General features: G+C 45.1%; 1 protein-coding gene, 1 non-coding gene and 1 pseudogene across 2 annotated transcripts; 2 read left to right on the top strand and 1 right to left on the bottom strand.

Annotated features, from left to right (window-relative positions):
• Window positions 1-22,870: 22,870 nt before the first annotated feature.
• Window positions 22,871-22,977, bottom strand: LOC118977037 (U6 spliceosomal RNA). Its single transcript, XR_005064434.1, has one exon. It is a non-coding gene; the product is annotated as a U6 spliceosomal RNA (small nuclear RNA).
• Window positions 22,978-23,358: 381 nt separating this feature from the next.
• GOLGA5 (golgin A5) lies at window positions 23,359-63,944 on the top strand. Its single transcript, XM_037031192.1, has 13 exons — window positions 23,359-23,558; window positions 26,215-26,804; window positions 30,106-30,333; window positions 31,838-32,057; window positions 32,745-32,868; window positions 35,368-35,571; window positions 43,172-43,342; window positions 46,130-46,258; window positions 48,604-48,702; window positions 53,789-54,014; window positions 58,178-58,283; window positions 62,126-62,189; window positions 63,463-63,944. Exons 2-13 carry the CDS (start codon window positions 26,258-26,260, stop codon window positions 63,541-63,543), a joined length of 2,199 nt encoding a protein of 732 aa, XP_036887087.1. The 5' UTR covers window positions 23,359-23,558; window positions 26,215-26,257; the 3' UTR covers window positions 63,544-63,944.
• Window positions 58,686-60,429, top strand: LOC118976954 (Y-box-binding protein 1-like; annotated as a pseudogene).
• Window positions 63,945-65,210: the final 1,266 nt, after the last annotated feature.

Below are 65,210 nucleotides of genomic sequence, written 5' to 3'. Positions count from 1 at the left end.
TGATTATAGTTAAAATTAGAGGAACATATGAAGGCTAAACTAATTAAAATGAAGGGAAATGCACAGGAAACCAATAGTGATGGAAAGGAAACTGGGGCTCAAATCAGTGGAGTGGACCAGAAGGAAGAACGAAACATCCAACCAGAAAGGAATGAAGAAATGAGAATTCAAAAAAATGAGGAGAGGCTTAGGAACCTCCGGGACATCTTTAAACGTTCCAACATCCGAATTATAGGGGTACCAGAAGGGGAAAAGAAACAGCCACGAGTGGAAAACATATTTGAACAAATAATAAAGGAGAACTTCCCCAGTCTGGCAAGGGAAATAGACTTCCAGGACATCCAGGAAGCTCAGAGAGTGCCAAAGAAGTTGGACCCAAGAAGGAACACACCAAGGCACATCATAATTACATTAGCCAAGACCAAAATGAAGGAGAGAATCCTAGAAGCAGCAAGAGATAAGGGGACAGTCACCTATAAAGGACTTCCCATCAGACTATCAGCTGATTTCTCAAAAGAGACCTTACAGGCAAGAAGGAGCTGGAAAGAAGTATTCCAAGTCATGAAATCCAAAGACCTACAGCCAAGATTGCTTTGTCCGGCAAAGTTTTCATTTAGAATGGGAGGACAGATAAAGTGCTTCTCAGATAAGATCAAATTCAAGGAGTTCAACATCACCAAGCCCTTATTATATGAAATGTTAAAGGGACTTATCTAAGAAAAAGAAGATGAAAAATATGAACAGTGAAAGGACAACAAACTCACAGTTATTAACAACCACACCTAAAACAAAAGCAAACCAAGAGGACAGCTAGATCAGGAGCGGAACCATAGAAATGAAGAAAACATGGAGGGTTAGAAACAGGGGGGTGGGAGGAGGAGAAGGGGGGAGAAGGTACAGAAAATAGCATGGATGGTAGGTAGAAAATAGGGGGAGGGAAAGAATAGTAGGGGAAATATAGAATCTAATGAACTTGAGACATGTGGTCATAAACTAAAGGGGGAGAATGGTGGAGGAAGGGATGTGCAGGGTGGAGGAGAATGAAGGGGGGGAATAGAACAACAACTGTAATGGTATAATCAATAAAATATATTTTTTTAAAAAGAAAAGACATTATACAGCAGTAAGAGTTGGGGAGAGTGTGAAAAAATAGGTCAGGTTTGCAGCAGGGGTTCTCACCTGGGCACTCCTGACGTTTGGGGTGGGTGATTCTTTGTTACATGTGGAAGGGCTATGGTCTCCATGGCACCAGGGCTGGTTGGGGGGAGGGCAGGGGGGGCGGGCAGGGTGTCCTTAGTCATCGCAGCTGGTCCTCATGCTGCCATGGCAATGCCTTACCTGGTATTGCTGCTTTTCTGGGCCTGTGTCAAAGAACACTGTGGACAAGAAAAACACACACAACTGAGGCCTAGATGTTATCTCTAGAGCTTAATGCCTGCAGGGAGAGGTCGGGCAAGGGCTTATATGGGGGTCATAGGAGGCTATTCTCCGGCCCCCTTATTGCTCCTGTGAGAGGACCTAAACCACATGGATAATGACATGCCAGTGGGGGAAAGGTCGGGGAAGGGTCCGATCCACATGGCTAGTGATGTGGAAGGTCTGGGCGTCCAAACCACATGACCAGGGATAGGCTAGGGGAGAAAAGGTCATGCTGGGGTTGAGGTCTCACCCTACACTTGTCCATTGCTGGGCACCTGGGGCTTTCCACCCTGGTGACCTTCTATAACTGGCCTATCATTGGGCTCCGTTCACGCCTAACTGCCCTCCGTTCACGCCTAACTGCCCTCTACAACCTCACCTCTCTGTGCTTCATAGGGTTGTTGTAAAGAACAAATGAATTAATGCGTGCAATGAGAAAACTGAGAACAGGCTCCAGTCACATGTCAGCTATTTACTGAAGGCCTACCCCCATGACCTCATTTCCTGCCACATGACTTACTCCACTCCAGCCAACTCAAGACCTCCTGGCCTTGGCACATTCGGTTCCCCCTTCCCCCTTCCCTTCCAGTCACACAGTGCTGGCTCCTGTCCGGGGCCACCTGAAGCTCCAAAACAGCATACAGACCTCTATCACACTCTCTCTAGCCTGTACTTTGCTTCACTGTCTCACTTTGTACACCTGTTAGTTTATTCTTCCCCGGAGTCACTGTTTTAATGTAAAAACTCATTCTTGCGAGCAAAAGGCCTGATTTTTGTGGAATTAGTGTCAGCAATGCTGTGTATCTAAGATTTCCACCCCCAATGGCAAAAAAAAAAAAATGAAGGTCTTTTGTTTATTTGTGTCAAGTAACATTATGGACAATAAATTACCAGACCTTTTTAAGATAACCTTTCTACATGCTATTTACAAGACCTTTCCGGGCCTTCACAAGACCTATGCACTATTTTGCAAAACAAATCAGTCTATACCAAGAAGACAGGAACTGCCAGAGGTCAGGTCCCTACCAGCAAAGTCAGAGAGGCGATTCTTGGGCCAGTGAGTTGTTGGGGCCTGTTCTCGAGAGAAACAGAGAAGGGAAGTGGGGGTAGGCGATAGAGCAGAGGAAGAAGCTCTGCGAAGATGTGGGTCCAGGAAGAGGTGGGCCTCAGCCTGAGCCCAACAGGAACTTTGGAGCAGGACTTGTACCGTAACGTTGTTCCATCCAGGGGCCAAAGGGCTGAGCTGTTATTTGCCCACATTCATCAATCACTGGCCATTAAGGAGAATGCAAGCTCCCAGGCATCTCCTGGCTGGGGAGAGTTTCTCATAGCCCAGGGCACAGTGGGAACCAACCTGAGAAGGGTGCAGAGTGAGCAACTAGCAGCCAACACAGCCTCAGGCCCTGAGAAGGGGACCTGGGCAAAGCAGCAAGACCACCCTCAACATTGGAATCACCACAGATTATGCATGATACTCAGGTCAGGTATATGCAATAGCTTTTGGTTCTACTACTCTGTTTATTTACTTTTTTCTGGACAGTCTTAGGTTCACAGCCAAATGGTGCAGAAAGTACAAAGATTTCCCATATGCCCCCCACATACCCCCCAACCCCACACGCATACTGCAACCCACATGCACACAGCCTCCCAGCTCCTGACATCTGAAACCACGGCCGTGCCTTTATTAGAATCAATGAACCTGCACGGACACATCACCTCACCCTGGGCCCAGAGTTTACAATGGGGTTCCCTCTTGGTGGTGTGCATTCTCTGGGTTTAGACAAAGGCCTAAGGACATGGTTCCATCATTTAGTATCATACACAGTAATTTCACTCCCCCCAAAAATCGTCTGTGCTCCATCTATTCGTCCCTCCCTCCCTCCCGGGCCTGGCCCTGGCAACCACTGATCTTTTTACTGTCTCCACAGTTTTGCCTTTTCCAGAAAGTCTTGTGATTGGAATCCTGCAGTCTGTAGCTTTTTCAGAGTGGCTTCTTTCATTTAGTGATAGGCATTTAAGTTTCTCTCATGTCTCTTCATGGCTTGGTAGTTCATGTCTTTTTGGCCCTGGATAATATTCCACTGTCTGGATGTACTGCAGTTTATTTATCTGTCCGTCTACTGAAGGATATCTTGGTTGTTTCAAAGTTTGGGCAATTGTGAGTAAAGCTGCTATAAACATCCATGCACAGATTTTGTATAGACAAAGTTTTCAACTCACTTGGGGGAATATCAAGAAGCACAATTACTGGATCATATAGTAAGAGTATATGTAAGTTTGTAACAAACTGCCGAACTATCCTATAAAGCAATTGTACCTATACCATTTCTCATTCTCTCCAGCAGTGAATGGGAGTTCTTAGTCTACATCCTTACTAGCATTTGGTGTCCTCAGGGTTTGGGATTTTGGCCATTCAAATAGGTGTGTATCTCATTTTAATTTGCATCTACCTATTGACATACAGTGTTGGACATCTTTTCATGTTTATTGCTATCTCTATACCTTCTTTTTTTTAATCCTCATCTGAGGATATGTTTCTTGATTTTAGAGAGTGAGGAAGGGAGAGAGAGAAAGAACTATTGATGAGACAGAAATCAATCAGTTGTCTCTCATACACACCCCAACTGGGGATCGAACCTGCAACCTAGTTATGTGCCCTTTCCTGGAATGGAACCCACAGCCTTTTGGTGTATGGGACAACGTTCCAACCAACTGAGCCACCTGGCCAGGGCTCTGTATCTTATTTGATGAGGTGTCTGTTCAAGTCTTTTGCTCATTTTTAAATTGGCCTGTTCACTTTATTATTTTTTTAAAGATCTTATTTATTTATTTTTAGAGATAGGAAGAGAGAGGCAGAAAGAGGAAGAGAAACATCAATGTGTGGTTGTCTCTCAAGCACCCCCTACTGGGAACCTGGCCCGCAACCCAGGCATGTGCCCCAACTGGGAATCAAACCAGCGATGCTTTGGTTCATAGTCTGGCACTCGGTCCACTGAGCCACACCAGTCAGTGCATTTTTGCAAATATTTTTTCCTAATCCATGGCTTATCTTCTCATTCTCTTGATTGCTTTATATTTTAAAAAAGTGGTTTACTGAATATCGATGAACCTTGAAAACATTACAGGACGTGAGAGGAGTTACTACAAAGGTCGTGTTTGCATCATTCCATTTACACAGAATGTCCAATCGACCAATCCATAGGCAAGCGAGTCAGTGGTTGCCAGGCCCTGAGACAGAATGGAGAGCGGCTGCTGTCAGGTGGAGTTTCTCCCGAGCGGTGATGAAAATGCCCTACAATTAGATAATGGTGGCGGGTGCACGACTGTGAAGACACCGAAAACCACGGAATTGTACGCTTTAAAAGAGTGGATTTCTCATTATGTGAGTTATATCTCAGTAAAGTTGTTTTCCAAAGCTTTGTAGTATAGAACTAAGAAGTATAAAAATTGTAGTTGAATGGTTTCTGCTGACACTTTAAATAAAAAATTGGGTTTAGAGTCAGAACAAGACTTCTATACTTACATAACTTTGTTAGCAGTCTCCCTTTTAACTCAAAAGCTGCTTTCAACCCTTTCTGGGACCAGATTGGGTGTAAATAAGTAAAAACAGAAATGACTAATTAAACTTTGCATTCCCCAAGTGCCTTGACTTCCAGGGGTCTGGGCATTTTAACATGGCATATTTTTAGCAGCAAGAGTAAAACCGAGAAGTGACACTGGAGTCCAGCCCCAGGACCACAAGTCACATGTCCCGCTGCTGAGTCTGGGAGAAGAACCCTTAGTTACCACACAGTCAACATCTCCTTCGGGCCAGTAAGCACTTCTTCGTCACTGGGCAGATGCCAACTGTCACGTGAAGGCATGGTCAACGCGGGGTGCCTGGGCCAGTTACACTCAGCTCAGGGGGACCACGCATTTCTCCCAGAACTGTGTCCGGAGTGGAGCCTCTTAGCACTCTGGCCTGCCCAGCATGTCACACCTTAGCGTGCACCGACAGGCGGGTGGACCAAGGTCTTCCATTCCCGGAATCGGAAGGCAGCAGTGAGGCAGCAGTGAGGGTGCAAAGGGAATGAACTGCCCACAAGCTCCACGTTTTCGCAGCTTGAAAATGAGAGGGTTGAACTCAGTGATCCTTGAGACCTCTTCCCGGTTGAACGGATCAGCCAGCCTGCGGCTTCCCGTACCCTTGGACTTCACAGTCAGTACGGTTTTCACAAACTTGGGAGAACCAGCACAGGATGTTTACTTTTTCCTCTCCAGAAAAGGATGTTAAACAAAGAAAAAAAACTACCATTACTGCCATTTGCTATCATTTTGATTTCCAGAAGAAAAGGACATACTAATAACAAAAAAAGTGAGAAGTAAATAACCTCAGAATAAAAGGCAGTCCTTGTTAAGGAACGGGGCTGGCAACTTCCTTTCAACATAAGTGCTATGCGGTGGTTCTGCCTTTCCCATTTTTAAAAGCAGCTTTATTGAGATCCAATCTGTAGGTCATATAATTCATCCATTGTAAGTATACAGTTCAGTGATTTATAGTCAGTGTGCAGAGTTGAGCAACCACACCCACAATCTAATTTTAGAACATTTCCAACAACCCCAAAAGAGCTCTTATACCATTTGCAGTCTCTCCCTGTTCCCACCCTCAAGTGCAGGCAACCACATACAAACTTTCTGTCTCTATAGGTTTGCCTTCCCTGCACATTTCACATAATGTAACCATGCATCATGGGCCTTTTTGTGTCTGGCTTCTTTCATTTAGCATATTTTAAAGGTATCCATGCTGTAGCATGTATCAGTACTTCTTTTTTATGGCTCGGTAATATTTTGTTCTAAGGATGTGCCACACCTTATTTATCCATTGTTGAAGGAGGTAACCAAGAGGCCATAACCACAAGTTCACCCTCAAGCTGGACCTGGGCAGTCAAAGGTTCCTCACCCCTTCCCCGTCCTTAAAACTAGGTTTCCCCCGGAGCTCAAGCTAGAGGTTTCAAGAAAGTCCCCTGCCTGAAGAATTATCTTCAAGAAAAGCGCTTTATCCGGTGCCGAGCTGAGGAAGACACTGGGTGGAGCCCCACCAAAATGCTCTCGGCAGGTCTGGTGCCCTCATCACATCCTGCTCAGTAATCACTGCTTAGTCCATTCGTAGCGATCCACTGCGGGTCTCTATCCAGTCCCTCAGACGATGGTAAGCACTTGGCAAGTGTTGGCTGACTACCAGATGAGTGCGTGACACGTGACCAGAGAGTCCTCTGGTTTCCACTTCTGGTAACCTTCTTTCCAGATGTAATGAAGTCCCTTTTTGACTTTCGGATGTAGAAGTTTAGAACTGGAATAACTTCGGAGATGATGTAACCGAGGACCCTGGTTTTGCAAACAAAGAAATTGAGATACTGAAGGAACCGTGACTTCTGAGTCACACAGCAAGTTAGCCACCAAGCAGAACTTGAACATGGCTCATCTGATTTCCAGCCCACATGTGTCTCTAGATGTTGCTACAGGTGAAAGAGCCTCACACTTCAGGCTGAGTCTGGGCTGATCTTGGCTCACGCTTTGAAAATCACTTGTTGAATCAAGTTCCTGGTATCACCTTGTTTCATTTTCTTATACTCTCTCTCCCGAATAAAACTTTTCTCGATTTTGTGGTTCAGTAAACCAAAGAAATACTGTCAGTATTACCCTTTGTCTCATCTACCTTCAGCCCCAATGAGCATGACAAGATGTTGGCAAAAGCCAGTGTAATCTTTGGCTGATGTCCTGGAACCCATGACTTCCCCAAACCAGGGCTGAATTGCAGCCAGTGAGGCTGGCTTGTGATGTTCAGCAAAGCACGCAGATAATAATGTATGTTCAAGAGTAAAAACAGTTAACATGAGAAAAAGAGTTCCTCTTTTTCATTCTTTCTCTACAACAAAGCACTTGGTTAAAAATGCTGAGGAAATATTTTTTAAAACTCAAAACAGGAAGTAGTAAATTGCTAAGAAAGCACTATATTCTATAAAAGGCTCCCAAACACCTACGTGCCTTCTTAAGTGAGTGGACAGGCCATGAATCAATGAAAAAGTATGCAGAGTGTATGAATAAATCCAATACTCATCCTCTTAGGGATGTTTTATGCTAACAGCCTTTTGGAGCCTCTTACCTTCCTTATTTCGTTCAGAGAAGAAGCTCTAGTGTCTTCTTCATACTATTCCTACCCTTGAACAAATGCTCTTGTGCTACTTAAAAAAAAACAATCCTTTAACCAAGTCCCCTAAAAGAGCTCTTGTTTCAGGTGCTGCGGCAGTGCTCAGATCATTTGCCAAAATTTAAAATGTATTATTTCACCCTGGCTGGTGTGGCTCAGTGGATTGAGTGCCAGCCTGCAAACTGAAAGGTCACTGGTTCAATTCCCAGTCAGGGCACATGCCTGGGTTGCAAGCCAGGTTCCCAGTTGAGGGTGTGCGAGAGGCAACCACACATTGATGTTTCTCTCCCTCTCTTCCTACTTTCCTCTATCTAAAAATAAACAAATAAAATCTTTAAAAAATGTTTTATTTGGACTTCCGCCAAGATGGAGGCATAGGTGGAAACGCTGTGCCTTCTCCTACAATCAAGTTTGAATACAACAAAGGTTTGGAGAAACAAAGACACAGCCAAAAGACAGAAAATTGAATTATACGGAAGTCCAACTACATCTAACCGTTCAACAGGAATGGTAAGACGGGCGGAGCCAGCAGCGAGCAGGGTCAGGCAGGACAGGTCCCCCGACCTAGGCGCGCAGGCAGCCCGGACCCAGTCAGGGTGCGGGGCAGATTGACCGCGGTTGCACATTCACGCACAGTAAGATGGACCACGCAGGCCCCAGGGGGCGAGGGCTGACGAAGGTGGCACATTCAAGTGCAGCAGGACGAAATGCGTGGGCCCAGTTACGGTGGCAGCTGCGGCACCGGTGGGGGCCGCGGCAGCAGGCGGCAGATGGGACGCCATAGTTCCTCTTTGACCCCACCCCTACATACAACGTCACAACCCAGCGACTTAGTTGCCCTGCTCTGGTGAACACCTTAGGGCTCCAATCCTGCTATGGAACAGGCATGAACGGCCCAAAAGATGGCGCAAGAAGAAGTCCCAGACCCCATAACTCTCAGCGACCGAGAAATTGCCAGCCTCTCAGAAGCACAATTCAAGACACTGGTTATCAGGATGCTAACAGAACTGGTTGATTATAGTCACAAATTAGAGGAACATATGAAGGCTAAACTAATTGAAACGAAGGGAGATGTCCAGGAATCCAATAGCGATGGAAAGGAAACTGGGACTCAAATCAATGGAATGGACCAGAAGGAAGAACGAAACATCCGACCAGAAAGGAATGAAGAAATGAGAATTCAAAAAAATGAGGAGAGGCTTAGGAACCTCCAAGACATCTTTAAACGTTCCAACATCCGGATTATAGGGGTACCAGAAGGGGGAAAGAAACAGCCACGAGTGGAACACTTATTTGAACAAATAATAAAGGAGAACTTCCCCAGTCTGGCAAGGGAAATAGACTTCCAGGAAATCCAGGAAGCTCAGAGAGTCCCAAAGAAGTTGGACCCAAGAAGGAACACACTAAGGCACATCATAATTACATTGCCCAAGACTAAAATGAAGGAGAGAATCCTAGAAGCAGCAAGAGATAAGGGGACAGTCACCTACAAAGGAGTACCCATCAGACTGTCAGCGGATTTCTCAAAAGAGACCTTACAGCCAAGGAGGGGCTGGAAAGAAGTATTCCAAGTCATGAAATCCAAAGACCTACAGCCAAGATTGCTTTATCCAGCAAAACTTTCATTTAGAATGAAAGGGCAGATAAAGTGCTTCTCAGGTAAGGTCAAGTTCAAGGAGTTCAACATCACCAAGCCCTTATTATATGAAATGTTAAAGGGACTTATCTAAGAAAAAGAAGATGAAAAATATGAACAGTGAAAAAAGGACAGCAAACACACAGTTATTAACAACCACACCTAAAACAAAAGCAAACCAAGAGGACAGCTAGATCAGGAGTGGAACCATAGAAATGAAGAACACATGGAGGGTTAGCAACAGGGGAGTGGGAGGAGGAGAAGGAAGGAGAAGGTACAGAAAATAGCAGAGACGGTAGGTAGAAAATAGATAGGGGGGAGGGCAAGAATAGTAGGGGAAATATAGAATCTAAAGAACTTGAGACACGTGGTTATAAACTAAGGGGGGGAGAATGGTGGGGGAGGGAGTGTGTGGGGGGAGGGGAATGAAGGGAGGGAATTGAACAACTGTAATGGTATAATCAATAAAATATATTTTAAAAAATAAAAATAATAAAAATAAAAAAAATAAAAAATGTTTTTTTTATTTTGTTTGATCACATTGGCTGAGACTTCAGTACAATGTTCAATAGCAGTGGGTATTCTGGCTTTTTTAGATACAATTTACTTTGCTATTGTGAAGTGTTTCAAACATAAGACTATAGAATAACAAATTCTCCTGTACCTGCCATCCAGCTTCCCCGTATTTGTTTCTGACACTTAAAAACTTACATGTGAAGCCTCCTCGGTCCCTCACCTTCCACTCAGAAGTAACTGCTATTATAAATTAATGTTTATTATTACTATAAGTTTTTGTATTCTCAATATGCAATTATATATCTTTAAAAATTATGCAGTACAGTGAAAAGAATGGAGAACATTATCACTTACTACTAAGTGAAAGGAGCCAATCGGGAAAGGCTGGAAAGGTAGGATTCCAACTATATGACATTCTGGAAAAGCCAAAACTGGGGAGATGGTGAAAAGGCCAGTGGTTGCCGGCGCGGGGTAGGGTGAGGGGGTGAATAAGCAGGGTACCGAGGATTTTAGGGCAGTAAAAATACTCAGTGTGACATTGTAATGATGGGTATGTGCCATCACACCTTCTCCTAAACTCATAGAATATGCAACAGCGAGAGTCTGCCCCAAGTAAACTATGGACGTGGGGGGATTGTGATGTTTCAGTGTAGGTTCATCCTGGGTTTAAAATAAAAGTGCTGCTCTGGTGAGTGGTATCACCACTCACCCCCCGTGGTGATGGGGGAGGCTCACGTGTGGGGACAGGAAATACAAGGGAAATCTCTGTACCTTCCTCTTGTTTGTGTTGCAATCCTAAAACTGCTCTAAAAAAATACTTTAATTACATAATATTGTTTTACTGCTTTAAAAAATTTAAATAAATGTTATTATTCCATACAGACACTTCTGCAACTTTTTTTCCATTCAAATTACTTTTATAAAAATTGTTATGTTAGCCCTGCCTGGTGTCGCTCAGCGGGTTGAGTGCCAGCCTGTGAACCGAAGGATCACCTGTTCGATTCACCATCAGGGCGCATGCCTGGGTTGCCGGCTGTCTCCAGATGGGAGCATACGGCTGATCGGTGTTTCAGTCACATATAGCCTTTCTCTTCCTCTTTCTCCCTCCCTTCCCCTCTCTCTAAAAAGCTTAAATTCTTTTTAAAAAATTATGTTTGTTCCCAGCTAACACGACCAGCTGGGCAAGTGGTTATCAAACACTGGGAGACACGGTGAACAAGGTGACCTTGGGCTTGGGAACAGCAGTTGCTCCACTCTGGCTGAGCCGGGCAACGGCTCCCTCATCCCATAGTCTTGTTTGTTTGTTTTCACTTTTTATTATGGGAAATCTCAAACATTTGCTAGCTAGCATAGACAGCACGGCATAACGGGCCTCTGTGTACTGATCAACCGGCACTGGTGGTCGATCTTGTTTGATTTGTACTCTCACGAAGTCCTGTCAGTCCAGATTATCTTAGAGCCAATGCCAGACATCCCTGAGTCTCATCTGTGGGAATCAGCCCTCAAGGTGATCCCCAGCGATCCTCGCCTTGTACTCACGACCTTGTGTGTTCTCCCACACTGAATGGGAGCTGCTGTGTGTAACCTTTTAAAGGTGGTGGAAGCGGTGGCTTCTGACTTCCGAGGCTGAGCCCTGGAAGATACGGTGGCCTCCCCACTGGTCTCTTGGGCTCCACTGTGGGGACCAGGCTGAGACTAGACCAAGGTAAGCAAGGCACCCGCCACACAAAATCTAGGGAGGCATTTAATCTCTTGTGCTTGCACAGCCCTGGGCGAGAATGCCTCCCTCAGTTTTGCCCTGTAGGCGACTCACGGGGCGCCCACTAGTCCCAGCCCTGCTGGGGGAGACCAGCTGCCAGTCTATGAGGACACCGGTGTGTCCTTGTTGAGGAGCCCATGCGGAGAGGACTGGGGCCTCCCACCGACTTGCCTTCATGTAAGAAGCAGGCCCTTCTGCCCCAGTTAAGATTTTAGATTCCTGCCGGTCCGGACCGCGGAGCAGCCTCCTGCAGGCTCCTAGCCTAGCGCCAGAGACCCCGCGGCCCCCCCGCCGACGGTTTCCATCTGCCCACAAGCAAGATCATGGCAGCCATCCTTCCAGCGGCTCAGCTTGGGGTCACCGTCGACTGCTCCCTTCGTTGCTTAGGTTCCACTTCCAGGAACAGGTCCTTTTAAAGTGCCAAGAGCTCTGGGGAAGCCATCCCCACCACCCTGGTCTCCCCATGGCCAACCCGGTCACTGACGGGCGAGCTGCTGCTTCTCCGAGGTCTGCTCTCTTCTTCGTGGCCACAGTGTTGGAGTCCCCAGATCACTCAGAATCTCCCCAGGCTTCGTTCAGCAAGACCACCTGTCACCTGGCTCAGGCAGCCACAAGGTAGTGGCTTGAGTGGCCGCCACCAGCCACCAGACTTCCAGAAGGCTACCCCCTCCCCTCTCCTTACCCCACCCCGAAGACTAAGCAGACTTCAGCAAGCAGAAGCGGTTGGGTTCTTTGATGTGAAAACACCAAAACATCAAAAGGAAGTTGAGAGAGCCCTGCCTTTTACTACCCAAGCTTTCCCGACACCCATCACAGTGTGCCTTGCACCAAGTGGAAAATAAATGGCCAGGANCTACTCTCTTCTTCGTGGCCACAGTGTTGGAGTCCCCAGATCACTCAGAATCTCCCCAGGCTTCGTTCAGCAAGACCACCTGTCACCTGGCTCAGGCAGCCACAAGGTAGTGGCTTGAGTGGCCGCCACCAGCCACCAGACTTCCAGAAGGCTACCCCCTCCCCTCTCCTTACCCCACCCCGAAGACTAGGCAGACTTCAGCAAGCAGAAGCGGTTGGGTTCTTTGATGTGAAAACACCAAAACATCAAAAGGAAGTTGAGAGAGCCCTGCCTTTTACTATCCAAGCTTTCCCGACACCCATCACAGTGTGCCTTGCACCAAGTGGAAAATAAACGGCCAGGAAAAAAAAAAAAAAGGAAAGGAAAGGTTCCAGATGGCTATAGCTCATCGGAGGCCCTCAGGAAGAAAGCTGGACCAGAACTGCCAAGGCAAACTGCTCCCCCAACCCCCTGTGGGAGATACTGTGTGAGCATAACGTTGTGGAAGCCACGGAGTTTGGGGACGATTTATCGTGCAGAGACTGGTACCTGGGCGTAGGTAGGATGAGGCCCTAACAGAGACGTAAAAATGTGAGATCAGGCAGAGGTGGAAACTGAAAGGTCTTTGTTTTTTTTTCAAATGCTAAAAGAAAGTTTATTTAGAAAGTTATGGAGGTGGTAGAAGTTAGTCGGTTGGGCTGTGTAGGCTGGAAACAAGGTACAGAGGCAGAAGGAGGACCAGCCCTCTGAGCTGAGGAGAGAGAGAGGCCAAGGTAACGCGCCTGCGCATCTGCCGGGAGACGGGAGAAAGAGAAAGGCAGGGGCATGCTCCCAGGAGGGAGAGCCAGCGAGCCAGGACACGGGAACTGGAAGGGCTTGGAGCAGTGTGTTGAGGGAAGTCTAGTGGGGCTCCAGGGCTTGGGGGAGGCAGACCATGAAAGTTGAAAGGAAAATAAAAATATCATCAGAAACAGGAAGTTTCTTAATATTTAATGGGAGAAAGTTTTACCGCACTGTCAACTACAGTAACCTGCAGAGTAGAAAATCTAACTAATTAACTGGGTATCCTAAGAGGATTTTTTTTTTAAGGCAGAATGTGTCACCTGGCTTCTTCTTGCAGCCTGAGGTAAAAATGCAAGAGGAAAGAGATTTAGCTGAAAAGATAACTCTAGAGTTGTCAGAATTTGCCAGATTTGGAAATTCCCAGACTATGGATAGCAGAAATGCTAAAATTTAGAAATGCCGTTGGGGAAAAATATCAGAGAACAAGTTAGAAAAACATGATTTGGTGTATGTGCCACTGCTGAAGTGAGCACAGTAACACAGTTTAAGCAATTAGCCCTGGCTGGTGAGGCTCAGTGGATTGAGCACGTTCCTGTGAAGCAAAGGGTTGCAGGTTTGATTCCCAGTCAGGGCACATGCCTGGGTTGCAGGCCAGGTCCCCAGTAGGGGGAACCTGAGAGGCAACCACACATTGATGTTTCTCTCCAACTCTTTCTCCTTCCTGTCCCCTCTCTCTAAAAATAAATAAATAAAATATTTTTTAAAAAGATTAAACCAAGGGTGAACTGTAAAATCCTCTGTTAACACATTAGAAAGGCCTAAGGCAATGCTGCAGATAATTGCTCAAACAATAGCACTTCTAGGATTTTTTAGACCACTGTTCTTCGGCACTCTCAGATAAAAGCTAAGGAAAGAGAGGCTTATCTCAAAGAGATTTGGGGGTGTTAATCTGCCTAATGAAATAAACTCTGATGAGATCTGTTAAAGGCCCACAAAGATTTTTTTTTTTTTTTTAGAAAGACTCACAATGTTTTAAAGAGAATTGTATTAGCAGAAACACCACCTGTTTGGAGATCTTGGAATGCCCCAAATTTTATTGACAGAAAGTAGTCTAAGGAAACTACGCAGTAGTAAGGACAGGCTAATCCCTCATGGAAAAGAAAAGATGACTCAGAAGGTGAAACCAAGGACCACAGAGAATCTTCTCAGGCCTTGAGCCCAAAGCAGGGAACTGAGGACACAGCCCTGCGGGGTTTCAGAATCCACTGCAGGGCCCAGTGTGTGTCTCCTATTCTCCCATTTTTTTATTATTTTTAAAATATATTTTATTGGTTATGCTATTACAGTTGTCCCATCCCCCCTTCATTCTCCTTCACCTTGCACACCCCCTTCCACCCACATTCCCCCACTTAATTCGTGTCCGTGTGTTGTAAGTTCTTTAGCTTCTGCATTTCCCATACCATTCTTGCTCTCCTATTTTCTACGTATCCTCTATGCTACACATTCTCTGTATCTTTCCCCCCCCTCTCCTCCTCCCACTCCCGCATTGCTAAACCTCCATGTGATCTCCATTTCTGTGGTTCTGTTCCTGTTCTAGTTGTTTGCTTAGTTTGCTTTTTTTTAAGGTGTGGTTGTTAATAACTGTGAGTTTGCTGTCCTTTTTTCACTGTTCATATTTTTCATCTTCTTTTTCTTAGATAAGTCCCTTTAGCATTTCATATAATAAGGGCTTGGTGATGATGAACTCCTTGAACTTGACCTTATCTGAGAAGCACTTTATCTGCCCTTTCATTCTAAATGAAAGTTTTGCTGGATAGAGTAATCTTGGATGTAGGTTCTTGCCTTTCATGACTTGGAATACTTCTTTCCAGCTCCTTCTTGCCTGTAAGGTTTCTTTTGAGAAATCAGCTGACAGTCTGATGGGAACACCTTTGTAGGCAACTGTCCCCTTATCTCTTGCTGCTTCTAGAATTCTCTCCTTCATTTTAATCTTGGGTAATGTAATTATGATGTGCCTTGGTGTGTTCCTTCTTGGGTCCAACTTCTTTGGGACTCTCTGAGTTTCCTGGATGTCCTGGAAGTCTATTTCCCTTGCCAGACTGGGGAAGTTCTCCTTTATTATTTGTTCAAATATGTTTTCCACTCGTGGCTGTTTCTTTTCCCCTTCTGGTACCCGTATAATTTGGATGTTGGAATGTTTAAAGATGTCCTGGAGGTTCCTATGCCTCTCCTCATTTTTTGAATTCTTGTTTCTTCAGTTTTTTTCTGTTTGGTTGTTTCTTTCTTCCTTTTGGTCTACTCCAATGATTTGAGTCCAGTTGTTTCCTTCCCATCACCCTGTGCATTTTCTTTAATTTCACTTAGTGTAGCCTTCATATGTTCATCTAATTTGCAACCAAAGTCAATCAATTCTGTAAGCATCCTGATCAGCAGTGCTTTAAACTGTGCATCTGATAGGTTGGCTATCTCTTGGTTGCTTAGATGTATTGGTTCTTAGGCTTTGATCTGTTCTTCCATTTTAGCCATTTTGGGGGGGGGTCTGGTCGCACCCATTATGTGGTGAGGGGCGAAGCCTTAGGTGTTCACCAGGGCAGGGCAAACCACCCCCCCCATCGCTGGGTTATGACCACTATGTGTGGGGGCAGGGTCAGAGAGGGAATAATGGCACTTACTCCACTCTCTCTCAGATTTTGGTGCCCTCTGCTGCTTCCCCCAAGCAAACTGGGCCCTTCTGGTGCTGGTTCCCAGGTGGGTGGGCTTGTGTACATTCTAGAACCCTGTGGGTCTCTCCAGCAAACTCTCCTGTGAGGCTGGGAGCCTCTCCTGGCGCCTCAACTCCCACAGGTGTTTTCAATTGGTACTTTTAGTCTTTGTTTCCCGGCACTGGGGCCCTGGGTTGTGTGGTCTGTCTCGCTCTCTGTTTTTGCCTGGTTTATCTGCCTGCAAATGTGGGACCGCGGTCAGCCAGCCACCTTGGGTGCCTCACTGGGTCTGCTTGTTGCCACCCTGCACCCAGGGTCTGCCAGCCACTGCTTTTTCCTGCCTCCACCCCTCTCCGCTGGCCGCTGACTCCACCCCTCTTACTGGTCTGGCTGAATGGTTGTTGGACTTCTGCACAGTTCAATTTTCTGTCAGTTCTGGTTGTTTTTTTGTTTGTTTGTTTCTAAATTGTTGTGTCCCTTAATTTTGATTGTGCGAAGAGGCACAGTGTGTCTACCTACGCCTCCATCTTGGCCAGAAGTCTCTCCCATTTTTGAATGAGACGATCTATCCTATGCCTGTCATCGCTGTATGTTGGCAAAGGGGTAACTAATTTGTCTTTTTAACTCATAGTTCTTTTCTGGAAGAAACTCGGTTCTTCTTGCCAGCACTGTAAAGAATTACAGACCAGCAAGTCTATTAGTGTGCAAGCAGGGTGTGATGGCGATATATTTATTATGGAAGAGAGGTGGGGGAGAAAGGGAAGAGCCAAGGTGGCAACAGCAAGGGCAGCCAAAAGCAACACACCCTTTGTCTTGGGGACTTACAATGTTGTGGGATGAGGTGAAGAAGTTACGTATCAATTGCTGGGGAAAGGTGGTGCCAGCTGCCCACAAGAGGGCATGACTGCCCAAACACAGTGTGTGTGGCGGATCTGCTAACCTGAATTCTTACCTTGCTCCAGATGACCTTTGTTCATGTTGTCATAAAACAGATAAGGCAGGAGGCAGTTAATTGAAGTTGAGCCAGTTACCCTCAGTTGTTGATGGTCTGTTTCTGTAAGCACCAGGGTCTTCCTCATAAAACAGACCATGGCCAGAGATAGGCAATTAACCAAAATTGTTTTATGGGTTCTTTCTTTGGGTCCCTCCTCTTCCAGGCCTTGGGATGAATACACTGTTTCGAAGGCTTTCTTTCCCAGATAGTGGAAATCATACATTAAATTTTAGGGACTGCCCTCCTCCCCTGGTAGCATGGTATTTCTTGTGATGCTGGGACACCTGGTAATATTATTGGACCAGGCTCGGGACTGCTGGGTTAGTGAGTGAGATGTGTCTCCCTCCTCCACCCTGCCTTGGTTTACTATCTATCCAATCTAACAGGTCTTCAAATGAAGAATAACTGTGCTTGGGAGAACTTGAATATGATTTTCAAATAGTGAGATTCTGGACTTTGAGTTGATGTTGCAATACAATGAGGTTTTTGAGGCCCTTGGGAGGAGGTGAGTGTATTTTTCATGTGGGAAGCACTGAGTCATCAGGGACCAGAGGGAAGATTGTGGTAGCCAGTCTCCCGATTCTCAGAAACTGTGGAAGATTATAAATGTTCACCGGTGATTAAACCGTTACGCTCTGACAGGTTGCTGTGCACTAACAGAAAACTAATACATCACCCGTGAATATTTCACTATGTGTTTCTAAAAGATAAGAGCACGTTTTCATTTTTTTAACTTTTAAGTAGTTATAGACTCACAGGAAGTGGCAAAAAAAGATGTCTACTGTATCCTTCCCCCAGCCCCACCCCCCACCCGCCAGTGGCAGCATCTTACATAATTATAGTACGACATCAAACCCTGGCATTGCCACAACATTATCAACTAGACCGCAGGCGTTACCCAGACGTCACCTGGTTTCACATGCACTCATTTGTGTGTGTGTGTGTGTGTGTGGTTCTAAGTTAGGGGAGAGAGCTGTATAAAAATGGGGACCCGATCACCAGAAGAATGAGCACTGTTGTTACCTTCAGGAGAGAAGGGAGTTGTGCAGGAAAGGACGCCCAGGGCCCTTGGAGGCCCTGGCAACATCACATGTGCACACAGATCTACTTTGCATTTTGTACTTTCCTCCATACATGTTATGTTTCACTGCAAAAATAGCTTTTAAAATGCAGGAGAAATTTGTTTCCAAGAAATCTGTGGATTTTCTGAATATAGCCTGAGCTCTCCCTGCATTAAAATACCTTAAAGCCCTGGGTAGTGTGGCTCAGTGCCTTGAGTGCCAGCCTGTGAACTGAAAGGTTGCTGATTCAAATCCCAGTTAAGGCACATGCCTGGGTTGTGGGCCAGATCCCCAGTGAGGGACATGTGAGAGGCAACAGATTGATGTATTTCTCACGCATTGATGTTTCTCTCCCTCTCTTTCTCCCTCCCTTTCCCTCTCTCTAAAAATAAATAAATAAAATCTTTTTTTAAATGAAAAAGCTTAAAAATACAAGAAAAATATATTTAAGTGTATTTTATATGTACATCTCTATTTGACATACTTATAAGATACCTATTTATATACATACATATCTAGATGTACACATATGTCATCTAGGAGCCACAAGGAGATACCATTAGACACCCACAAAATTGGCAAAAATTATAAAGCTGGACAAAACCATTAATGTCGATGCACAAAGAAGCTGGCAAGAGAGTATAAAAAGTACACGTGACCTGCTGCAGCCCAGCCAGCCCTGACGTGAACGAATCAAGCTGACAGAATAAAGAAAGTGTGTGACCCTTGCTTCGGTGCCAGGTGGGGGGCAGGAATCTGCCGTGAGAACCGCAGCCTCGTAGCCGCCCTCCCAGGCCAGTCCTCCCTAGATTTACTCCCTTTAGGTGTCTGCTCCACACTCCCCAAAACATTTCTTGTCCAGACCACCAGTGACCTCAACACTACTAATCCAGTCATTTCTCAGTCTCATGCTTGATCTCTCACAGAATTTTTTATTAGGGTGAAATACACATAACATAAAACCAATCATTTAAAAGTACAATCCAGTGGCGTTTAGTCCCTTCGAAATATTTTGCAGCCACTGCTTCTATCAAGTTCCGAGACAGTTTCATGGCCCCAAGGCAAGTCCTGTACCCAGCAGTCACTGCCTGTTCCTTACACCCCCTGACCCCTGGTGGCCACCCCCCTGCTCTTTGTCTCTAGGGATTTCCCTGTTCTGGACATTTCGTATATAGGGAATCATGCCCTTTCACAGAATTTAACGCAGTTGATCACTTCTTCTTTTACATACTTTCTTCACGTGGCTTCCAGGACACCTCAGTCCTGGTTTATATTATCTCTCTCCCCATTTATTCCCTGGCTGACTCATCCACTCCCATGGTTTTCAGTTTTATTATGTGCTGATGACTCCAAGTTTGGGTGTGGCTTTTTTTGATTGATGTTAAAGAGAGAAGAAGGGAGAGAGAAATACATCCATTTTTTTTGTTCCACTTATTTATGCATTCGTTGGTTGCTTCCTGTATGTACCCTGACCAAAGATCAAACCCTCGACCTTGGCATATCAGGCCAACACTGTAACCCATCTGAGCTCCCTGGCCAGGGCCTTGGAAGGAACTCTTAAAGGACACCAATACTGAGTGCAAAGGCATTTTAAACGAGTTCTTCTGAGATGTGTCAGGAGCTTCTGGGTGCAGGGTGGGGATCTGTTGGGTGGGGCTCTGTACTCACTCACCCTGTCCCCACCGTCTTCATCCACGCTCTTCCGTCCGGGCTGCTCGACTGTGATCTGTTTTATACATGGGGCGTGGATGGATTTCCTTTACAGAAAGAATTCCATAGCATAATAATCATTCACCACCACCTTAAAAATCACCCATTGAACAGACAGCAAACTGAGGCCCCAAGAGAGAAAGGGAGCTGTCCATGAAAGACCAAGCAAGGCACAACCTGCTCTTTGCTGATACTCAGCCTGGGCTGTTTCCAGGACAACACCAAGCCTTTCCTCCGCCCAGCCCAGCTGCCAACGTGGGGTCATATATTGGTTGGAGGCTCTTAGCAAAGGCAAAGGCAACCTGAGGGTGTTGGGTGAACAGGGGTCCTAGAAAGTTTCATCAGGGGCTCAGTGGCGAAGGGACTTTGTCTCTGCAAGCAACTTAGCTTTCCGGACAACACAGAAAACACTAGAATTGGCCTGAGGCATATGAAGGGACTTCCCAACAGGTATGGGAATATGAAGTTCCCATGCATCATGGGAAAATTACAACCTGTGCTCTAGAAATGAACAGACACGGCAATACTGGTTTCACTGGTCAACCCAGTTATAATATACAGGCACACACATACTTTTAAGCACTCAGTGCCTCCTGCTGCTGGAAGAGAAGAATGCATGAAGAGGCTCACAATTTCATTCTTCAGATCTGTTCAGTAAGGAAGTAGAATCACAGAACCAGGAGCTGAAGGAACACAGCAATTTTCTAAGGAGAATCACAAAATCTCTAGGGCATGCGTGTGGGGACTGGGCAGGTGACATAGAGGAGGGGCCTCAGGCAACTGAGAGGCAGGGCTGTGAAGACGTGGGGGATGCATTTGGCCTCCTAGAGTGTTCAAAGTTTTAAAAAAAATTTTGGTTTACTTATTTTTAAAAATAGTAGATTCTCTTACTACAGAGTTCAAGGGACATGTGCAAAGTAGAAGAATAAAGCTCCCTCTCACTTCCGCTGCTCAGCCAAGTTCTCCTGCAAAGAAAGTGTCCCTTGAGGAAGATGCTCTACCTGTAAAAGATATTTGTATATGGATGATAGCGTATTATCAACACCACTTTTTTCTTTGTTTTTTTCCCCATTAAACGTATATTGTTAGGGCTGTAGAGCTCTTTTCATATTCCTACATGAGACCTTCTGTTCTCTTTATTAAGATTTTATTTATTTATTTTTAGAGAGAGGGGAAGGGAGAAAGAGAGGACGATATGCAAAAGATACATCGATCAATTGCCTCTCACACACCCCCAACTGGCATATGCCCTGACTGGGAATCAAACTGGCAGCCTTTCAGTTCACAGGCTGAAGCTCAATCCACTGAGCCACACCAGCCAGGGCTGCTTTTGTTTTTTTGTTTTTTTTAAGCAGTTTATAGTATTCTGTTGGGTGAATATACCAAGATTTGCAAATCAATGAACATTTAACTCGTTTCCAATATATGCTATTAATAAGCAACTCTTGATTGATAACTTTGCATATGTCATTTTGCATTTGTATCAGTGTCTTTATAGGATAATTTCCTAAAAGTGGAATTGCCTTCTTAGAGGTTGTATCAGTTTACGTTTCTACCAGTAATACATAAGAATGTCTATTTCTCCACTCTCTTGTCAACACACTCTGAGAGAAATTTTGTTTTTAAATTAAACATCATGCTGTGGCCCAAACAAAAACAATTAATTGAAGTTGCAAACTATGTGATCCCTAATTCTAGTTCAATATCTTCATTTCATAAATGAATCCTGGGGAGTGGAGTGGTTTGCTCAGGTTTGCACAGCTGGAAACTGGAGAACCACGATCAGAACCGAGGTATACTCTACTTCATCACAGCCTTGTTTTTTTCCTGGTAAAATTGAGAGTCAGAGAGATGAATTCATTTGCAACTAATTGACAGCCAAATAAAAACTCAGGCCATCTGACTTCTGCCTCTTACCATGCTATTTCAATGCACTGGGCATTGTCATGCATTCATTACTTCACCTCTCATCCTCACCCTTTCAATGGTTAAGACCATTGTTTCTGGAGCCCCACTGACCTAGGTTGGAATCCCAGAGATAAAACTTACTCCTTGTGGCAAGTAACTAAAGCTCCCTGAAGCTCAAAGCCCTCATCTGTAAAATGGGTGTACATATCAATCAGATTTTATTAGGTAAAGTTGTGTAATAAATAATCCCAGATCTCAGTAGCATCTAAAAGCAAAGGTTTATTTTGAATTTGTATGACACTAGATGGGGCATGCTTCACATCTCTTTTTCCTTCTAGGACCCAAAAGGAGGAAGGAAGCAGCCCCATCTGGGACAGGCTATTCTCATGAAAGTGGAAACAAAGATCAAGAAAGCTAGCAGAAACGTGTAATGGCTCTTAATACTTTTGCTCAAATGTGTCAAAAGGCACTTCTGTTCACATTCCATTGGCCAGAGGAAGTCACATGATCCATCTATCAGTAAGGCAGGAAAGGACACTCTTACCGGGATGCACTGCAGTCATCTAGCAACAGATGGGGATATATAATCCTTAACAGGAAGATCTACACAATACCACCTACTATGGGATAATAATAGTACCTTCCTTGTAGCTGTTCTGGGAATTAAATGAGGCAAAACAGACCCAATGCTTAACACAGTATTCTGCACTTAATAAAGGCATAACTGTTGGATGCTATTATTATTACCTCCCCATGCTCTTGAAATTTTTGCTGCCCGGTAGCCTGGTCTAACCCTGACCTGAGAAGAAGAAAAGGAGTTGTAATTACTCCTTTTCCAGATATTTAATTTACAGACAATAAATCATTGAGTCTAACTGGCACAGGCTTTGGAGTAATGTGGACTCCTTCCTTATTAGAGCAGATGATATTTGACAAGTTACTTAAACTCTCTGATTCTTACTTCCTCAACATGAAAATGGGGATTGTTGTACACTTGTTATTAGGGCTAAATTAGCCCAATCCAGTGCACAGAGTACGTGCTGAGTTTTGGGTGAATTGCTGAATGTGGATTTTAGATTGATTGCAAACATTCAATGAACTGTAATAACATAACTACAATACTGCTGTATGGAAAGCCCTCTACCGGCCTTTTCCATCTTTGGGGTCTCAGCTCAAATGTCACTTCCACAAAGACCTTCCAGCCCACACACTATTTAAAGTGCTTCCACCGTCTTCAGTCACTTCTCACCGTTTTGTCTTTACAGATCTGGTAATGCCCTGAAATTGCCTTGTTCATCCATCAACTTATTTAATATCTGTCTCTGTCACTAGAAAGGAAGCTCCATGAAATCAGGGTGTTTTTTTTAATATGGAACACTTCACAAATTTGCTAGTTATCCTTGCGCAGAGGCCATGCTAATCTTTTCTGTACCGTTCCAATTTAAATATATGTGCTACCTAAAAGAGCACGAAATCAGGGATCTTGTTTCCTGCATTCTCATCTCCTGACCCGAGCCTCGGCAGCCTCACCTACAGACTGCAGAGAGAAAGAGAAACAGAAAAATGAACGCCGGCCAGTGCACCTAGACCGTACGCCCCCGCCTAACTCAGGCCTCAAATTGTCATCCAGGTGGGCCACAGTGGGGCCCCGCCCCCCAGCAGGCGTGGCCTCCACTGTTTTGCTAGCCGCGTGCAAGCCGCGGTCGGAAGAGGAGTCCAGTCTGGCGCATGCAGGCCCCGCCCCCTCCTTGTCTGGCAGCTGGCGAAAGAGGGCGTGGCAAGGCGCGAGGTCCCGGCTGCTGTCCGCGCTGCTGCCTGCATCGCCTCCAGGTGGCTGCTCTCGTCTCCCAGCTGCTCAGGCAGCTCAGAAGCCACTCTGTTTTGGGGTCCTCGCTGCCCTTCCACGTCTCCCGGAAGAGTAGCTGGGCCGTGGCAGGGCCGTGGCAGCTACGGGACTCCTTCACGCCGCTTGGCTCTTGCCCGGCCGGCTGCTAAGTGGGGTGGATCAGGAGGAAGTCTAGGCAGCTGTGCGGCAGATCCAGAGTCCTCAGGTGAGGCGGCGTCCAGGGCCCAGGGAGTAGGACGGGTCCTCTTGGGGCAGTAACAACCTGAAACGCGGGGATTGCGTCCCCTTAACGGAGTATTCGGGCTTTCTGCCTGGTGAGGGGCGGAGGAAAGGTGCGGAAGAGCCCCCTTGGGCCTAGGCCGACTTCGTTTCGTGCCCTCCCCTTTCCTCCCTTCCCCTCTCCCCAGTCTGATTTCACCGCCCTTCCCCTTCCAGAGGGTCAACAAGGTGGTGGGGAGAGAAGTGGGCATCTGCGCTCGCCCACCCGCGATCCACTGACCATCACTCCCTGGGGCCGACCGACTGAGCCCAGCCTCCTTTCGTCTGTGTTGACACCGCCGGCCCGGCCGCCGGTCCCACGCACTGTCACCCTCTCTCTCCACCTCCGTCTGGGCTGTTTCTTGGGGCAGTGCCCGAGGAATTACGAAGTAGGCTCCAGATGTTTGTCAACGGGGCCTGTGCTCAGGGCCCTCTTTAGTATGTTTCATTGGGTAAACATTAAACCACGGGGCTTTGTTTTAAAGCCCTATTAACTTTAAAATGTGAGTCGCCATGAAGGAATTAATAAGTGTTTTTTGCTTTATTATGAGCGATGATTTGCCCCCACGCCACCACTATTTACTTGAGAGTAATACATTGCATCTGTAGGGAGTTTTATGCTACAAAGCATTTCAGCTGCATTTTCATTTGATTTCACATAAACTCTGTGAAAAAACAGGCTGGTCGTAGTCCCATTTCTTTCCTAAGGAACAGCTTTAGAGGGTGTGTTGAAGTACTCACATATTGATAAGCTGGATGGGAAAGGCAGGGATTAAAAAATGGGTTTGGCTGACTTCGATTTTAGTATCTGAGCTGTCAGTTAAATTCTGGGATCTTCCTAAACCTTTTCCCCACTTGTAAAAAAAAAAGATACATGTATTGCTACTTGTTACATAATGAGTTTGTGAATATTGTGCGATGAATGTCTGCGCAGCACATGACATAAAAATTGTATTCATCAGTATTTATCTGTGCAATAAACATTGGAAATTTATTGCTGAGCAAAATAGAAAAGGTCTTGATCCACCTACTCCCCTTCCCCAATAGGGAAAGAGAGAAAAAACATAAGTATAAAACAAAAAAGTGGCCATGAGGGGGAAGAATAGCATGTGAACACAAAATGATAAGACCTAATTTAGATGGGAAGAAAAAGGTTTTGGGAGCAGATGACATTCAAGTGGAGATTAAGAATTAGAGTTAACAGCGGATACATTTTGCCTTTTCTCGGCAAAAAGAACAATGTGCACATTCAAGAAATGTTTATTGACTTTCTTATACAATACTCTTTTTTTAAAGATTTTATTTATTTATCTTTAGAGGGGAAGGGAAGGAGAGAGGGAGAGAAATATCAAATGTATGGTTGCCTCTTGTGTGTCCCTTGCTGGGAACTGGCCTGCAACCCAGGCATGTGCCCTGACTGGGAATCGAACCGTGATCCTTTGGGTCACAGGCCCAAGCTCTATTCACTGAGCTACACCAGCCAGGGTAACTTTCTTGTACAGTACTCTTTCTCCTGTATCACATGGATTAACTAGTCATTATTCTGATTCATTGTGTCAGGCTGTAAGTACTCAAACATATGTGTCAAATGAATGGCTATGCAGTCTTATTTTTTTATTCTGAGTTTAGCTTAATATGCACATAGAGGGTACCAACTATATAACTTACTTATATTTTTTAAAGGTTTATTTTATTCTCATTCTAGAGAGAGGGGAGGGAGAGAGACAGAGAAAGGTCAATCAGTTGCCTCCCACATGCACCCTGACTTGACTGGGGAATCGAACCTGCATCCTAGGCACGTGCCCTGACTGATTTGAACCTGCGACCTTTTGGTTATGGGATGATGCTCCAACCAACTGAGCCACACCGGCCAGTGCTAAAGGTGTACTATAGACAGTCATTGTGTTCACACCTAAATTATCCATAGTAGTGCTGCTATTCTATATTCTTTAAGAAGATAGAGTTTGTATTAATCAGAAGTTTCTTTAAGTTTTAGCACCTTAAAACAAACTTTAGGGAATTGCTTTTATTTGGTTGTACTGAAATTTTGTTATATTGTTTGCTATTTGGGTGCTTTTGCTGCATTGACATTTACCCTTTGTTGAAATGGGAGTAGTAACAATAGCAGTAGATGTGGTTATGGTAATAGCATCTACTAAAATGCGTGCCTACTAGGTGCCATGCATTCTGCAAACTATTTTTTTTCTGCAAAGTATTTTTATATTTTATCTTAAAAGTGTCTCATAATGTAAGTGCACTTATTTTACTAAATTTCTTTTTTTAACTTTTAAAATAGTTTATTGATTTGAGAGAGAGAGAGAGACATTGATTTGTTGTTCCACTTATTTTTGCCCTCATTGGTTGATTCTCTTATGTACGCTGACTGGGCAGCTGCAACCTTGGCACATCAGGATTACACCAACTGAGCTACCTGGCGCATTTCCTAGATAAAGTTTCTCAGTTTCAGTGACGTAGTTTCCTCAAGGTTACATAGTTAGTAAGAGGCGGGATTAGGCATTCAACCCTGACTGATTCCAGGGCCTGGTCTCAACTGTTACGCTCTGCCGTCATGCCACACTGATTACTTTGTGTCCTTCCTACAGGTTCACCAATAGGGTTAACCGATAGGATTCCTCTGCTACCATCATGTCTTGGTTTGCTGATCTGGCTGGAAAGGCAGAAGATCTTTTAAACCGCGTCGATCAAGGGGCTGCAACAGCTCTCAGCAGGAAAGAGAACATCAGCAGCATCATATATAGCAAAAACACCGACTATCCGGAACTTCACCAGCAAATGACAGATTTGACTCATCAGACTGGATCTAAAGCTGATTATATTTCCTCAGCAGCTGATAACATTAGGAATCAAAAAGCCACCATCTTAGCTGGAACCACAAACGTGAAAGCAGGACCCAGGGCGTTGGTGGAGGCCCCCCACCCTGTTGAAAACTCATCTGTGCCTCGGCCTTCGTCCCAGTTTGTTCGGAGGAAAAAGTCGGAACCTGATGATGAGCTGCTGTTTGATTTTCTTAACAGTTCACGGAAGGAACCTGCCGGGAGGGCGGAAATCAGAAAAGAAAGGGGCAAGACACCCGTTCTTCAGAGTTCTCAGATGACAAATGTCAGTGCTGCAAACACCGGTGTAACCGCCACCAGAGCCACTGAAGAAAGTCCTTCTGGGAGCCAAAGCCATGGTACTTAACCATATCTCCTTTAAAGTCAAGCAAGTTCATGTGTGACCGTAGCCTTATACTTTCTGGTCACTTTTCTCGTCCTCTCTTTTGTTACCTGTCCCCACTGGGGTGAGGGCAGGCCCTCTGAAATGTGCGGTGTGAACGAGGGAGACAGCATGGGATACTTCCAGTCGATGTACAGTCACAGTAGGGGCCTTTGTCGTCTGCAGGGTGACCACCCGCCCGGCATCTGAGAAGTGGTATCCAAAATGATCCTCTTAACATATTTTAAAATACGAAAAAGATCACTTTGAAATGTGAAAGAAAACCTAATTTTGGATTTGGGACTATCTCAGTTCATTTCTTTTGTCATTGGGATTTACAGCAGGCTGTACCTCACATGTATTCTTGATTATATGGGTTTTGCCCCAGGGGGTGGGGGGTTCCCTGCATTTCCCCCCAGGAGTAAAGTTGACAGACTGAACTGTGATTGGAGTTGGTGAGTTGAAGGTGTGGATGTAGTAGTGAGGTAAAAGCTTAGAATTCTGGTTTTTAGTTGTTTCATTTGCTGTGAAATTTCCTCTACGTGTACCTCTCCTCACGTGCACAAATGAGGGTAGCATGGCAATGTGGCTAGCTCAGGTACCTGCCAACCATTTTTGAATAGTGGCGCACATGACAGGGTCCCGCAGGCATTCCTCACAGCGCTGATGATCACTGGGAGTCTCTCACGTTCAGGCCTGTTAGAGCTTCTCCCACAGTCTCGGCTGCTGGAGAATAGAATCGGTCTTGTGTCTCTAAGATGAAGTGGTAGAGGCAAGGGTTTGGGGCTTTCAAGACAGGAGCGCGCAGTGGCAGTTGAATTATGTACACACACTCCTGAGTTTCTTAGCCATCTTTTCATTGCTTATACAAACATTTACTGAGAATCTCTTGAATGAAATGAGGTTACAGTGGGGGAGATAAACACATTTATGTGCAGTGTCATAAACACAGTAAGTGAGGTGTGGTCAGCAGGTTGTGAAAACCTGGAGGAGAAAGGAATTAATTGCCTACGTTTTCAGGTCAGGATACCGAGGGTCTGTAATTTGAGCTGGGTGTTAAAGAATGAATAGTGAAAAAGAAGAAGGCCTGGAGACAGCCTTCCACGAAGAAGTAGTTTTAAGTTTGTTCGTTAGTTCGTCCGTGCTGTTTGGGGAATGGTGTGAGCTGGAGAGCAGTGCAGGAAAGGACCCTAGCAAAGAAAAGTGGGACCCATTTGTGAAGGCTCTCATGTTCCACCGGGAGTCCTTTATTCCTGTGGATCATTGTTAGAAAGTGGTCCCCGGACATTGTGCATTGGAATCACTTGTGTGGGTAACACAAAATGAGTTACTGGGTGCCTCCCCAGACTTCCTGGTTTAGATTTTGGGGGGTTGGAGCCAGGGCATCTGAGTTTTTTTGTTTCCAGATGTTTGCTAGGGTAATAAAACTTGAAAGTGCCATAGCAGTGTGATGCTTATAGAGGCCTTTTAAGCTTAAGGTTGAGATGAATTATTTTTTTTTACTTTTAAGGAAAACAACTTACATTATGATTGTAAAGGACAGATCAAAGGCAGGATCAGCCTGGCTGACTGGGAAATTAGAACCAGTCAGTACACAGGAGTTACAGAAGCGGAGTCTCGTTTCCCTGGGTCAGGGTCTCTCCATCTCGGGACTGTTGACTTTTAGGGTGAGTGGTTCTTTGTTGTGGGGAGCCATCCTGTTCTTTGTAGGCTGTTCAGCAGCACCATGGCCTCCTAACCCATTAGATGCCACTAGCAACCCCAGCTGTGACAACCCAGTATGTCTTCATACATTACCAGATGTCACTGGGGGAGCAAATTCACCATAGGTTGAGAAGTCTCAAAATCCTTAGAAATGGAATTGCTGAGTTGAAGGGTGTGGCAATGTTCAGCCACGCTAATAATGCCAAAGCTGTTTTCTGAAGAGGCTGCACCAATTTATAGTTCACCAGCTGTGGTTAAGAGTTCCTTTTGTTCTGCATTCTCACCAAAATTTGATGTTTTTAATGTGGGTTTTTTTTTTTGTCCTCACTCAAGGACATGCTTACTGATTTTAGAGAGAGAGGAAGGGAGGGAGAAAGAGAGGGAGAGAAACCTCGAGAAATGTTGATTGGCTGCCTTTCATAGGTACCCTAACTAGGACTCAACACACAACCTAGGCGTGTGCACCAACTGGGAACCGGACCCTGGACCTTTCGGTTGGTGGAAGGATGCCCAACGGACTGCACCACACGGGCCAGGGCTCAATGTGATTTCTTATGTTTCGTTAATCCAGTGTGAAATGTCATTGTTTAAAATTTCTCTTATTACTAAATGAGGTCAAGCATCTTTTCAAATATTTGACTATTTGAGTTTCATCTCTGGGAAGTATCTGTTCAAATCTTTTGATAATTTTTTCCTAGTGGGTTATTGATTAACAGATTATCTTCCTTTGTAAAGTGTCAAATGTTTTGCCCATTGTTTTAGTGCATTTTATCATTTAAATTTTTTAGCACATAATCTTTTTTAAAAAATTTTATTTATTTTCAGAAAGAGGGGAAGGGAGGGAGAAAGAGAGAAAGAAACATCGATGTGTGGGAGAAACATCAATCTGTTGCCTCACGCACCCCCCAACTAGGGACCTGACCCACAACCCAGTGCCCTGACTGGGAATCGAACTGGCAGCCCTTTTGGTTCACAGGCCAGCACTCAATCCACTGAGCAACACCAGTCAGGACAGCATGTAGTCTTTTTAGAGTAAGTAAAAAGTGTATTTGCATCATATTTAGTAGCAATTGAAAACAAGGTAAATCTGAATTCCTGTCTCTATTTGTTTGGGTTAGGCATTTTATATTCCAGTTTGATGTGTAACTCATTCTTGTGACCTATCATTAACTCTCTTTGAAACCCACAGTTGTCCGTTTATGCCTTTTCCATATTTTCAATGTTGGGACTTATTTTTCTTTCCTTTTTTTTCACCCCAAACAACGTGGAGGCAAAAGGGAGACCAAGTCCAACCACTTGAGTTATCTCTGATTTTAGCTGTCCCGGTACCGTGTTCTTGTATCCGTTCTTTATCACCATTCATTCAGTGTGTCCGGGATCCTTAGGGGCCTTCAGGCTCCATGTAGGAGAATGAGATTTTATCAGAGGAAGTTTACTGAGAATTTAAGTTTCCTTTTTACAGCATGTCAGCTGTAGCAATCCACATGACTCAGAAGGCAGTCTACCGAAGTGGGCTGTTGATGTCGATGTAGTGAGCATTCCAGTATAGCACACCTGTGTTCCTTTTTTTACAGAAGCATCCAGTAATTCTGATTCTGGCCATGAAATCCAAGAGGATTCTTCAAAGGAAAACGTGTCATCCAACACTTCCTGTGCTGATCACAACCCACAGCCCACTGACGACGGCAAATCGCATGAACTGTCTAATCTTCGGTTGGAGAATCAACTGCTGAGGAATGAAGTTCAGTCCTTAAATCAAGAAATGGCCTCGTTACTTCAAAGAGCCAGGGAAACTCAAGAAGGTAGAGCGTAGAGCCCTATTCCAGTTGTCCAGGACTAGGGAGTTAGCATTTCAGAAGTAGGCCCAAACCTTGACTATAGCTAGGCTATTAGAAGCACATCAGATGAGACTTGTAGAATAGGTTTTCACAGAAATGCGGGTCCCAGATTTGGAAATGGAACCAGTGGTCCTGTCATCAACCTGAAACAGAGAACATAGCTTGTTCGGTCGTTTTTTTGTAGAAACTATGAAATTTAAGAATTCAGAAAAAGGGAACATTAGTAATCATGCTGTCTATTCAGCCAGTTTGCTCTGCGCCTCCCAGGGACACCGTTCACGAACCCAAAGTGGGGTTAAACCAAGCAGTGGGTGGCAACAGGCAGGGTCACTGTATCGCCCTGCTGTCGGGGACATGGACTAAACATAGTGCTTCGTTTGAATAGTACTCTCAGGAATCGTGCAGTGTGGTGGCCCTGGGGCACAAAACCCTCAGAATTCTCAGACATGGATAATTAGAAAGTAAGTAGTCTCAGGACTGAGGTAGTAGCGGAGTGGTGAATGGGTCAGTGTTGTGAATGCAGCTGGGGAGAAGGTGGAAGAGAAGAAATCTCTGCCTTGGCCCCTAGAGGTAATTAGAAGTGTGGGGGCAGGGGGGAGTTTTGCTGAGACTTGGATGAGGCCTGAACAGTTCAGTAGGAAGATAGTTTGGCTCTTAGACTGACTAGAAAAAGCTCCACTTGACCCAGACTAACATAGACTTAGAGAAAGAGCTTTTCTTGAGATTCTGTGTAGAGTTTGCTTCAATATTTAAAAAAAAAATTTCCGGCACACTGCACTTACGAGTGGCGTGTGAGGCGTAGAAATCTGCACTACAGCCTTCTCTCTGCACCAGCTTCTTAGGTTGAAAGAACAGCATCTTTTTGCCACAGTAATGGAAAGAAGCAGATTCTTTCCCATGTTGCTCTTGTTTTTATTTGTCTGATATCACTGGGGTGTACGTTATCTGCTCTCGACTTGTGTTTGCTTTCTTTTTTGTTTCTAGCCGAACCCTACACATCCGCGACCAGTTCAGTGTTGTAAACTTTCTACTATCTGCAGCTCGGGCCTCCGAATGCATTATGATATATCTCTAGAGAGACATTTGTAGAATAGCAGCTAGCATCATGCCCCTTTGCAGCCTATTAACTGTAATATAAATGTGAATGTTGGCCTGAAAAATGGGCGTCCCTTTTGGAGCAAAAAATTTGAAGATATTTGTAAGCTCCTAATTTCAGGAAGAAGCAGGGGTGTCCAACCCGCAGCCTGTGGGCCACGTGCGACCCTGCACAAATTGCAAATTTACCTAAAACCTTTTTTTGCTCATCAGTTTTTGTTAGTGTTTGTGTATTTAATGTGTGGCCCAAGACGACTTCTTCCAGTGTGGCCCAGAGATGCCAGAAGGTTGGACAGCCCTGTAAAAGGACTGAAGAGAATCTGCACTCTGGAAAAGATCTGTTTGCTTAAATAGAGATTTTTTTTTTTTTTAGAATTAAACAAAGCAAGAGCAAGGATTGAAAAGTGGAATGTTGACCATTCCAAGAGTGATCGAATAACTCGAGAACTTCGAGCCCAAGTGGATGACCTGACTGAAGCGGTGTCTGCCAAGGACTCCCAGCTGGCTGTCCTGAAAGTGAGACTCCAGGAGGCCGACCAGCTACTGAGCACCCGCACAGAAGCTTTAGAAGCTTTGCAGAGCGAAAAATCACGGTAGCTAATTCTGTTAATAATGAGGAAAGGAGCTGGGACGGCTCTCTTTCCAGTACTAGTGATGAGACACACTGCAGTGCACACTGTCTCATGAATGTTTAGCTTTCAGAAATTCACAAGAGAAAATAATTAGCTTTTGGTAATGCTGGAAATGTGTGTGATTAAAAATGAGTTTGAGTCTTGAGATGCCTTGTTAGCAAGTTCTGAATTTAAACATATTTGAAGAGCATAGTGTCGTTAATCTTTTGACATAAATAATAAGTGCTGCATACTTGTATTTGGGTGCCTGAGAAATATAGATGACATTCCATTAAAAGGGAAAAAGATTTCTTTTTTTTTTTTTTAATTTTATTTTTATTTATTTATTTATCTTTAGAGGGGAAGGAGAGAGGGAGAGAAACATCAATGTATGGTTGCCTTTTGTGCATCCCCTGCTGGTAGTTAGCCTGCAAGGAACCAGCCTGCAACCCAGGCATGTCCCCTGACTGGGAATCGAACCGTGATCATCTGGTTCACAGGCCCGTGCTCAATCCACTGAGCTACGCCAGCCAGGGTGGAAAAAGATTTCTTTAAGAATGTCTAGTCCACCCATCCTTTTGTGCTAACAAGCTAGTCCTCTCAATTAGTCCCCCTCGTCACCTGTACATTGTGGAAACGAGTTGCTTCAAGTGACGTGTTTTCGTTTAGGATAATGCAGGATCACAGCGAAGGCAACAGCCTGCAGAATCAAGCTCTGCAAACCCTTCAGGAGAGGCTGCATGAAGCTGAAGCCACTTTGAAGAGAGAGCAGGAGAGCTACAAACAGATGCAGGTGAGGATGGGAGGCAGCAGAGTTTTGTTAGTATTTGGACAAGGAAGAATGGCCTTCTGCTTTTCGTGGACACGTTTACGCTTTAATAAAACCCTGCGCTGCATTTCAAAAACTTCTGTTTCTGTGACAAAACCAAGTATTTGAAAGCTTAGCTTGATCCTTGCCAAATTTATTTAATTTTATGTATTGAAGTACAGGTAAGGTAGTTTGATTATAATTATAATCATAATTATAAAAATTATAATTGTTCCAAATTATAAAAGAAAGTTTATTTAGAAAGTTACAGAGGTGGAAGTGAGCCAGCTGGGCTGCGTGCGTAGGCTCAGGAAGCAAGTTGCAGAGGCAGCCAGAGGGCCCCTGGAGCCCGGGAAGGAGGAGAACCAAAGGTAAAGCACCCGAGGGCATGGAAAAGGGGCAGAGACAGGCGCTGTGCTCCTGGGAGGGAGAGTGCCTAAAATAGCTCCCGTTCATTAGAGATAGGCATCTCTTCATTTAACTTGTTTGTGCAGCCATCATTACCATTATTTGATTAAAAGCCAGTTGGGAACATCTTGTTTACTTTTATTTAAGCTTTTAGTGATTCCAATTTATTCTGATTCATTTATTTCAAGACAAAATCGTACACTGTATAGAGTTTTACTCTTAAGTGAATTTTTGCATCTAGTTCAGTGATTCTGAGTCCTCTCTACACGTTACACGTGTAGCTCTTACTCCGTTTTGATGCCCGGCGCGCACCCCCAGGGAGTCTGGTTGCACCGACTGAGGTGGGGCATAGGTGTTGGTGTGTTGGGTTTACCAGTCGCAGGTTTGTCTGATGGGCACTCAGGGCCCACCGGTGTAGGCTCTCTTTTAAACAGGTGAGAATAATTCAGCCTTGAAATAAATATCAGCTAATGTGGGTTAAAAAGTTATTCATATACTTTACCACATTATATCTAAAGCACTACGTCTAATGTAGTTAAAATTTAATGATGAGATATTTTACATTCTTTTTTGCATAGTGAGTCTTTAAAATATGGTGTCTTATACTTAATTCAAGCATTCCACTTTTTTTTCTGAAATATTTGATCTGTATTTAGATTTCATAAAACTTACAGGTGAAAGAATACATCCAATACCCAAATGGTTCTGAACATGCTCAGCAGTTTTTCAGTGACAAACAGTTCCTGAGAAACTTACGCACAGATTTACCCTGTCACCCCGCAGTTCGACTCTTAGGCCCATACCCAAGAGAACTGAAAATCCATGTCCACACAAAACCTCATACGTGAATTTTCATAGCACACGGGTCATACTCACCCCAAACTGGAAACAAAACGTGGCATGTCTCTGTACAGAGATACTCAGCCATAAAAAGGAATGAAGTACTGATTCATGCTAACTGTGGATGAACCTTGGACACCTTATGCTAAGTGAGAGAAGACAGACACAAAAGGCCACATACTGTATGATTTAATTCATGTGAGATGTCCAGAATAGGCAAAACTACAGCAAGAAAGTAGACTCATGGTTGCTAGGGACTGGGAGCGAGAGAGGGGTGGGTGGATTTCTTTGGGGGCCAAAAATGCTCTGAAATTAGGTGATGGTGATGGTTGCACGACTCTGTGAACACACTAAAAACCACTGAGTCCTGTATCTTAAAAGGGTGAATTTGATGGTATGTGAATTATATCTCAATAAATCTGTTGTTAATTGAATTGACTTAAGTTAAATTTAAATTAATTAAATTAATTAAAACATTTAAATTAATTAAAATAAATAAACTTAAAAATTCCACTCTCAGTTGCATTAGACACCCCACGTGCTCGGTGGGCAGCAGTCGCCTTGCTCCTCTGTTTCAGAAGGAGCTTTGGTGCCGGATCCCAGTCTGCGAGCTCTAGTTACCGTGTGTGGTGGTAAATGCTCTCTGACTTCCGCCGCATCTCCCGAGGCTTTTTTTAGTGATGGGGGCTTTTGAGAATAAAGGTAGAATAGAGGTCTCTGAAAAATAGGCTACAAAGTGACAGGCCATGTGTTTTTTAGAGCTTTCAAAGTTTAAGCTAAAAAATGGCATTGACCAGCTTCTTAGAAAATCCGAGATGAAGGGGAAACATTAGCCACACTATTTGAAGACGTAGCTCTTCTGCCTCCCGCCTGTTTTCTAGTAGACTTGCTCGTTTTCTGTAGACCCGGTGTCCACTGGGTCAGCCAGTGTCAGGTCCGCTCTGGCATCCAGACGGCCAGACTCCCTGGGGACTTGCAGCTCAGTAAGCCCGGGGAAGGCCTGGGATGGCTGTATTTTAGTAAGTTCCCTGGCTGATCCTGATGGGTCCCCGTGTTTGAGAGCCACTGCCTTGGAGTTTCTGTTCTCCAGCTGCTGACGAGTGAAGACTGTTTTTCACCTGCCTGTTATGTTGTCTGTCGGGCTGAGCTGCTGAGTCCCGTGGCTGTCTTAGTGAATGGTTGTACAACATATCTCAAAGGAGAATGTTATAAACACAGTGTAAAAATTTGTCACAGAGCGAGTTTGCTGCACGCCTGAATAAAGTGGAAGCAGAGCGTCAGGGTTTGGCCGAAGCGGTGACTCTGGCAGAACGGAAACATGCAGATGAGAAGAAGAAAGTCGATGAGCTACAGCAGCAAGTCAAGACGTGTAAGACCAGTTTGGAGTCCTCTAAGCAGGAGTTAATGGAGTACAAGCACAAAGCCACTCGAATCCTCCAAGTAAGCATGGAGCGTATACATTTGAATGCTAATATGCCGGTAACTGGGAGACAGTTGAAGACTGTGGATGTGTGGGAATGTTGGTGCGTGTTTAGCTGGGTTGGCTCACTTCAGGTGCCTTACGCAGAAATAAGATGAAAAGAATGAAATGTCTTTTGTTCCTACCACTTACTGATTTAAAATTCATTCTGCCCCTACCTAGTTCAGGTCTTCTGCCTATCCCCTTGTCACTGGGAGAACATTAGTGTTTGCTGTTAAGCAGCCATTGTACTCTTCCCTGTCGCTGAATTTTTCAGAGCAGCTGGCCTAGCTCTCAGAATGGCCTCATCCACCTTAGTCCCCTGTCCTCGAACTAAGGTGACCTTACCTTCTTTACTGAAAAGACTGTGGTCAGCTAATGTGCTTTTCAACTTCTCTTTCCGTTCTGTCCCATGGCAGAGGGAAACTGCGTCCTTCTGTTTTCTTTGTTCGGGGATAATTTGTCGGCCAGTGCATCGCCTGCACCTCCCCCCCTCACTTAAGCCCTTTCGCCACAGGTCTGTCCTCTTGCTCTGTCTTTCTGGCTCAGCTTACTCAAGAGCACTTGCTTTCTTAGTAGAAGAATGAAGAAAAAAACAGTCCTTTTGGCTTTTTTGATGACTCTGATCCATTTCTCTGTTCTTTCTGTCAACGTCAGGCATATCAGAACCACTGTCTACATGCTGTCTGCATGTGAGAGTTACTAACTTTAACTCACTCACGTAGTTTCTGTCCTCCATACATTTCTGAGATTGTCTTCTTAAAAGTCTTTAAGGACCCAACTATGTATTTTCTGTCCTTTTCTTCATTTCTCTCCACTTTGATTTTGGCAGAGCAGTGGATGCTGTCAGCCCTCCTACCTTCATGGAACTTTCGCCCCCTGATGCTGCTCGCACGGCCCTGCCTCGCTCCCTTCTCCCACTAACGTTTCTGTCTCCGTTGGGCCCTTCCCCCGTCTCCAACGAGGAAGAGTTCTCTCAAATTCATAACCCCCTGGCGTTGCTCTTTCTGACTTTGCATTCTCACATGTACTCGCTGTGCTTCCACCCTCTCATGACTTCAGCCCCCAGTCCTAAGTCCTCACCCTCAGCCTCCACGTGCCTGCCGTGGGCTGTCCCAGCCTCCACACCAGCTTCTGCAGCCCCCTTTCCGCGGGTGTTGCTGCCATTTCCTGGGCAGTGGAGCGGGAAACTCCAGTGTCATTTTAACTCCACCTTTTTCTTCAGCCCCACCCTCAAGAAACAGCAGGTTCATCTCCTCCAAACTCTTATTTTTACTCTTCCTTGTTCCTCCTCTGTCATCCTAATAGGTTAATTCATGTAAAAGGTACTTACTGTGCCCCTGACTGTTCCCTAGGCACTGTGGTAGATGCTGAGGACACAAAGCTTAAAAGACATGCCCTCTTTCTTAAAAGAGTGTTCAGTATAATGGAGGGACACTGCGGTTATTGATCTGATGGAGGTATTGATGCAGTAAGCCCTCAAACTCTGTCTGGGGGTGTCAGGGATCACTGGAGGTGCTGTATGAAGAGGGACTTGGAGGGGGAGTCGGAAGACTTACGTGCGGAAGAGCTTTCAGATGTAACAGCCTACACCAGAGCACAGGGCCCTAGAGGAATGTGACACATTTAATGGGCCACAGCTAGTTTCTTATCGCTGGTACATAAAGTGTTAGAGATTAAGAGTTGGGAGATGAAACTCAGTAGACAGAAGCCATATCATGGAGGGAGGGCCTTGCATACCTTGCGAAGGAGTTTTGGTTTTATCTTCTAGATGATGGTAGGGGAGTGGGCCACATATTAGAGAACTTGAGCAGCATGATTAGATTTGAGTGTAAAAACTATGGCAGTGACGAGGTCAGGAGGGAGTCGAATCGCTATCGATTTGCTATCGTTGCACCCCCAGGACAGTGCCTGGCCCTGGGAGGCACACAGTCGGCTGTTGAGGGCATCGAGGGAAGGAGGACTGTGGTGGGCGAGATGTGGGTGGTAAAGAGGCAATGTCAAAAATAAGGGGAAGAAATCAGGGGGCTTGGTCTGCTTTGGGGCGGTGAGGATGCCAAATGGGGCACAGCTAAAAGGAGTGTAGGAGGTGGAGTGTGTGAGACTGGAGCTTTATTTTTTTTTTAATTTTTTAAATATATTTTATTGATTATACCATTACAGTTGTTCTATTCCCCCCCCATTTCCCTCCACCCGCACACTCCCTCCCGCACTATTCCCTCCTTTAGTTTATAACCACGTGTCTCAAGTTCTTTCGATTCTACATTTCCCCCACTATTCTTGCCCTCCCTCCTATCTATTTTCTACCTACCATCTATGCTATTTTCTGTGCCTTCTCCCCCTTCTCCCCCTCCCACTCCCCTGTTGCTAACCCTCTATATGTTCTTCATTTCTATGGTTCCACTCCTGATCTAGCTGTCCTCTTGGTTTGCTTTTGTTTTAGGTGTGGTTGTTAATAACTGTGTGTTTGCTGTCCTTTCACTGTTCATATTTTTCATCTTCTTTTTCTTATATAAGTCCCTTTAGCATTTCATATAATAAGGGCTTGGTGATGATGAACTCCTTGAACTTGACCTTATCTGAGAAGCACTTTATCTGTCCTTCCATTCTAAATGAAAGTTTTGCTGGATAAAGCAATCTTGGCTGTAGGTCTTTGGATTTCATGACTTGGAATACTTCTTTCCAGCCCCTTCTTGCCTGTAAGGTCTCTTTTGAGAAATCCGCTGACAGTCTGATGGGTACTCCTTTGTAGGTGACTGTCCCCTTATCCCTTGCTGCTTCTAGGATTCTCTCCTTCATTTTAGTCTTGGCTAATGTAATTATGATGTGCCTTGGTGTGTTCCTTCTTGGGTCCAACTTCTTTGGGACTCTCTGAGCTTCCTGGATTTCCTGGAAGTCTATTTCCTTTGCCAGACTGGGGAAGTTCTCCTTTATTATTTGTTCAAATAAGTTTTCCACTCGTGGCTGTTTCTTTCCCCCTTCTGGTACCCCTATAATCCGGATGTTGGAACGTTTAAAGATGTCCTGGAGGTTCCTAAGCCTCTCCTCATTTTTTTGAATTCTCATTTCTTCATTCCTTTCTGGTTGGATGTTTCGTTCTTCCTTCTGGTCCATTCCATTGATTTGAGTCCCAGTTTCCTTTCCATCACTATTGGTTTCCTGGACATCTCCCTTCATTTCAATTAGTTTAGCCTTCATATGTTCCTCTAATTTGTGACTATAATCAACCAGTTCTGTGAGCATCCTGATAACCAGTGTCTTGAATTGTGCTTCTGAGAGGCTGGCAATTTCTCGGTCGCTGAGAGTTATGGGGTCTGGGACTTTGAGTTCTTCTTGCGCCATCTTTTGGGCTGTTCATGCCTGTTCCGTAGCAGGATTGGAGCCCTAAGGTGTTCACCAGAGCAGGGCAACTAAGTCGCTGGGTTGTGACGTTGTATGTAGGGGTGGGGTCAAAGAGGGACTATGGCGTCACATCTGCCGCCTGCTGCCGCGGCCCCCACCGGTGCCGCAGCTGCCACCGTAACTGGGCCCACGCATTTCGTCCCGCTGCACTTGAGTGTGCCACCGCCGTCAGCCCTCGCCCCCTGGGGCCTGCGTGGTCCGTCCCACTGTGCGCGAATGTGCGACCGAGGTCAGTCTGCTCCATACCCCAACTGGTTCCGGGCTGCCTGCGCGCCTAGGTCTGGGGATCTGTCCTGCCCGACCCTGCTCACTGCTGGCTCCGCCCCTCTTACTGTCCCCATTGAACGGTTAGATGTAGTCGGACTTCCATATAATTCAATTTTCTGTCCTTTGGCTGTGTCTTTGTTCTCCAAACCTTAGTTGTATTCAAACTTGGTTGTGGGTGAAGGCACAGTGTTTCCACCTATGCCTCCATCTTGGCGGAAGTCGAGACTGGAGCTTTAATCGGAGGCAGTGGGAAGTGGTGGATGGAATCCAGGCTGACTCCTGGTTTCTGGTTTAAGTTTGTGAGTGGTGCCTTCTGTACTACAAGGAAAGACCCCAGGCTAGGGCTGAGTGAGAGTATGACACATTAGGGTGAGTTTTCAAAACTGAAGTGAAATTGGGGTGACGGTTTCAGGAAGGTGAGCAGGAATACAGGCTGAAGCTAAGCAGGGGCTCTGGGCATTAACTCTGTGGGAAGACACATGAGGTCTGTCCAGAAAGTATCCAGCCATGCACTATGAAAAACACATTTATTGAAAAAGACACAGGAAGCATCATATATAAGACAATGACGCCTCAGTCCCCTTCAAAGTAGGCACCTTTGGACCTCACACAGTTTTCCCAATCACCATTAGCTGCCCCATCAGATTTTCCTGAATCTGATCTTCCTGAATCTGAAATCTCTTCACTTTCGAAGGTGATTTTAGTTTCGGGAAAAGCCAGAAGTCACAGGGCACCCAATCTGGGCTGTAGGAGAGCTAAGTCTAATGGGTGATTTGATGTTTCACCAAAAAACTGCACGAGCAGGCAAGTTGTCATGATGAAGCTGCCAATCACCAGTTGCTCATAGCCATGGCCCTTTGAATCACCTGAATAGTTTACGTGGAGGAAATGTTCAAGCTTGATGCAAAATTTGATGCAGATTCGTTGCTCTGCTCACTCAGTTATTTTGAATGTGACAGCCACACAGTACACATGCTCACTGAACAGCGTTTACCAGCCCCCTGACTCGTGCAGTGAAGTCGTCATTGTTCACACATGTGCACTCCAGTGCACTCTCCTTGGCTGCCAGGTTACATCAGCGTTGTGCAAACCATTCTTGTTATATTAACAATGGCTGGACTTTTTCTGGACAGACCACGTATATATGTGGGTGTGGGTATCTCATATGTATGACATATCATGTGATATACATATATGATATATATCATATTTTTCAGACCATAAGATAGATGCACCTAGGTTTTAGAGGAGGGAGATAGGAAAAAAATTTTGAAACAAAAAAATGTGGTAAACTATTTAATATAAATAACATGATATTTCATAGATATAAATGTAAACAGAACTCAACAGCAGCATTAGCAACCATTATTCCTCCCAAATTGGAGTGGGGGTGCATCTTATAGTCTGAAAATATGGGTATATCATATATATGATGATGTTTATTACAGAAAATTTGAAAACTACAGAAGAAGATGAAGAAATCACCCATAATTCTACCACGTAAAAAAATTTTTTTTGATGGAGAGTGATTTTCAAATATTTATATTTCAGGTGAAATAGCTGGTGGCCCTTATTACTGGCCTACAATTGTAGCACTTTCTAACCTGGTCCTCCCACTTCAAATCTCTTTTTCTAATGCATCCTTCATACCAGCAGCCCGCAAACTTTGTCTGTAAATGACCAAATAGTATGTATTGCAGGCTTTGCAGTTCGTGTGTGGTATCCATCCCATACTCTTTGTTTTTATATTCTATAATCCCTTTAACGTGAAAACCATCCTTAGTTTGCAGCTGTGCAGAAGCAGGCCATGGCCTGGTCTGGCCCATTGACCGGATTTGTGGACACCTGCCTTACACCGCTGCCAGGTCGACCCTCCCGAAACACATCTCTGGTCCTAACATTCCCTGCCTGCTTTTCTTTTTTTAGTTGTTGTTCAGTTACAGTTGTCCCACTTTTTCCCCTGTTGTTCTCCCCTTCCCCACCCTGTTGTCCCTGCCCATGGGTCCTTTGTATATGTTCCTTGACTTGACCGATCACCTTTCCCCTCTTCTCCCCCTCCCCCCACCCCTCTGGTCACTGTCAGTTTGTCCTTTATTTCCATGCCTCTGGTTCTGTTTTGCTCATTTGTTTTGTTGATTAGGTTCCACTTATAGATGAGATCATATTTGTCATTCACTACCAGGCTTATTTCACTTACATAATGCTCTCCAGTTCCATCCATGCTGTTGCAAAGGGTAGGAGCTCCTTCTTTCTTTCTGCTGCATAGAATTCCATTGTGTAAATGTACCAGAGTTTTTTGATCCATTCATTTACTGGTGGGCACTTAGGTTGTTTCCAGCATTCAGCTATTGTAAATTGTGCTGCTATGAATGTTGGGGTGCATAGGTTCTTTTGAATTGGAGTTTCAGGGTTCTTAGGATATAATCCCAGCAGTGGAATTGCTGGGTTAAAAGGCAGTTACATTTTTAGTTTTCCGAGGACGTTCATACTGTTTTCCATAGTGGCTGCACTGCATTCCCACCAGCAGTGCACTAGGGTCCCCTTTTCCCCACAACCTCACCAGCACTTGTTGTTTGTTGCTTTGTTTATGATGGCCATTCTGACCGGTGTGAAGTGGTGTCTCATTGTGGTTTTAATTTGCATCTCTCTTATGGCTAGTGATGCTGAGCATCCTCTCATGTATCTATGGGCCCTCTGTGTGTCCTCCCTGGAGAAGAGTCTGTTCAGGTCATTTGCCCATTTTTTATTGGATTGTTTGTCTTCCTGGTGTGGAGTGGGTGAGTTCTTTATATATTTTGGAGATCAAACCCTTGTCTGAGGTATCATTGGCAAATATGTTTTCCTATGGTTGGTTCCCTTTGCGTTTTCTTTAATTATGCAGAAATTTTTTAATTTGATGAAGTCCCATTTATTTATTCTTTCTTTTATATATATATATCCCTTGCCCTAAGGGACGCATTGGTGAAAATATTGCTGCATTGTCTATCATTTGTTTTAGCCCACCAAAGAAAATTCAGACATTTTCGTCTGGCGTCTAAAACCCCCACAGATTGGTCCTTACAGACCACTGAGCGCATCTCAACCATATGTCCTTACAGACCTTCATGCTCTTTGCGTTTTATGCTCTGCACTCCGTTTTCTCGTCTCCTGTTAAAATCCTAGCCGTTTCTCGGGTCCAGCAGCACTGCTGTCGTTCTGATAGAGCCTGCTCGTCCCCGGAAGTGGTTTTCTCTCCTGGGAAGGGGGCACTCTGCAGGTGCCCTCCTCAGCTTGTATTTATTGCCCTCCAGTGGATGCTAGCAACTTCCTTTTTAGTTTATAAGGCAGGGTACTATCCATGGTGAGAGACATTAATCTGTCTCTCCAATGTTTAAATATATATATTGATTCCAGAGAAAGGGAGAAAGAGAAAGAAAGAGGAACGCCGGTTGATTGTCTCATACATGCCCCAGTCAGGGACTGAACCCGCGATCTAAATACGTGCCCTGACCAGGAATCCCACTGGTGACCTTTCGGTCCATGGGATGATGTTCCAACCAACTGAGCCACCGGCTGAGCAAGAGAGACACTGTCTTTATTACACAGGACCCTTGGCACAGTGCCAAGCCCATCGTGGCTGCTCCAGAAATATTTCTTGACTGGCTTGTGATGGAAAAATAAGCACAAGAAAGGATAAGAAGGAACTATGAGAAAAGTCTTGTTAATAATAAGTTTTCAATAATAACATCATCCTGGGGACTGAAACCCAAGGACATTGTACAGCAGGAGTCTGTTGGGTTTATAGCCTGTGGGCCTTCTTTGATGGAAAATGTAAGTGGATGTTTCTGTAGTGGTTTAGCTGGGGTAAGGCAGATGGCACTCAGTATATAAGCTGATCTCTGCTTCGCTTAAAGATATTTTTTTTTATACTAGTCTAAAGAAAAATTGATTAACAGCTTAAAGGAAGGATCTGGTTTTGAAGGCCTGGACAGCAATACTGCTAACAGCATGGAGCTAGAAGAACTTCGTCATGAAAAGGAGCTGCAGAGGGAAGAAATACAGAAGCTGATGGGTCAGGTACATCAGCTGAGATCTGAATTACAGGTAAGATTCATTACCGCTCACTCCAGAAACAACTCTACCCCCAGCTGTTAGTGGTTTGAGAGGTGCTGGATTCTGTATTTGGGGAAAAGGGTATTAGTGAGATAATGTGGGAGCTTCTGCAGGAGTAATAGTCACCACACGGATGTGAACCTGAAACAAGAGGTTTCTTGTCTGTCGATCCACTGCCGGGTAATGGGAACAATAAACACAAGTAACCAGATTCATGCATTTGGCAAATGCTTACCAAGTGCCAGGCATCTTCCAGGCTTGGAGTTACACCAGGGAGCCAGTCAGAATCTTCCTGCTTCTGGATCTCACATTCTCGTGGTTAAATACAAATTAAATTTGGGCTTATCTATATAACTGGGATGTTTTCTGATATTAGAGTGGGCTCAAGGATGGTCTTTCATATCCTTACCTAAGGATATTTTTTTACTGCTTTTAGAGAGAGAGAGGAAGGGAGAGAGAGAAGCATTGATGGGCTGCCTCCCATATGCACCCGGGCTGAGGATTGCATGTGCCCAGACCAGGCATCACACCCACAACTGTTTGGTTATAGGAAGACCCTCCAACTAACAGCCACACAGACCAGGGCAGAGATGATCTTTTTTTTTTTTTTAAGATTTTATTTATTTTTAGAGAGGTGAAGGGAGAGAGTAAGAGAGGGAGAGAAACATTGACATGGCAGAGATGCATCCATCAGTTGCCTCCCACGTGACCCTGAGTGGGGACCTGGCCCACAACCCAGGCACGTGCCCTGACTGGGAATTGAGCCAGCGACCCTCTGGGTTGCAGGCCAGCGCTGAGTCCACTGAGCCACTCCAGCCAGGGTGAGATGGTTTTTTAATTATAGTTTCATGGATAATCTTATAGTTTATTTGTAATTACTATATTTAACCTAAGTAGATTGAACCATTAATTTAGATTAAACATAGAGTCTTTGACAGAAGATTAAGTGAAGTGCAGGGTAACAAGCCTTCTTTAAAAATTTCACACAGAACATTCATCCAGGCACTAACTCAGACTTTTTGATTTGTAAGGTGTGCATAAGCTACAGAGCAACGTATAGAAGTTGTGAGAATGGGCTTTTTTCGTATTGGTCAAGTAGAAGAGCCAGTAAAGATTGTTGTCCTTGTAGTCTTTGAAGTAGGGTATTTTTTTCTGTAAATAATTTTGAATTCCAAAGAATTTAGTCCCATGAACTTAGAAATTGAGTAGACGCTAATCTTACTCATATCCTGTCTTATTCATACATATCTTTGGGTGAAATTATGAAAAATGGTTTGTTTATTTAATCTCATTCTTACTCCAGCCCCATTAATGACATTGACCTATTTTTCTACCCATAAGTTTATAAAGTGTATAATAAAGATTATAGCATTAGGTCTAGCAAAATGTGAGAATTGTTCATGATTACAGTAGCCATCATTTACTGAGTACTTACGTGCCAGGCACTGCGCCACGCTCTCAGTATACACCCTTTCGTTTACTCCTTACCGCAACCCTGTAAGGGAGCTGATATAGTCTCAACGTACAGTTTGAAGAAGTGTGAGTATGGAGAAGGAAAGGAGCTTCCCGTGACTAGTAGAGTGGCAGTCAGGGTGCAGTCCCTAGTCTGTCTGGTTCCAGATGTGGGTTCTGGACCACTGCACGGGCTTCCTGCCCCTCGAGAATTCATCTTGGTCAAACTGGTGGCCGAGTAATCTGCCCTCTACTGACCCTGAGTGCTCCGTGGTAGAGGAAAATAACTGTACTCCTGCTGTTCTCCTCTGACTCCCTAAAGGTGTTTGATTATCTGGGAGTATCACTGATCTGTCCGGTCTTTCAAACAATATGTGAATGGAGATGAGCCTAAAGCAGAATGTACCAAAAGATAAAAAGCAAAATAAGATGCTGATTTCAAACTCATACAGTATTATATGAATGGACTTACCCTTAACTTGAAACCTAGAAAATGTAGAAACCTAGCTTTTGCTGGTGTGCACAGTGGATTGAGTGCTAGCTTGCAAACCAAAAGGTCACAGGTTCAATTCCCCGTCAGGGCACATGCCTGGATTGTGGGCCAGGTCCCCAGTTGGGGGTGCAAGAGGCAACCACATACTAATGTTTCTCTGCCTCTTTCTCCCTCCCTACTCCTCTCTGAAAATAAATAAATAAATTGGGCTTTTTTTTTTCTTTTTTAAAGGAAATGTAGAAACCAAGAGCTATGTTTTCACAAGGAATCCAGAGGGTGGTGTTTAAGTTTGAGGAACGGAGAGTAGTGACGCCTGTTGAAGAAGTTTGAGCAAGATACATAGACCCAGATACCAAAATATAATAGCAGTAAAGCTCAAAAAATCAAATAATATGCTAATCTTGGGTGATATCAGAGAAAAGTTGTGTTTTTACTGTCTGTTGGTTACTTGTGCACACAAACACAAAAGCTAAGTATAACCTGCAGTGGCAGGGGATTAGTGAAGTCCTTCTGATGTCGTATTTTAGTTCTGTTTGAAATGGTTAGCTTTCGAATACAGACCTTGATCTCCCAGTGGGTTACTGTCTACTTGTACTTCTTCAACCAGATGGTTTAAGTGCCACGGCAGCTGTGGTGCCCTGTTCATCGCTCCCACCTTTGCCGTGTTGTATAATGAGGTATCGGTTCACATGCTCCTTTGAGGCTGAGACAGTGTCTCAGTCCCCTCTGTCCCTCCAAGGCCTGCTGACCCCAGTTCACGGTGCGTGGTGGTTGCTCAGTACAGGTGGCTGAACAGTTATGATTGCTTTCACATGGAAATTTCGTCTTTTCAGGATATGGAGGCTCAGCAGGTTAGTGAAGCAGAGTCAGCAAGAGAGCAGTTGCAAGATCTGCAAGACCAAATAGCTGGACATAAGGCATCTAAACAAGAATTAGAGGCAGAACTGGACCGACAGAAGCAGGTGAGGGTCCTAGATTGATGGTTCCCAGAGAAGGCTCTGTCTGCTGGGTGTCACGTGGGGAGGCTTTCCGGGGAGGCAGCTCACTGGCTGCTTACGGGACAGCCCGGAGGGTTAAGGTAGACAGGATGCAGGTTCCTCCTGCCTTGTTGCTGTTCCACGGTCCTCGTTTGTTTCAACAGCTGAAAAACAGAGGCACCAAATAGTTACGGGATTTGCCTAACTTCATACAACTAATCACGGACTAGAATAGAACCCAGATGCCTGTCTCTGAGTTTTTTCTACCAGTCTCTTTGTATTTTGTTTTATCTCCTTGTCAAAGTATATGTGTATAGAAAACTTAAAAACAGTTGATTTTCATATTTTTGTACATTTGTACTTCCTGGGAACAACAGTAAATACTAGTTAATAGAAATAAAAATACAACATCAGAGCCATATTAAACTTCTTTTTCTGTTTGAAAGTGCTTGTATAGATGATGTTTACAAATCATGGTTAAGATTATACTTCATTGTTCAATTAGCAGTTGTCTGCTCCCCAAGCCAAATTCTTTAACTTTAATATACTTATGTAATAGTTTCAGTATTGACATAGTTAAACATGTTTAAGCTGCATTTTCAGAATAAGATTCTATATCTAATATTAGTAGCATCTATAATTTACCAAGTAACACATTGTTATATAGGCACTTAATTTGTGTTATCTTATTTCATTCACACAGTAAAATCACTATTCTGTTTATTTTGCTGAAGAGAAAACTATTTCAACTTTGTGTATTTTTGTCATTTAAGGATTTTGTTTCATTAGGATTATTTCTGAAACCATTTTGATTCTTAGAGAAATATTCGTTCACACTTACATCTGCTTCCTGCATATTAAGAGAAAAACTCACTGAGTAGCAACCTGCAGGGTACATCGTAGGCCCTCTTAATTTAATTGTAAGGTTAGCTGTTCTTTCAGAAATTGCATTTTAATTTATTCAAGAAGCTATTACATATTAAAAGGCAAAAAACTGATGTTCTTGATGGTTAGAGAGATAATTTTTATTTTATTATGGCAGATAGTTTTAATCACATTCACTTCCAGTGCCCTTTTTCAAAATGAGGGGGTTAAGTAGAGGCAAGTGGAGCAAATGTGGCTGCGGGCCACTTACTCAGAAGTCAGACGCTCTAGATGTAAAGGACTTGATCGTGGGATTAACTGTCCTGTGGTGCTCTTTATCAATTTAGGTAATTTCAACCTTAAACTTTTTGCTGGCCTAGAGCTTCGGAAATCAGGCACACCTTCTGAGAATTGTTACTCTCCTGCCCTGATTACCCTCCTCATTTTCTCTTTTTCGGTTATCTCAGTTCTGACAGTCTGTGAAACATGCAGGTTGTACTAAGGTCTAGAGAGGCTCTAGCAGTTTAATTCATGTCACGTTTGTTTTCATTCAGCTACCTTACTGGTCAGCACAATTAAGCATAGTGCTTTTTTAATTGATATTTGGTTGACATACAGTAAGTAGCCTGTTAGTTTCAGGTGTACGTTACAGTGATTTGATATTTATATACATTACAAAATGATCCCCTTGGTAAGTCCAGTTACCGTCTGTCCCCATGCAGAGGTATGAACGACAATATTGACTATATTCCCTGTGCTCCATAATGCTTTTGAAGGTACTTAGCTAATTAATCACTCTTAGTGTCCTGGAACGTGCTTTGTTCTTAAGCTCTGGCTTGACTCGAATGATCGTGTCCATTGTACAGACTAGCAGTGCCTGAGTGCGGTGATAGTGAGTCCGGGGGTGTTTCCTTGCCCCTCTCTCTCACTTGCTTTTATTGCTGACCGTGCGAAACAGGTACAAGATATTGCCTGTTATAAACAACCACATGAAAAGCTGCTCCACGTCACTAATCATTAGGGAAATGCACGTTGAAACCTCAGTGAGACAGCGCTACATGCCCAACCAGATTAGCTACGTTTGGAGACTGACAGCGCCGTGTGTTGGGAAGGACGTGGGGGAAATGGAACACAGTCCTATTGCCATAGGAATGTGAAGTGGTACAGGTGTGCTGAAGACAGTTCAGAAAACACTTTGCAAGTGTTCTTCCTTTAGGTTAGACATACACCTACCGTATGATCCAGCAGTGGTTCTAGAACAAGGAAAACACACGACACATAAAGACTCGTGCTTCAGGTTTCTCATACACAGTCACGCTGTGCATTAACTTTCCATCAGACCCTCCGAGTCTGCTCGTTTACTCCTTCCATGTACGCTCAACACATGTGGGCCTCGTGTCTGCTGGGGGTCAGGCACTGTTCAGGGGAGCGCTGTTTTAACGTCTGTTTTGTGCCTCGCCTTGTAGGAATTCCGTTACATAGAAGAAGATCTGTATCGAACAAAGAACACACTGCAAAGCAGAATTAAAGATCGAGAAGAAGAAATTCAGAAACTTAGGAATCAGGTATGCGTCGGCTTTTACAGCTTGGGCAGACACACCGTGGTAAAGCTGCTTTTTTCCCTAGAGAACTCAGCAAGACCTTCTTTTTCCCTGTTTTCACCTGAGTTTCCTTGTTGCAGTAGTAAGCTGCTATTTTCAGAATATTAGAATTAGAATTAGAACTTTCATCTAATGCCATCGGAGCCTGCATTTGCTGTTTCTACGGCTCGCTTGTTATGGCTCCACGTGGCCAGAGTCACTCGAGGAGGCCGACACTTTGTGCCTTCTGGCTTCATTGGGGGTTGTGCTGATGCCGTTTTCATAAATGTGGTTTCTCTTTCCTGAGGAAAGTCCAATGAGAAATCTTCCTGTTAACAATTGGTGGGTCTTTCATAAAGTCAGCATGACCTCTTTTTCACTCTGGAAATGGAAAACATAACAGAACACAGCACAGGCCTGCCGCCCGATTGACCAGTCTCTATCGTTAACCGACAGAATCGCGCGCTCACGCGCACTCTAGTTGGAGGCTGCCCCTTCTTCCCTTCTCTTCAGATGAGTGGCTTAATAAATAATGCGCTCACTGGTCACTTAAATAATGTGCCTAAAGATTGATTAGTTCATTTTTTTAGTAAGCTAATGACTTAGTTTGAGCATGAAAAGTCTAATTTTGTTTTTTTTAAGTTCTCAGACTTCATAGCAGTCCATAGCTTAAGATGTTTTACTCTGTTTTAAGTTTCAGAATGAGGGACCGACTTGAGTGTTCCCTTCTCCTTTGCCCACATTTGGGAGATGCTGACAGATGGTCAGATGACTTGCTAGCAGAAAGTCAAAGAAAAGAAAGGAGCATACCACCAGTTAGTTTAATCCCTAGATAAATATTCCAATATTGATCGAATATTTATTAGGTACCTACTCTGTGTAAGGAATTACGCTATTTTTGTTAACCAGGGCCTTGGCCAGTAGCTCAGGTGGTTAGAGCATAGTCACCATACACCAAGTTTGCAGGTTTGATCCCTGCCCTGGTCTGGGCACATATAAGAAGCAGCCAATGAATGCATTAATTAAGTGGAACAACAAATCGATGATTCTCTCTCCCTCTCCCCACCCACCTTCCTCTCTCTCTCTGTAAAATCAAGTAATCAATAAATTTAAAAAATTGTAAAGATTTTATTTATGTTTTATATAGAAGGGAAGGGAGGGAGAAAGAGAGGGAGAGAAACATTAATGTGTGAGAGAAATGATCACTTGCCTCTTGCACACCCCCAACTGGGGACTGGGCCTGCAACCCAGGCATGTGCCTTGGCTGGGAATCGAACCAGCGACCTTTTACTTTGTAGGACGACGCTCAACCAACTGAGCCATGCTGGTCAGGGTTAGAAGAAAAATATCTAGGTTAAAAAAAAATTACGCTGCCAGTTTGACCCTCTTTCAAGTTTTTTAAATACTATCGTATGGGGCTAGATAAAAACATCCCTGGCTGTTGTGGCTCAGTGGATTTAGTGCTGGCCTTCTAACTAAAAGGTCACAGGTTCAATTTCCAGTCAGTGCACATGCTTCGGTTGCGGACCAGGTCCTCAGTTGGGCGCATGTGAGAGGCAAAACCGATCTATGTATCTCTCACATATCGATGTTTCTCTCCCTCTCTTTCTCCCTACCTTTCCTTCTCTCTAAAAATGAATAAATAAAATCTTTTTAAAAAATGGAAAAAGATGAACCTTGATCTTTATTCCCTAATTAGACTTGTAAAATTAACAAAAATTAATTTGGGCTGGAGCTAGGCCTAAGTTCTAAAGCTTCTAGAAGAAAATATAGGAAGCTGCTCTGGCTGGTGTGGCTCAGTGGATTGAGTGCCAGCCTGCCAACCAAACTGTCACCAGTTTGATTCCCGGTCAGGGAACAAGCCTGGGTTGCAGGCCAGGTCTCCAGTAGGGGGCGCAGGAGAGGCAACCACACATTGATGCTTCTCTCTGTCTCTTTCTCCCTCCCTTTCCCTGTGCCGAAAAATAAATAAATAAAATCTTTTTAAAAACAAATAGGAATCTTTTGCAATTTGGGGAAGACAGATTTTTTAAGATGACATAAAAATATCAGTCATAGGGGGGAAGTGTCGAAATTGGACTTCGTCATAATTAAAATTTCTGCTCATCAAAAGACCCCATTAGGGAAATGAAAAGAGGTTGGCCACACGCTGAGGGCCGATATTTATAACATATATGTCTGAGAAGGAATTTGTAACCAGGAAACAACTCTTACTACCATAATATGTACAACTCATTTTTTTTAGTTTATTGATTTGAGAGAGAAAGAAATTTGTAGTTCCGCTTATTGATGCTTTCATTGGTTGATTTTTGTATGTGCCCTGACTGGGAATCAAACCCACAAACTTGGCGTATGGGTTTGATGCTCTAACAAACTGAGCTGCCCAGCCAGGGCCTCACAACAAATTTTTTTTAATTGGCAAAATATCTTGGATAGACACTTGATGAAAGAACATTGAGTGGCCAAGTAAGCACCTAAATGAATAGGTGCTTAGAACCATCAGTCATCGGGGAAGTGCAGAGTAAACCCTCAGTGAGAAATGCCACTGCACGTCCTCCACAACAGCTAAAGTCAAGGTCGGCAGTGCGAACTGTGGTGCAGTTAGAACCCTCCTCCTTGGAACACTGTTGCTGATTTGGTGAACACACACCTGACTTCTGATTCCATATATTCGGTCCATGCAAATGAAGCCTTACGTCCACAAGAAGACTTGCACAAAGGATGATTGTAATAGGTTTGTTCACAAACAGCCAAACCTGGAGATGACCGAAATGCCTGTCAGCAAGTAGTTGGGTAAACAGATTGCGGGCTACTCAGCAAGAAAAAGAAACAAAGTCCTGATACAACAATTTGGAAAAGTCTTTTTTCAAAAAAAGCCACACCACGTGTTCATGCTTAGGTTTGCATTTATAAGAAATTCCAGAATCAGTCAAACAAAATTCTGGCAATAGAAATTAGAGCAGCGGTTGTCTGGGGCTGATGGGGATTCTCTGTGTTCTCACCTGCGCGTCGGTTACACAGTCACACATCTGTCCGAACTCACCACATGCCTGAGGTCTGGGGATGTCACTTGTGTGTAAATTTTACCTCAACCAACAAAATGCCGAATTACTGCCCTGGATGGTGTGGCTCAGTTGGTCGGTGCATCACCCTGTAACTGAAAGGTTGCCGGTTCGATTCCTGGTCAGGGCGCATGCCTGGGTTGCAGGTTTGCTCCCCAGACCAAGCACATATGGGAGGCAACTAACTGATGCTTCTGTCTAGCATCAGTACTTCCTTCCCTCCCTTCCTCTTTCTCTAAAAGCATTGAAAAAATGTCCTCGGTGAGGATAAAAAAGTACTGAAGTATTGAGCTAGTCAATTAGGGGCTAACAGTATAATCTTACAGTTGAGCATTCCTATGTAGTAGTGAGTACATCTTACTCAGGATAATTCCAGTCAGTAGTTTGTTGTGGTGCCAGCCTTGCGTGTAATTTGTGGGCACGCTGGAAGGAATTCAGAAGGAAGGAAGCTGAGTTAACTCTCTCCTATGTGGCAGATAGTATGTTGAATGTGTGTAACTCCATTTAGTCATCACCTCCTTTGAGCAAGGAAACTGCAGCTCCGATTTGTAGTTTGCCCCGCACTGTGGCTGGGACGGGGCAGAGCTGGGGTTTTCAACGTAGGTGGTCTAGTAGCCTTTTCAAAACTGCATTAATGCAGAGAGTGATACTTACCTCACAGAGCGTACGGTTTCATTGAGTAGGCAAATTGACTCCTTTAGCTGATGTTCTCAGAATGACTGATAGATAACAAGACAATTAGTGGGACTCTTAGGACAGGCCGAGATCAGCCTGGACTGGAGTAGCTGGAAAGGGTGTCCAGGAAGAGGCTTCAAAGGCAGGTAGGGCCTGGGTGAGAGGAGGGGACTGAATTTTCCAAATGGAGAAGAAGATACAGACAGCAGAGTGGAAGCTGAATGGGGAAAATGGTGGCAGATTGGAACAAATAGAAGCTGGAATGAAGGAAGTCACTAAGAACCACTGTCAGCCAGAATCTGCTGGGAGAATTCTCATTTAGTACCGCGTCCCTAAATACCACGCGTAGCAGGCACTGTTGCACATGAGGAAACCAACTCGAAGAGGTGCGGCCATTTGTCCAAAGTCAGAGAGCTAGGAAATTGCAGAGCGGGGATGAGACCTCAGGGGGAGGGAGGGTGGTCTTTGCTCACTGTTGAGTTACCCAGGCGGGAGAGTTTGGGCTGACTCCCACGGATCAGTGCTTTCAGGTACTTTGGACCACAGTGTTAGAGTAAGAAGTAAGGTTTATATCACGTCTCAGTACTCATGCCCTTTTACAACATACAGATCTAAAACAGGTCTCACAAAATAATATCCTGTGCACTCTGATGTGACCCATTCTGTTCTTTTATTATTTTTGAAGATTTTATTTACTTTTAGAGAGAGGGGAAGAGAGGGATACATCAATGTGTGGTTGCCTTTCACACACCCCCATAATGGAAACCTGGCCCACAACCCAGGCATGTACCCTGACCGGGAATTGAACTGGCGACCCTTTGGTTCACAGGCTGTCACTCAGTCCACTGAGCCACACCAGCTAGGGTCCATTCTATTCTTTCTTTTTCTTTTTTCTTTCTTTCTTTCTTTTTTTTTTTTTTAGATTTTATTTATTTAATTTCAGGGAGAGGGGAAGAGAAGGAGAAAGAGAGGGAGAGAAATAACAATATGTGTTTGTCTCACACGCTCTCTACTGGGGACCTGGCCTACAACCCAGGCACGTGCCCTAGACTGGCAATCAAACCAGTGACCCTTTGGTCCAGAGGCCCACACTCAATCCACTGAGCTACACCAGCCAGGACTCTATTCTATTTAAATTGCAGATGTGAATCACCAATTTGATACTGTGATTCACTAATTTAGTTTGAAAATCACTTCCATAGACAACTAAAGAATCATTCTGGAGTCTTGAAAAATCAGTGAATACGGGTTTGCCTGTGGAGATACAGTCATTGGTTTCTGTGTTGGATGACTTTGGCTTCATGTAATAATTTCATGAACATGTTGCCTTTCAGCTCACCAATAAAACCTTAAGCAGTAGCAGTCAGTCTGAGTTAGAAGGTCGACTCCACCAGCTGACGGAGACTCTCATCCAGAAGCAGACCATGCTGGAGAGTCTCAGCACGGAGAAGAACGCCCTGGTCTTCCAGCTGGAGCGCCTGGAGCAGCAGATGAAATCCGCCCCCGGAAGTGGCGGTAACGGGCCTTCCATTAATATGTCCGGAGTTGACACCGGTGAAGGTAAAAAAAGAACCTCAAATGGATGTTTTGTTGCCTCAATTCTTCTTTTAAGTATATTTTATTGAGTATGCCATTACAGTTGTCCTGATTTTACTCCCTCAGGCACTCCCCACCATTGTTCATGTCCGCAGGTCATGCATATAAGTTCTTTGGCTGCTCCATTTCGTATACTGTACTGTACGTTCCCATGGCCATTCTGTAACTGCCTGTTAGTACTTCCTAATCCCCTCACCTCTTCACCCATTCTCCTTCTCCCCCCTCCCATGTGGCAACCATCTGGTAACTGCTTTTCTCTTGCTGCTTTTAAGATTCTCTCTTTATATTTAACCTTTGGCATTTTAATTATGATGTGCCTTGGAGTGGGCCTCTGCATCCATCTTGTTTGGGACTCTCTGTGCTTCCTGGACTTGCGTGTCTATTTCCTTCATCAAATTAAGGACGTTTTCTTTCACTATTTTTTCAGGTAGATTTCCAATTTCTTGCTTGTTGCCTTCTTCTGGCACCTCTATGATGTGAATGTTGGACGTCTTGGAGTTGTCCCGAGGCTGCTCACACTGTCTATTCTTATTTCTTCTTATTGTTCCGTGTGGTGGTTTTTTGCTTCCTTGTGTTTCAAATCATTGATTTGATTCTCGGCTTCATCCACTCTACTGTTGTTTCTCTGTAAATTGTTCTTTATTTCAATTAGTGTGTCCTTTGTTTCTGACTGAGTCTTTTTTATGTTGTGAAGGTCCTCACTAAGTTCCTTGAGCATCCTTATAACCAGTGTTTTGAATTCTGCATCTGATGGATTGCTTATCTCCATTTCATTTCGCTCTTTCTGGAGTTTTGATCTGTTCTTTCATTTGGGCCACATTTCTTTGTCTCCTGATTTTGTCAGCCTTCCCATGTTTGTTTCTGTGTATTAAGTAAAATTGATTTGACTCTGTGTCTTGGCAGCGTGGCCTGATGCAGTAGGTGTCCTGTAGGGGCAGTGGCACAGCCTACCCTGTCACCCAAGCTGGGTACTCGAGGTGCACCCTTCATGAGCGCTGAGAACACCCTCCTGTTGTGGTTGAGCCTTGGTTGCTGTTGGCAGATCAATGGGAGGGATTTACCCAGGCCAGTCAGCTACAAGGACTGGCTATGGCCACTGACTACCAACCTCTGCCCTCCATGGAGGATCAGCTGTGCAGGGGCAGGGTGGTGCTGCTCTGACATGGTCTGTAGCCGTCCACTGGGTGCGCAGGCCCTGGAGTTTCCCAGGTGACGCAGTCCAAGGTCAGCCCCCAACCTGTGTTTTGCCCGCAGCCACCCTGCCTGAGCTATAAAACAATCTGAGATGCCTGCTGCTTGTGTTGGGCTTGGAGATTCCCAGGAGAAGCCAAGCTGTGAGTCTAATCTGCTGCCTCTAGGGCTCACTGAATCCAGCTGTTGCTTCTTCAGTAAGATTTAGGAGCCAAGATCAGCCAGTCTTAAGGGACAGCAGCCTGTGTAGACCTCGGAGTTAGGCGGGGCAGAGTCTCTGGGAATCTCCAAGGCAGGTCAGTGTTAGCCAGGTCCTTGGAGTCTAAGATATGGCACCAGTTTACCAGCTCTGTGGAGTGGAGTGTTTAGCAAAAGGACAATGGCCTCTGCTCACCTTGATGCCAGACACTTCAGTCTCTGGCATCCCCCCCGTGTACCACTGGTGCCTTTCAAGCTGCTACCCCAGTGCTGGAGCTCAGAGGGAGTGAGAGGTGAGTCCATGTGTGGGTTCTTTAAGGGGAACTGCTTGGGGCTCCAGCAGTTTCTTCCACTCAATTCCTACTGGTTTTTGCAGCCAGAATTTGTGGGGACTTATCTTCCTGGCACTGGAACCTGGGCTGGGATGGGCCTGATGTGGGTCTAGGACTCCTTGTTCCCAAGATATTTCTCCTGAATTTAATCCACATGGATGCTGGAGCAGCCCATTCTGCGTCTACTTCCCTCCTCCCAGTCCGGACTGGTGTGGTTTCTTTAGTTCTGTAGTCAGACTTCCATTCAGCTCAATTTCTGATAGTTCTGAGTGATGGTGGTTCTGTATTTTAGTTGTGATTTTCATGCGGTTGTGCGAAGAGGCGGGCCGTGTCTGCCTGTGCCACCATCTTTGCCTTAACTTCTTATCTTGCTAATTCAACACGATGTTGAGAAGTGAAAGAAAGACCATTTTTATTGGAAAGAAGTTTCATCCAAAGAAGCACCCACTGTCCTCCAGATTCGAGGACCAAGCATGTGCTCGTTGGTACGATTGGTCGTGAACTGGGCTGTGGAACGACTGCTGCCTGTCACTGGTGCAGGACTGGGAACAGTGTGGCCTGGGGACCGACAGTCTCGTTGCTATAGGGGGACACGCAGGGGGGTGTTGCTGACAAGGCAGGTGGTTCGGGAGAGGGGCCTTTCGGGGCCGTATGATAAAATTGGCTTGAAGGGTCTTCTGTTCATCATTATGAACGTTAGAACTAAAAACAGTCATGTAAGTATATCCATGCTCTATAATTTTAATAGTGGAATCTGTATTTCTGAGATATATATTCAAAATTGTTAAAATTTGTATAAGTGTCAACAGATTTAATCCTAGAAAATCCTTTGAGTTTTTTTATATATGCTTATGGTCTGTTTTATTGATTTTTAACTCTTCATATAAATACATTTCCATATTTTATACAATAATGTGTGTATTGCTTCATAGGAATCTGTTGTAGAAATTCCATAGTTTGTGTAATGAATTCCATGTAGTTGGGAATTTAGATTGTCGCCAATTTTGTCAGTAATATAAGCAGTTCTGAGGAAAATATTTTCTGTACATCTTTTATTTTTTTAGTATAAATGATTAGCTATGGGATTGCTGGGTCGGTAGGTATACACCTGAACACTTGCTTTTTGTTGCCCAAATCGGCAGATAATTAAGTGCCTAGTTAGTGCAAAGTAGTGTTCTAGGCATTGGAGATGACAGTGGTCACCAAAAGAGACCAGAGTCTGCGGCCTGTGGCTCTGACACCCTGCTGTCGCCGCGGGGAGGAGCGCGGGTGGAGGAGACGGGCAGCAAAGGAGGCGCAGCGCAGAGGTGGTGTGTGTGCGAAGGGGGAGGGGGCGCCAGGTGCCAAAGGTGGAGATGGGGCTGCAATTTCGGGTGTCAGGGAAGACCTCGTGAAGATAGCGCTTTACTGAGTCCCGTGGGAGGTAAGATGGTGGACAGGGAGGGGAGCTACAGGAAGAGCGTTCCAGGTAGAGCAAAGGTCCTGAGGCGGGAGGGTGGCTGGCGTGCTGCAGGGGCGGCGGGGAGGCCCGGGCCGCTGGAGTAGACTGCGTGAGGGGGCAGTGGAGTAAGGTGACCCGAGGGACGTGGAGGGGGCTGTGAGGCCTGTGTGCGGACTCTTCTCCTGAATAAAGGGGGAAGCCAGCGGGAGGTCTCGAGACAGTGGCTGATGTGACCTGCATTTTAACAAGATACCTCTGGCTGCCATGTCCGAAATAGCCCTCAGAGAGCTAAGCGTGGCCGCAGGGGATCAGGGAGGAGCCGTTGAATTAGTGCATGTGAGAGAGGATGGTGGCTCGGACCAGAGCAGGAGTTGTGGGGGGTTGTTTAAAGGCAAGTTGCCCCATTTGCTGGCAGAAGGAGTTTGACAGAGAGAAGGGATTCGAGGTTTTGGCCTGAGCAGAAGGAAGCATCGAGTGGTCGTGTTCTGAGATGGGCAAAGCTGCGTGCGGGTGAGTGTGTTGGCAGCAGGCGCAGGAAATCAGTCCCATGGCCCTGGCGTGCTGAGTCGGAGACGCGGTTAGACACCCGCAGGGAAGTGGGACGGGCGGTTGGACGGGGCCAGAGGTGCTGGTGTAGAAGGGGTGTCAGCCACCCTCTTACTGGTGCAGGGTTAAGTGTCCATTAACACTGACTGTTGGCGACCTTTGGTATTTATAAACTTTAATTTTTGCTAATTTCAGAGAGAGATAATTTTTCTAGTTTTTTAATTTTAAGGATTTAGAAGTTTAAACCTTTTATAATCAGATCTATCTGTTACTTAATTCCGATTTTATCTTTGGCTGTAATATTTAGAAAGTTGGCCCCGAGAATTTCTTTCACCTGTAATATGTATATTCATCTGTAGTTTTGTTAGAAAGTTCATTTTGGTGTCTGTACATCGATTCATTATTTTCTTGTTTGACAGGCACTCGTCTGCGAAACGTTCCTGTTCTTTTCAACGACGCAGAGACCAACCTGGCAGGCATGTATGGGAGGGTCCGCAAAGCTGCCAGTTCCATCGACCAGTTCAGGTAGGCCGTGCCAGTGACGGCGAGTGACGGACCCTCGGCTGTTTCCATAACCTTTCCCAGTGGTTTCAGTCATTGTGAGTCCCGTCAGACGGAGCTGGTGTTTAAAGTGACATTTGCCTTTTTCCTTTTGTGATATTTCAGTGTCCTGAAATATTTTATTGAAGATGATTAACACTGATTGTTTCTCTTCTTTCTGTAATCAACTCTATTTAGAAACTCATTACATTTCATTGAGAAAGTATCATGTACATGCATCCATTTGAGTGTTTTATCTCATTACTTTGTTACATAATTAGAATCCAAGGTGCTACTAATGAATAGTACTCATTGTAATGTTCTTTATATTACATAAATGATACATAATTTATGTCACATATATTTATAAATAAACATTACTAGTAGATATCCATCTTATATAGAAAATGTTTTAAAGTTCAACCAGGAACAAAGAGCAGACCCCAGAGAGCCCCGAGCAGCCGCACCACTGCCGCCAGCCCTGTCACCAACACAGCCCGGGAGGAGCCACCACGGCCGGCCCCGGTCACTGTCCCCGCGGTTGTGAGCAGTGAGGCCAAGACCCAGCGGCCGCCCTCCTCGGCACTGCCAACATCAAGCCAGGCACCACAGGCAGTGGTGGCCTGGGTAGCCTCCTGTCGGTGGCTCCTGGCTGTGGGGACAAGAAGGTCATCGCAAGGAAGGTTTTGGCAAAAGTCAAGTGGTTCGATACAAGAAACAGAAGTGGCCTCCTCACCAGGGAAGACACCGAGGGAGATACCGAGGAAGACACCTAAAGAAGAAGGGCTCCAGGAAGTGCCCCCACAGTGTAGGGGGGGAGACTGGAGTCCGACACGGTTGGAGGAGAAAGGTGCAGGGACAGCCGACGCCACAGCCCCGGTGGGGTTGCCGTGCAAGGCAGTAGAGACGCGGCAGACCGTAAGCGTTGCACCATGAGCGTTGTGGACGCTCTCCACGTCGCAGGCATCCTCCATGCAGTTACCCGCAGAATTACCGGGAGAGTGAGAGTGGAGAGACTGAGGGTCTGAGAGTGCTCCCGACAGCCGGCCCAGCTGCACCGGCCCTGCCCACCTCACTACCTGCGGAGGCCCCGTGGGCGTCTGCCACAGAGTCCCGTGCAGGGAGACCGGATGGAGGGTGTGACAGCCGGGGTGCGGGAGAGTAAGGAGACCAGTGAGACAGACTGTGTATCGAGGCCACACATGCGGTTCCGCAAGGGCCCTCCTGGACGAAGACAGCATAGAGAGGACAGCAGCGAAGATGAGGAAGCTTGAAATGAGCCCCAAGGTCAGCAGCCACCTCAATGTCGGTACCACTGCAACTTCAGTCACCGTCACAGATGCCCAGAAAACCCTAAACCACAGGTGGCAAAGAGACAGAAGCAGCCGATCCACCTTCATCTGCTCCGGAGGCAGAGCAGGGCGGGGCTGAGTGATGCACACTTAGAATCTCTACCGTCATCTGGTTTAGTTGTCCAACAAGGAGAAACAAACATGGAATTTCAGCAACGAGACGTGAACGGAGCCGGGGGCTGCAGACCTTCCGTGCTCGCTCTTCGCCCACAGACCGGATAACTAGACCTGTCTGCATTGGCTGTGCGGCGTGGGGTTTTTATTGCTCTCACCTAGAGACCTTTCTTCTTGGTAGTGACCAACATGTGGGGTTTTTGTTTTCATTTGTTTTTTAAAAAGAAGCGTGGTGTTGCTCAATGCATCTTTAAAGCTTTTTGAATTGTTTCATGTCTGGTCAAGTTGAGATTTTTAAGAACCTCATTTTTAAATTTGTAATTAAAGTTTACAACTTGATTTTTTTTAAGTCAACAAACAGCAAGTGTCTGTCAATAAAAGTATTAAGTAAGGAAGGGAGGAACTGTTTCCTGTCTCTTGACCACGTTGCCGTGCCGCCCTCGGCAGCATCACACCCCACTGGCCAGGGCTGGCACTCGGCCGAGTACTCGCCTCCTTCAGCCAATGGCCTGGTGTGGAGATGGACCAGCGCCTGCGAGCTTGATGGCCGCAGGGCTGGGTGTCGCAGCTTTTGCACATGCAGGTCCCTGTGTATTTCAGACCTGGAACCCCCTGCCGGGGTGGCCAACCTTTTGGCATCTCTGGCCCCCCAGAAAGAAGAGTTGTCTCGGGCCACACATTAAATACGCAGACACTAATGAAAACAGATGAGGAAAAAAAGGTCTTAAGTAACTTGACAATTTTGTGTTGGGCCGCATTCATAGCCGTCCTGGGCTGCGTAAGGCCTGGGGGCTGCGGGTTGGACGCCCCTGCCCAGACCAGGTAATCACAGAAGAAGATTACAGCTCCTGGCCTCTCACCCCACTGTGGAGGAGGGTTTGAACCACAAATGAGTGGGGAAGAAGCCAGTCTCACCTTGGGGGTAAGCCGTCTGCTCAAGGCCACAATTAGAACAGCTCACAGGAGAATCATGATTTTGAACCACCCAGTTCAAGTCGGGTCTCCGTACTTAGCAACCAAAATACATGAAGCCAAAGACTTGCTAGAAGAAAGCACCAACCACTGACTGATGCTAACGGACTGCTCGGGAGGACAAGGGAGGGGCTGACAAAACAGAGTCCTGCCGACACAGTTCACCCAAACCACAACCGTCATGGTCTGGATACACATGCTAATGGCTATAGATAGTGTCTGCTCCACTGTGAAGTGGTGTCGTAATAGTAGGCTAGGAAGTTGTCTTTAGTATCTCTTAAAGGAAAAGATGTTTTAAGTTTATTTATATCCTCGATGAAGTTCGTGTCTAAACATCCTACTAAATTCTTTCGTCTTTTAGTGTGTACGATTAAACACAGTTTTGGTGAAGCGCTGCATGAGAGAGCAATCTCTTCTTACCCTTCCTGCGTCAGACTGGAGCTGTGGGGTTAGAGATGAGGAGGAGGGTTTACCACGTGGGTGCCCGGAGCCATGGACGCAGGACACCGTAGTCATCGTCCCCAAATTAATATGCACACCTGTCTTAACTAGGCGTTTATTCAGCTTACATAATCACTTTTAGAGAACCTGTGTGTAGGGCACTGTGCTAGTGGCAGCAGAAGAAGCAGAAAGAGGAGAGAGGTGTGTTTGCTTGGATCTGTATCCGTCTTGCCAGGGGAAAAAGTGTTAAGAGATGTGAGTCGCAAGGTCCTCACATCATGTATTGCCCCTCTCACTTCATTTAAGTGTTTACGTTGAAGTGTTTACTTGAGTTTCTATAGTTCTGTGCCTTTCAGAAGCAGGGGTCCATGCAAAAACCTTCATATTAGCAGTTTGCAGAGTCATTCCAACCAGGCTCTTTCCTAATTGTGTTTTCATACTTGCCTTACGTTTTAGGAACTTCTTTAGTTCTTGAAAGAAACACGATTTAGAGAGGGAGGGACCAGCTTAACAGCTGAACCCAAGTAATGGTAAAGGGTTTGTTTGCCTTGTAGTGTTTCTGTATGATTATTTCAGGTAATTATTTAACAGTCTACTATAAATTAATCTTTTGTACAGTGGCCACAGAACTAGTATATAAATAAGTGAAGTGGGGCCTGGCTGGTGTAGCTCAGTGGATTGAGCGCGGGCCTGCGAACCACACCATTGCGGTTCGATTCCCAGTCAGGGCACATGCCTGGGTTGCAGGCCAGTTCCCAGCAGGGGACTCATGAGAGGCAACCATACATTGATGTTGCTCTCCTTCTCTTCCTCTCTAAAGACAAATAAATAAAATATTTAAAAAAATAAGTGAAATGGTAAAAACATTGTTATATATTACCACAGCTGGATCTGCCGTTAGTCACACTCTCTTCTCTCCTCTCCACCCTCCCCACCATGTTTGCACAGCATCCGTCTGGGAATTTTTCTCCGAAGATACCCCATAGCACGAGTGTTTGTGATTATATACATGGTAAGTGAACCTGGTTAAAGAAACAACGCTGCGTTTGATTTTTCACTAGTTTTTTTTAGCTGCTGGTCTTTTTGACTAAGAGTTTAGCAATCAATTTGGGTAATTAAGTTTTTTTCCCTTAAAATATGCAAGTGAAGTTGACCATTTGCTATGTTTAAAATATAAATTGCCCAGCAACTTTCCCTATAGTAAAGTTAACTTCAGTGCAGTTTAAGTTACCTCTCTTTCTAAGCTCTCTTATGATAAAAATACAGTACAAAACAATTAGCTTCATTTTTATCTTGATGTAAAGTTGCTTTCATGTGTTTTGCTTCATTTTCTAAAAAGATCTCAAGTTTGACTTATATTTTTTGGATTTCTTCACTCTAATCAAATGGTTACCATAGTTGGGGACGCCCTGCACGTGTCCTGTGAGCCTAAAAACTCACTCACTGTTCTGAGTGGGGTGCTTAAAAGTGATGGAGTTGAATTAAGACAGGCATTCTTTTCTTCAAAAGAAATAAAAGCATACTTAGAAAGAAATTTCTCTCTGATCCACTAGAGGGTAGAGTTACTCCTTTAAATAAGAAGTTTTTAAGGAGAGGGGGATGGAGAGAACAAAAGGAAAAAGATCGAAGGGCCTCAGAAAGGATTCAGAATATGCCCACATCCAGGCCGACTTCCCAGGTGTTGGAGGCCGAGACACGCACCATGTCCACAGCACGAGACGGGGCGTTGCTCACTGCTGAGGGGAAGGCCCCGGGAGGTGGGGCCTCCGCTCATTGCCGCGCCACCCCCAGGGAATTAGTGGGACTGTGCCCCTGCAGGTCCCGTGCTGGATCCCAGGTCACCTCCAAAACCGGACACCTTATCCCTGCCAAGCATGTCATCCCCTCTTCACCACAGCACGGCCAAATCCCGTCCAAACACCACCGTAACTGTCCTTAAAAAGCCTTTCCAGCCACTCCGTGTGTGTCCGGTAGTTCTACCCTTGCCGCCTACTCTGTGTTATGATCAGCCGTGGGTGTGTGCGCTTGTTACGAGCCAGTGGAGGACCGTTCTCCTGGCTGAGCAATGTGTAGGCATTGTAACTGTTACCCGCCATCTACTGGACGTAGTTTCTTTGTCAGTGACCCAGTAACCGTCCCCGAGCCCCCAGAGGTGCAGACCAGTGCTAGCCGAGGGGGTACAAGACAAGTAGGTCTTGTACTTCCCGCCCCCACGCACCACTCAGGAGGCCTGTGGTGAAGACCGAGTTGCTGGCTGATCCACAGATTGCTTTTTCCTTCTTCAGGCTTTGCTCCACCTCTGGGTCATGATCGTTCTGCTGACGTACACACCGGAAATGCACCACGACCAACCACATGGCACATGAACCAGGTCCCGCCGTTGCAGGATTGGTCACCGTTTCCCGGATGTGGGGTCTGCACAGAGGTCAACTGCTAAAGTTCCTGAGGAAGGCGCACGAGATTGTTTTATCACTACGAGCTTTTAACTTTTTAAGTTATTATACAAGGACTCTGCTACTTAAATCAAATCTGCCTCTAACTTTCCTTCCAATGGTAAGAGTTTCTAAGACACTATAACAAGTCAGTGCCGCTCTCCGAGGCCAGTGGTTCTGTGTGTGTGTGCGCGCACACACGCACACACATGGAGACACGGGGTGGCTGGCCTCTGTGCAGACCAGCCTGTATGTTAGGTGACACTCGTTATGGGTGAAAATCAGGGAAATTAATTGTATTTAGTAATTTAAATAAAATCTTTGCTTTTTGATAATTCGGTCTGCTTTTGTATTTTCCTATGTTTAATTTTGCAAATGGATTTATGTTTTTACCTGTTAAAGGTCTAATTGGTATAATAGCTCTTTTTATGAACATAAATAAAACGTACTGTGCATTTTTCTTTTAAAAAATGTTTTCCAGTCCCATTAAATAAGACCTTTCCAGTTATCTGGCCAGATGAGAGCCAGACAGCAGCAGCTAACGTCACCTGCAGCTGGTTCTCCACGGGCTGCCAGGCCCCAGTGCGAGCTGTGTTTCTCCCTGCCTCGCTCCCCAAGCCGCCTCCCTGCAGGTCTGTCTCTGTCACTCGGTCATTGTCTTCCTCTGCCTTCTCCCCTTTCCAGCCTAGGCCTCCCGTCCACGGCACGGACTCCCAGTGCCTCTGCCTGTTGTGTCTGGGAACCAAATTCGTTCTGGCAGCCTTTGCTTGCTCAAAACACTCCAGTGCAGAGCTACTCTCTGCTGAGAGACATTCTGTTTGTGTTAAGTCCAACACAACGTGCGTTTTGGCTTCCCTCTTTTCCTACACAGATGAATTCCTGTCCTGTCCCTGGGTTCTGGGGGTCTCTCTTCATATGTAATTAATATGCGGGGTGGGGCAAAAGTAGGTTTACAGTTGCTCATCAGAAAAAATGGTACAGAAATGAAGAACTATTACAAGAATGCACTCTGTGTTGTGCACACTCACAACTGTAAACCTGTGTCCGCCCCACGTTGTGCGTAGCCCTCGGGCCATGCACGGGCAGAGCCCTCCCTGTCAGGACTGTCCCTGAAGCGGCCTGGCCCAGAGCCCGGCCCCAGCTTCTATTCTCAGGGACATCTCCGCTCCGACGTCCGCCGACCTGTGACTTCAATGACACGTGGCTCAGAAGTTTGGTATTCCAGTAGATGTCCACGTTCCTTATTTTTCGTAAGAAAGTTGAGTTGTAAAGTTCACCCTAGTGTGTCTGGGCTTTTTTCAGTTTAGCGTGAGTGGAAAAGGCAGAGAGCACCGCATCGTCTGAAGTAGGTCCGAGGTATCACGGACGGCGTAGACGCGTCATATGTGTAAGTCGATAGGATTTACATCCCGGTTCTTAGGTGTGCTGGCCTCTCAGGGCCTGAGCTGCGAAGTCGGCTCTGACCTCGGACAGACAGAGTGTAGTCTTGCTAATATCTTTTAAAGGTTCTTTCCCCCCTCTCTTCTAATTTGGAAACATTTCTGGAAAATGATTAAAACCAGGTTACATACTTAAAATGGAAAACAACACGTGCTTTATCA

This window comes from Sturnira hondurensis, unplaced genomic scaffold, assembly GCF_014824575.4.
Source record: "Sturnira hondurensis isolate 20B ecotype Veracruz unplaced genomic scaffold, ASM1482457v3 Scaffold0021143, whole genome shotgun sequence".
Lineage (NCBI taxonomy): Eukaryota > Metazoa > Chordata > Mammalia > Chiroptera > Phyllostomidae > Sturnira > Sturnira hondurensis.
Note: the sequence above shows the minus strand (reverse complement) of the source record. Positions and strands in the feature narration are given on the sequence as shown.

What these genes read in the sequence shown, in the direction of transcription:
- GOLGA5 (XM_037031192.1), top strand. Translation starts at nt 26,258, where the DNA reads ATGTCTTGGTTTGCTGATCTGGCTGGAAAGGCAGAAGATCTTTTAAAC. An exon ending in AGCCAGGGAAACTCAAGAAG is followed by an intron (nt 30,334 to 31,837) that starts GTAGAGCGTAGA and finishes TTTTTTTTTTAG; the next exon opens with AATTAAACAAAGCAAGAGCA. An exon ending in TTGCAGAGCGAAAAATCACG is followed by an intron (nt 32,058 to 32,744) that starts GTAGCTAATTCT and finishes GTTTTCGTTTAG; the next exon opens with GATAATGCAGGATCACAGCG.